The following is a 69,212-nucleotide window of genomic DNA, read 5'->3' as shown; positions in this document are numbered from 1 at the left end:
AACTATCATTATTAGTGCATAATGTGAACTTCGCCCTCCACACATGCTAGGTTTATCAATTTTGCGATTTTCACCAATAAAATATGCAGAAGTACTGAGAACTCTCATAGTATTTTCTTTTGAAACTCACAACTATTTTTTAACTTTAACTTATTTAATTCCTTCTACTCAAGTAATACTTGCTACATCTCTACGATCTCATCTCTAATTATAATATCTGATCTGAGTTAGTAATGACGTATTTTCACAAATGGTTCATCCCTTGCAAGCATCACTATTTGTGCTAGTCGGTGTTGGTATGGTGGTCAGGCAGTGCATGGTGATGCCGACCGGCACTAGGCTCGCATCAATATGCGGGACGTGTGTGACGTGATTCTGCTGCTGATTTGCTTATGTGCAGAGTATGGAAATCATACGCGTTAATCATGCAAGACATGGGAATTAGACGCGTGTGGATATAACATACAACTAAAACACTATTACTCTATGTTTTCAATTCATATACTAACTATGCGAAATAAATATCTTTATGAATTCAATTGAAATAAGTACATATGGAGAAACTAAGGGACTATGCGAGTGGGCTACCTAAGCATATGCAACCAACAGTCATGCTTTCGAGGAGTATAGCCGTGTGAAGTGAAACAATATACTCTTATACTCCTTCTGTTTCAAATTGCAAGTCGTTTTGGTTTTTCTAGGTTCATAGATATTATTATGCATCTAAAAAAGTCAAAACGACCTACAATTTGAAATGGAGGGAGTATATATTGTGAACTAAAAGTTTGTAGCGTTGAACACATGTGGAACTTAGCCCGAGTGGTGACATGTTCCCACTTTTTTTTAAGGATTTTCTTGCGCCTGATTTTTAGGGTACCTCGGTTCATACGCCGACCGGTTTTGTAGCGGGAACCCGCACGCTGTAGCACCGGTTCTTTAGTGGGGGCTCCTTGTTTGCTATGGTTTTCATGGCGTACGAAAAATTAAGGGTAGAAGTTTTGCTCACTTTATTAATAGATAAAGATTTGTTGAAATGTATATTAGCATACTTTTCTTGTTAATGTAACCATTTGCGAAAAATAAAACAGAATCCGACCTCTCGTAGTCTTAGATATGTGACACTGCTGTACTCCCCCTTTTCTTCACCTATAGCATATAGAGATATTGTATCAAGAATACATTAATGATTGTTATAAAATTAATGGTATATTAAAGATGTGAAAAATATAAATCTATTAGTATATATACACCTAACTTGTATATAATTTATTTTGAAAAAAATATAATTTAATTAATTATTGATTAAAACTTACAAAGAAATCAAATAAAACAGGAGCGGAAAAGGAGACTTAGGCAAGAGATAACAAACCATACAACACGACCAAGAGATTGAATAAAGTGGAAGCAAATGAACCTACTACAGGTGATCAAAATAGTTGCACATGCAAGAAAAATATAAAGAAAATCAAACAAAGGAAATGTGAGGGTAGGGTGGGGGCTAAAGATATCAAATCGACAAAGAAAAACTTGCGACAAGTTGTTGATAGAGCCGGAAAAGACCTATGGGCACAGGAGGTGGGGCCGGGAGGAGGGGGAAAGCAAATCCATAAGCCCATCGAGAGGGAAGAACCTCTTACAAACCCATCTTGGATAAACATCGCATTATCCACATACGGATTGGATGATCACCTTTGATCGGCTCGGCTTCGATCAATGAGGGATCCTAACCATAGCTTGGCTCCTAGGTTGCGAAAAATCCTCCATAGCGGTCTTGATGGAAGGAGTGCAATCACAACCTATTGATAGATCTTCTTGGCGCGACCATATTATGTTGCAATCGCTATTGATTCCTCAAGCACATATGTTTCAAAGGCTCCATCTACATTACTCAGTTGATCCTAAAAAAAGGTCTTGAGCGATGAAAGTACCACAACAATTAGGCTTTTCTCGTGATCGTTAAAACTAATGCCAGCAAGAGGCAAGCGAGAAGCAAACCAATTTAGCATTTTTAACAAATTGTGTGATTTTCACTTTTATTCATGATCTCAGTCGTATGTATTATTTCGGAGGAAACATAATGTAGAACCTATCCACCTTTGTCAGTGTTCGTATTTTTTTCTAGATTTATTCCATAAATTAATGGGACTGTTGTTTAAGTGACATGTGATGTGCTTGTCGCTAATGAGACGACTAACTTCGGTAATATCAAGAAGACAAGAACTACTCATATTGTGTTCATAGAATAGAGATACATGTGCATCTACAGTGTGTTTCAAATAAAAATTAATATACAAAGTGAATAGGAGAGGGTAGAGCATTTTAAACCAAAGGCCGACTCTGTTTAACCATGACTTCAGCCAGGGCCGTTGTTGGTTGGATAGTGAGCAGACGACGATCAGCCACCCAACGCTTCTTCCGTGACGAACTCAAATTTGAAATAGGCCCAAGCTTTTTGTCGAGACGACAGGCCCAAGTTTATATTACGAGCCGACGCCGGACCCAGGCCCAGCACCAAAACCCACCGAACCCTCGTCGATTCGTCGCACCCACGCAAGAGAGAGATGAGCACCGGCGGCGCGGACAAGCCCGGCAGCGGCGGCGCCGGCGGAGCGGTGAAGACGCCGTCCGACTTCCTCAAGTCCATCAGGGGCCGCCCCGTCGTCGTCAAGCTCAACTCCGGCGTAGACTACAGAGGTATCGCTCTTTCTCTCGCGCGCGTTTCTACGGAGTTAAGTCCAAACCCTAGCAAGCACTGGTTACTCTGAAAACATAGCATTATCTTTTTAGATAATGGAAAACATAGTATTATTGGGGGTTTAGTGGGTAGACGCTTGTTGATTTCCCCGATTGGGGCGTTCAGTAAGGTAAAAACCGGGGTACTGGAAACGGCCCCTCAGTATGTACACTACTCCCGTAAGACATTTAATTACTGAGTGTCTAGTTGGTGAAGCCTATGGATATCCTTCTAGTTTTTTTTTTCTGTGATTTGGATCGGTGAGCATGTAATTTGTATGCGTACATCTATTATCTTTGTGAACTCCAACCTTCACAAACAAAGGAGCACATTAGCACAGTGTTACGAATGTAGGACTAATGTATTATGTAGAATCAACTAAATGACATTTAGGTTTTGCTAGTTACAGTCATTTTGGTTACAAAAAGGTTACAGGGTGCCAAACTATCATGAAGTGTTGAAGTTTCCACCTTTTTGGCACAATCACAACTCCAGCTCTGATATCGATGCAGGATTTGGACTTGGTATAATAATAATAGAGTGGTTTAAGTATATGTATTTAGTCCAGAATAACAGTGAAGTTGCTCAATCAAATACCTTTAATGTGCTGACACCTCCAGCTCCAAGAATCTCTGGAGCTAGGGGTTGTAGTGTGATTAAAGGAAAGTAGGAAACAGAAAATTAAGTCTACCAAATTAGAAGAACACAAATTAGGTTCCTTTATCTGCATTCGAGTTGCCTGTTGGGTATCAAAAAGCATGGAGTCCACAAGCTACCTCCGTTCTTGCCCAAGCCTAAATATAGACAGTCAAGCTTGACCTATTGGTCACACCATACTCCTTATTCTGATGATTTGTTGTTCCACTTCTCAGACCTTTGGCACAATGGTCCAAAGTCATTGTGCGTTTTAATTTTACAAACCCAAAGCAGCCAAAACTTAACTTAGAAACCATTCGCAATCATCAATCACAACTAGTGATAGATGTGGCAAGCCTTGAGCTGCTCTTTCCTGCATAACTGCCATGATCTCCTGGTGCCTTGAGCCTCCCTTCAATGCTAGCAGTCAGGTAGTCAGCACATACCCTACCTTTTGTCCTCTGCCTCTACCAGATCACATTCATATTTCGAGCTTACCGATTTTTGAAACAATTGTTACCAGAATGTTGACACTCATACATCTTGGTGGTTTATTTACATGTATTTTGTTTCACTATACATACAACTTAAGAATCTGACGTGCAATACTGTTGCACATTGCACGAATGGAATCTATAAGCAGGCAATCCCCTCTGGTTTGGCTCATATCATGTGGAGCAGATGGTTGGCATGGCCTTCATGCATGTTTCATTCTGCTAAAATCTGCATGTAGTTTACTTAAAGAACAAACTGAGAACCCTAGACATGAATGCCACTCATATTAGAAAATATGTCAATGGAAAGAACAAGCATGTTGGTTGCCTCAGTGAGATTCACTTCAACCATAGGAAAACTCCATTAAAGTTGGTACTTCCAAAGCTGTATATTCAATTGTGTGGATTCAAGAATTTATTGTATCTTTTGATGAATGCATGTTATGTGCGGTATCAAACAAGATTAGGGAGATTAAATTCTTATTGACCCCTTCGTTTCCCATTGCTTGACATTGACAAGCATCAAATATGCACAGAAAAGCAAATAGGCTAGTATCCTGTGTTCTTGGCTCATTTCCTATTTGGTTGAGTACAAATCCTTGATCTAGTACAGTTCTTGTAGGAAAGCAAAGTGTTGTATCGGCTACTTCACTTGAGAAATTTTAAAAAAGTATTGTATTGGATAGATGGTTACTTGTAGCCTACCCCAACTTGCTTTGGACTGAAAGGCTTTGATGTTGATTGTAATGCCTACTTCACTTGACAGATTAAAATAAATTTGTTATTGAATCTATTGATAACATTATATTTATGAAACTGTCCCCATTAGAGGTGCAACAGCATCGTTTAGTTGGCGCAAAAAGGACCAATAGCACGATTCATATTGTAAAAAAAAATGTCTATGCCTACATCTAGTAGCAGTCTCCTGGAACCAGTATGCTGTCCTATAAGCTCTGTTGACTGTTTTTCTATACATGCACACACTGAGTAAGTTGCATATATGCTATGGTATGACACTAAATCTGATCTGGCATGTCGTAAAATACTAATTCCTTTGATTGTGTTTAGTTATTTAGACCAATATACCTTAGCAAAGACACGTAATTGCCATTAGACTGCAGTACCTTATTCATTAATAGCATACGTGTACTTGTTGATTTATGAGGCTGTTAGTATTTGGGACATATTAACCATTTTATATAAAATAGTATAAGACACATACTTTAGTTTGCGTAGATTCTGCAAAATTGCTGCTATTTATCAGTAGGAGTGCGTGAGTTATATAAACTGTTATGAACTGCAAAAATGAAAGGCAAAGTGATAGGTAAAGTATAGGATACCCTTGCACTGTTTTTATGTTCAAGCTAGTAAGCTTTTTAACATTGCTTATACTGCCCTGTTCAGGTCTCAATTTTCGCCAAAATGATTTGGTTGTGACAACATGCTTTGCAGTGCACAACCATAGATTTTATGAATTTTTGGACACTGCAATATTCTATCACACACTACTCTCTCTTATAGATTTCAAGCATATATCAGACTACACCTTACAAAACTACTTTCTTCGTACAATTTCTGGACAGATTACACGCATCTCTGTTGCATTTCCTATTCCTGTGTTGTGCCCTTGCTTGGGTGTAAACATAATAAAATTTTGTTTTCCAATGTTCATGCATGTTTCCAGTATATCTATCATAAATTCATTTGATTTCATACATCTGGCCCTGGCGTGCCTTTGCTCGATGATAGTTGGTGTGCATGGTAGCTCTGTATGATATCAAATGCTGACAACAATGAAAACTAGCGTTTCATGACTGGTAACATGTCATGCTGTGGCTCTTTTAAGACAAGTTGATTTATTGCCAGTTCCAGTAATTTTGTTTTGTCCAAACTCTTCTGATGATCAGGTATTCTGGCTTGCCTGGATGGTTATATGAACATCGCGATGGAGCAGACCGAGGAGTACGTGAATGGTCAGCTCAAGAACAAGTATGGTGACGCCTTCATAAGAGGAAACAACGGTACGTCCTGGATTTCAAAATCCATTTCTCTGTATGCTTCACACACGCATCATTTCATCACCCCCATTATAGTCTGCTTGTGCATATATATCATGTATCCTGATGTTTATTGTCTGAATGCAAATGCAGTTTTGTACATCAGCACGACGAAGCGGACCCTCTCCGATGGCGCATAGACCCGAGTGGAGCCCTCCCTTTTCTGTCATGTAACTCCAAAGCCATTAACTTGGTTGCACTCTGACTCGATGCTACCTTTCAATCTGTGTACTTGCTGTCTGGAGGAAGTCTGGGAAAGGGGAAATGTATCAGATGCTGTTTTTGATGTAACTGGCATTTAGCTTCCCCATATCAGCTTTAGGGATATGGATAAGATTTGTGTTTGCTGGTCGTTGCTCTGTGCGCCAGTGTCGTTTAGTCGTTAAAATGGTTATAGGATAAACTACTTAGATTCCGGTGATTTGTGGTGGTTTTAAAACTCTCGTGGTTCATCCTCCGCCGGTAGTCTCGCCGTTCGGTGGCCGTTACGCCGCCACCAGCAGTGGGCCGGTGTCTGCCTCGAGGCACGGCCTGTTTGGAGCCCATAACCATGTAATCAGTAAGGTGGCTGGGCCTCGACCTGGGCTGCTGCCAGGTGCCGCTTCTTAGCCTTTTGAAAAGAAAGTCCATTTGTCCCCTCTCAAGTCTCACCCATTGCTCTTGTCCATTTTTCTCCAACTACAAAACTACGTATCCTAAGAGAATCTTCACCAGTCTCTTTTCCCCAACCCATCTGCCATAAGAATTTCCAGCAGTCTCTTTTTCCCCAACCCATCTACCATATTGATCGTGTTAGTAAAAAACTAGTGCTTTAGCATATCTCCTTTACCTTTCCCTTTTCCAAATAATTATTAAGAGAAACCAATAATTCACTCCCAACTCTCCCAAAATAAAGGGGGAGTTGTGACTCCCCCAATACGGTAGTTGGATTAGGATGAAATTATTTGAGAACTGCAAAAGCAACTCTTCCAAAAATAATGAATGAGATATTCCAAAAATAATGAATGAGATATTAAGATATCCCAATCAACTAGTTATTGGGAAGGATTTATTGGGGAACTACTGGAGATGCTCTAGCACCCTATAAACAATGCAATTCCATGCATACTGCATGTTGTAGTGGCCCCCACATGTTAGGCGGCTTTTTCCTTCTCTCTCTATTTCCGCACCTAGGCCACCACTATTAATCGAGTTCGATTTGGCCACATGTGACGGGGTTCATATGTGCCAATGGCATGGGCTCGTTCGTGGGGAGTGGAGACGAGAGGTTGGAATGCACCTAGGCGATGCGGCAATAAGGTGAGAGGGAAGCTAAAGACCCACTTGGCGTGCAGGATGAAGTGTCACCTGGCATGTAGGGTCTAATACCATATCACAATAACTGTCCAAATCAGTGAGGAAAATCGGATGAGGGCCATAGTTAAGGTGGCTTAAATAGACTTTTTCCTACCCTTCTAGCCATGTTTGAATGCATGTGGGACCAATTAAACTAGGCCCATGAGCTGTAGAGTAGGCCCCTAGCCAAAAATCATGTAGCTCCATAGTTTGGCCCAAGCAAGCTCTCGTTATGGGCCCAACTTGTCCCTGCCTGCACTTGTGGAGTGGCGAATGACCTTCTTCCCCTTGTTAGGGTTTCCCATCCCCTCGTTGTTCACAGCCGACACCATTCCTTGCTCTCATCTTCCCCCTCTCAAGATCTCATACCGCCTCTCTGGGGAGATCCCTCCCTTTTAGTGTTCCTCGATCATGCTTTGTCTTTGGAAGCGCGGATCGAGCAGCGAGGGTAGTCTCCTCCGCCTGGCGAGGGTTGCCTCGCCGCGCGGGCGCAATCCGTCATCCCACAGCACCAGTCCCTTGACATGGATGACAAGTAGGAACCCTAAGTACAAAGGTTCACCAAACTCAACTTGCGGCAATGCAGGTGCGGTGTCCGACTATGATAGCAGCGACTCTAACAACAACTCCTCTGACCGTGGCTTCGATGGGACACTCCACGCCTTTAAGGTTAGATCCATGCTCATCATATCTTATTTCCGCATTTGGTGGATTTGCGTAGAGTTTTTAAGATGGTAGTGGTCTCGTTGTTTGTGGTTGCCTTGCATGTGCCTAGGGTTTGGAGATTAGTTGAGGTCTAAATTTGGTAGGGTTTATAGGGTTAGGCATGCCCATCCCTATTTGGTTATGTGTGGGATGGGTAAACCTATTTGTTCATAATTTCTAGTTTTACATCGTTTGCTGTTTCCAACAGTTGGTGATTTTGATCATATATCAATGCACTCATGGCAATGTTCAGATTTGTTCTTAGTTCCTTGTCAAATACAATGTTAGTCTTAAATCATAACTAAAATTAAACATGTCTAGTAAAAAACACAGAAAAGGAGAGGCTTCAGTAGGAGATGGGCAGAGCAAAAATATGGCCAAAGAAGGCTAAGAAGAAATGTTCTTTTGGGAAGAACAGCTGCTGCTCGTGGTATACTGCCTACTTAGTTTTATCGTGCCTCTCTTATTTGGCATGGTCTAGCTAACGAAATGAGATGATGAGGTGTATCTTTGGATGCCTGGATGGCAAGTGAATATATAGTGATGACTCAGGAGCTAAAACTATATAACTAACCTATGGCTCAGGTATATGTAAAAATATTTTTCTACCTTTTAATATGTTAATAAATAGGGGCTTACCCCTCCTGTTTTGTTAAAAGAAAACAAACTACGGCCGATGGTTCCTACAAACTGATGGTGGAACTGACCATGGTGATAGTAGTATAATCAGGGGTGCTTATCCTTGCAATATTTGGTTCTTGAGGGATGGTATGTATGCGCCTTGTGTATTTGGAACTTCCTGAAGGTCTGTATCATGGTTTGATACTCTGATCCCGAGCAGATTTAGATCTCATTTTATGTGTGACATGTTTGATGTTGTAATTTGAATGTGTGTGATGTTGTGTGTGATATTTATGGTGATGTGGTGACTTACCATGTACAAAATTCTATAGTAATCAACTTCATTTGAACTGCTAGCACTTCTGCCAAATTTATCATCCAAGGTTGGAGAGTGGTAATCTCACCATCTTTGAGTCACAGTGCCCGTACCCAACCCAATCCTTATGCTGCTTTATCCACCAAGCATACCAATCACAGGCCCAACAACGCCTACACCCCACTTTAATATTTTATTGCCTTATTCCTACATAGCCCGGTCCAGGTGACGTGCCGCCTACATCCTAGCGTGAGCTGGGCTGAGGTATGGCCGCCTTACCAATGACACGTTAAGTAGTATGATACCGCCTGGGCCAAATAGTTGTCTCTTCTCCTCTCGCCGTGTTCTCTCTGTTACCATTGGATTCTTGCTATAGGTATGGAAAAAATAATTTAGTGTAGTCAGTGCTTAGATTTAAGTTTTTGACTTAGCATGGTATCTTTAGCTAATTACTCCATCCGTCTCAGAATATAGCTACGTTTAGACTTTTTCAAAGTCAAATATTTTCAACTTTGACTGCGAATAGAGAAATATCATAAAGACTAATAACATAAAAATAATGTTAGTAGCAAACTATTATAATATGTAATCTTTTCTGTTTGAAATAAATTATTTTTAGAGGTATTGTTGGTTAAAGTTAAAAAAATTTGATTTTTGAAAAAACTAAACGTAGCTATATTTTGGAACGGAAGGAGTATCTTTTTTAATGGTAGATGACGTATAGATCTACCAATTTAATCTCTTTAGCATGTGCATAGATTCATGCACTGTGTATGTAAAGGTATACATTTGTTTGTTTATAAAAGTAAAAAAAAAAAAACTAGCACTTGCCAGTGGACTCCCCGATCCCCATTGCCGATGGACGAGCACATCGCGACCAGGTGCAGAAAGCGCTGGACTGGAGCTGGAAGACGTGCCTTGGAGAGTATTGCTTGCCTGACCGTGGTGCTCTCTCATCAATCATCGTCCAGTCTCAGTCACGCTGCCTCTCTCTCAATCTCGTACAGCACCACTGTCTGCACAAAGGGACACACTTTCTATCCTTTCTTTTGGTTTCCTTTTAATTTTTGTTTCTTGAAGAGAGAATAGAGAATTTATCAATGCATGCTGATGGAGATTTATCCAGAACCACTTTTTTATGCTCAAGAAAGCAATTTATTCATCTTCCAGATTTTTGTGGCCACAATCAGGTCTCGGGAAGGGCATACGGATAAGGCCGGCCTAATAGTGTTTCCAGCGACGCACGTCTCTTGACTGTCCCTGTTCTTGTACCCCCTCTGAATTCATCAGCTTCAGGCTTCAGCAAGCTGCTGTACTGTCTGATGGATTAATTCTTGCGACAAGGCATCAGTTTATTCGTGTCCAATCTTCTTTATTTTTCCCTGTCCTCTCCAACCCTTTTTCGTTTGCCACCACCTACCGAACAACATGAATTGCATCGTACTGAGCAGTCAGTACCTACCTGGATATTTGCTGGAGCAGCAATAGCAACCAAATACATACAAGCAATGAGTGCACATTGGTACAACAGCAACTGATGCCAGGAGCTCACATGCTTGGATACAGCACTTGCATCGGCACAAAGATCACATCTCCGAATGAACCAATCAATCAAATCTAAAGAATTCAGGTCTAACCAAACAGTACAAGGTCAAAGACAGAAGCATCCACCACTAGATATGATATAGCACTAAATTTTCTGATTGCTTACTGGAGTTCGATCAGAGTCTACAATTAACAGGTCCAACATCTCGGTGATGAATTACTATAAGATCAAAGGAAATACAACATCATAAGTAAAACAGGTACACGAATGCGGGGTACATGGGCAAGCCTAGCAGCTCTTTCCCTCGGACTCAAACTCGGCTCGGTATGCCCTGCATACCATTGCCTTACAGAGGAACAACACAAACAAGTAACGCCTTCACCGAAGTCATGAGGCTCCTACCTTCAGCCGACTAACCACCTCACCAATGCCGCAAGAGGCGTGGCCTCCTCCCAATGGCCATTTAATCTATGTGGCGTTTGTGTAGTGATAAAATCAAATGTTAGAAATGCCTAAGAATTAAAGAGGTCAGAAGTCCATCACATAAGCTGCTTGTCCTGGCAGTATTGTCCAAGTCATCAGCCAAAAATAAGATGACGCAGTAGAGCTTTAGAGACCATCAGGTGCTGGCACGTTGTCACTTAGGAAGTGTGAACTGACGATTCAGATATCCAGCTAGCTATCTTCAGTTTTCAGAGTTGCCCCCATCTATTTAGCAGTCTGCGCAGCCGCATCTTCCTTAACCTCCGTGATAACCTTAAGAAGGTCAACCGGAGTAGCAGCAGGGTCCAGCTCATGGCAACCTTTCGGGGCATTGTTGCCTTCTTCACCGGTCAGAAGACGAGAAGGAACTCGATGTGAGAAGCGGAACAGCTCTTCCTTGGGTATCCTCCTGACCTCCTTGGGATCCATGTGTCTATGGAAGACAGCTTTGAAACCAGCAACCTTCAGCAATGGGATGATAGTAAGCCCTTGCTCCTCAGTGAAATCATCAATAACCTCTACTATCTCATACTTATATATCACATCATCAGGTGTAAGCTCATTCCAATCAGGAGACCAGTTCCGGTACAAAGCCCATGTATCCCCTTTATGAGGAACAATCCTGATAATCCCACGGGGACCCTTAGTCCAGTTAACTTTGTGTGAAAATATGTTGACTGTTTCAGTGACTTGATATCTCCCAACCCTGAAATCACCACATGTCTTTTGGAAACCAGAGGCAACCCAGTTTATAGGTGCCAGTTCAATATTGGACTTGGAGTTGAGAAAACTCATGCGGATCCGGAAAGGCCTCATTGAAAGGACTTTCTGAACCATTACATATAGACGAGGCATGCCATCCTCGCTGTCGTATGTAGCCCATACTTGATCACTATCAAAAGCTCTCTCTGTTCGATCTTTGTCAAAATCATGGAAGTCAGGGTCTGGGACATCAATGGACACAGGCACACGCCTCTGCTCTGGATTCGTGTCATCCGTACCAGGCACTTGGGTGTCAACAATTCTTGAGTTGCATAGCTTGACTCCCTTGCCAGGTTTGTCAGAGAGGACACCATTGAGCTTAATGTTGTTGTCACAAGGATGTAGCTTTGCTTCTGATCTTCTTTTCTCTGCCAACCGTGAAGATGTGATGTTCAACTCTTGCAATTTTTCACGGAGAGCTGCCTTGGCTTTCTCAAGAAGCAGACCTCGTGTATCGATCTGGGCAATCTCACCCAGAATATTAGCTCTTCTTCCACTCACTGCAGATCTGAACCTTTCCACTGAAGTACCATTGACCCGTCCCACATCAGTGAAAGTAGCAGTGGGTTCTGTGCTAGCAGCAACTGTTTCTTTGTTATCGCCACCATAATCCATAGCAGTGTAACCATCATAATTATGCCTTCTTCGCTTTGAGAAGCGACCGCGCCTTGAAGCAGTTTTCTCATGGACATATGTGTTCTCACTTGCAGAATAGTTGTAGCTGTAGCTCTCATCATGCTTCCTTCTCTGTTTCTCTGAGGCCTGTGTACTGTAAACATTAGTACCGGCTGCAGGCGCTGTCTTGGAGTAATGATTCCACTGGAAGCTTTGATTGCTGTAGGAATCATAAGTATTATCTTGCTGGTACCCCCCATTCCCTGTCCCTGGGATGCTAGAAGTCCTGCTTGTTGAGCCATATGAATGCTTCGTGGAATTGTGGTTCTGCTGTGGCTGCTGCTTGGTTGACCAGGAGAATGATGAACTGGTTCCATTGCAAGGGAATCCAGTCTCCACCGCCAAGAATGCATGATGGCAGTTTGGGCACAGTAGGTTATGATTAAGATAAATTCTCAAATACTCATACTGCATCCGGCAGCGGTTGCAAGATGTCCAGAATGTATCTGCCCCAACAGGACGAGTAGTAGCCTCAGCTGCGGCTGCAGCGGCGGCGGCAGCAGCTGCAGCAGCAGCATTCTTTCTAGCTCTCTTGTTTGCCTTCTTATCATAAGTATAGATGCCATTGGTTACGTTGACAACAGAATGATTTCTCCGCTTCTCATCATAAAGCATCTTCCTGCTCTCATCAGACAACACACTCCATGCCTCAGATATCAGTTTGAAGGCCTCCTCAGCACCAACTGACTTGTTCTTGTCGGGGTGCAACAGCAGAGCTAGCTTCCTGTACTGCTTCTTCACTTCCTCTTCATCTGCAAAGGCACCTAGAGACAATATCCGGTACCAGTCACTCTCTCCATCAATCTTGGACTCAGCTGCAAGATGAACTTCAAGTGTGGACACCATCTGAGATATGCCTTCAAGTGACGGGCAGAGAGTCTGAGCCTTGATTGCGTACTTCCGAGCACCCCTGATGTCATGGGCACGAAACTTGTTCTCAGCAACATCTTTGGCTTTCAGGGCCTCATCCATATTGTACTCCTCACTCATCTGCACCTTTGGATTTGATCAGTAAACAGACTAATTTGAGTGGGAGCAACGAACCCCGAGAGCAACAACTGGACAAGAGTTACGAATGCACAACTACTCATTGAACCACAGAGAGGAACGGAATCTTCATTTCCTTGGCCTGCAATGAAGCACATCCAGGTTAGAAATCTCGACGGTAAAATCAAAACGAAAGAACAACCAACGTAACAGCATACTACGAAGCATAGCGATCCACTGAAGTGAGAGCATGTAAAGAAGCACTAAAGAGGCCCCAGAAATGAAAGCTACCAAGTTTGGACTATCATATCAGGATTTAAAGCAAAGTAGAAGTGAGCACTTCACTTAAATCATACTATCTATAGTCCCAATTCATGGAGAACTGACATTGCACTGTACGAAGTTCAGCTCAGAGAAAACTACTTGGTTTGGCAAGGTTGCGCACACAGCATGTACTGAGATCCACTACACGAAATTCGAACCCCTCAGCGCCCCAACTCCATCTCTCACTCTTGATCTGCTGCTGCTAATAGCAGATCAAGAGCTAACGCCAAACCAACTACCCCAAAAAGAAGGCCCACGATAAAGATTGGGTCTTTCACAGCCGCAAACAGAGTGAAAGATCCAAGATTTCCCCATAAACCTACAAAATCTCGAACCCCACCCGCAAAAACAGCTCAAAACCCCCCAGCGAAATGAACAAACCAAGTCCCCAGGAGGGCCCCCCAAACCAGCTCACGAGCACCCCCCAAGCCCAGCTCGAATCGAGCCAAGAAACGCCTCGATCCGCGTGATCCGAAGCCCCAGGAAACCAACCCAGCCGCTGCCCCGACCCCGGAGGCCACGAATCGGGAGCTCCCCCGGCGAAACCGGGCCCAAACCCTAGGCGGCCCGCCAGATCTGCCGCGGCAGGCGGCGGCCGGCGGCGAGGCGCACCTCGACGGGAAGCTGGCAGCGAGAGGGATCGAGCGGGGACTCACCTGCGCGGGATCGGCTCCGGGAGGCGCGCGAATTCGGGCAGTGCGGCGGCCACGAGCGCCCCCAAAATTGCGAATTTTTTGGGCCCCCGAATTTTATTTCGGGGGTGGAGGAGGAAGAAGCTCGAAAAAATGAAAGCTTTTTTAGTCAAAGCCTCCAAAATTTCGCAATACACAATGGCAATGTGCTGCGAAGAAGGGTCATGTAGCTGCACAGCAGCTGCAGTAGGAGTAGAAAAAGAGTAGGTCAGGTCATGTGTGTGTGTCCTGTAAAAAGGGAAATAAATTATTCCCAGCTCTGGTTTTCGTTTGCTCCAAAAGTTTCAAACTTTGCCCCTATTCGGCGCCCCAAATTAAATCCGGTAACAGTGCCGGCCCAAACGCAGGGCTCAGCCCTAACTCAGGGGCTTTCTTGGGATTTCAACTTTTCTCTCTCTCTTTTTTTTCCCTTCTGGGAGGAGATCTTTATTTCACAAAAAGAAATATCAAAGCTACCAAGATTTAATTTGGGGATTAGGAGGTTAATTACTGTTGGGAAATGGCTGTATTGTCCTCCACGCGGGCCCCACGTGGCTCACGCATACAAAGGCACTCATGAGGTAATTTGCTTGCGTACAGGTATGTGATATACTAGTCGTATACGCGTGTACGTGACCCTTTATTAGGGGCTATTTGCGTAAAATCACACCGGTGGGGTAACCTGGTGCTGGTGTTTAGAACAACCAGATGCCAGGGACATTTCAGGGATTTCCCATGCAATAATGCTTAGGGTTAAAATCACAACCACCAGCCACAAAAAGGTTCTTCTAACCCTAGTTTTTTTTTCCTCCTCCACCGGAGAAGATACCTTGTGTACATATGCCAGTGTGTGAGAACCCTTTTTCCCCCAGTGTGGGACCCACTCCCCTTGTTACTAGTCTTTAAGCATTCCCTCTCTACATCATCACTGACCACCACGTTATGGTTTTTTTTTTCTGTACTGGTATCTGAGAAATGAAAATGCAACAATAAAGAGACAGCACTAGCACAAAAATATCTAGGACTAGTACTGACACTGCTGACATTTCTTCTGTCAGTGCAACAACAACTCCCAATCAGAGTGACCCTGCAACTGTTCATATGTGATAATATGGATTGTTTGAGCCTGCAAAGTAAAGAACATGAGGTTTTGCCACATGAACTTGTAATGAACTGCACAGCCTTGAGCTGAAGCTGCACCCAGTTCCAGAAGACAGAGGATGACCTGGAGAAACATAAGGGTAGCCTGAAGATCTCCAGCTACCTAGAGACTGTAACAGAAAGTTAATAGAGATCACATTTCAGAAGTAGATGAGCACAGTAGAACCTAGAACGGAACAGCTGGGGAGGACTGTAATCATGTGCTGTTGCTGTTACAGGCCTGCAGCAGCAAGATGCTGATCTTGTTGGCCGGCCGGTTGGCCCTAGCGAAATGAGCTTGAAGGGTTGGAGCTGGAGAGTTTGCAGATGAGAGCTGCTAGCCCCAAGGCCAAGACAAGCGCTCAAGAGAAATGTACAAGTTGATTCAGAGATGTGAGTGACCTTATGTAGACTGTAGAGAAAATAGAACTGAGCAAATAGGTTCCTCTCATCCAGCTCAAGAATTCAGCTGTTTGGCAGTCGTAGAACCAGCTTGGATTCTATGCAGTAAATGGAAAGCAGGTGGATAACTCATTAGTCCTTCAGTTGAATAGGCCAGTTTGGTATCCTCAGTTCCTCACACACAAAGTATCAATTGGGATTGGGAACAATATGTTACATTCAGAAGCTTAGAAAACAAAATAGGATAGGAATCATCATTTGGAGCTTATAGAAAACAAAATAGGATAGGAATAATCATTTGCAGTCAATGGCAAAGTAGTCGGTGTTTCTCAGGTTGCTGTAGCATTTCCGCAAACATGGCAACGTTCAGAAGTGGCAAGTAACAGCTATATGCAAGAACAGAGATTTAAGCATAGGACTGCAAATGCACTGGAACTGAACCCATTATGTGTTCTAGCTTTAGGGTGGAATCATCATCAGAGTGATTGTACATACCTAGTCAATGCCACAATCTTTCAGATCAGAGTCCTGACTCTTGTCTCTTGAGTCTGTTTGTCCCAAAGTACAGTTTATGTTTATCTAGAACAAAGCATACAGGAAAAGGTATGCAGGAAGAAACAATTACTAATAACAAGCTGATGCATTGCAAGAGAAAAACTACAAAATAACAAAAAAAAAAAACTTTCAGCATTTCCAGAACCAAGGAAGCTTCAATAGTGCACATAAGGTAGAGTTCCAGATGAAAAACCATCTAGAGATGAATATACAGATATTCGTCTGAGCAAAAAGTATTTATTACAGGACTACAAGTATCAGAGTTCATGGTCCAAGCATGAACTACACCTTGGCTATCTGACACATAGGGCATGTAAATTTCCACTTGGAAACAGCAGTCATGGATTACAACCTCTGAATACTGATTTGGGAATATACAGGTAAAACTTAATGTTGTGTACATATGACCACATATATGCAAAAAAATGGTACATGGACCAGCAATGGGAGGATCTGACATCTCCTATCCATGGAAGTTTCATGTGCGGGCAGAACGATAGAGGTGAACATAAACCTGTTTGGTTCTCTGAACAATAATGAGGCTTAAACCAGCTCCCACAACACAGAATGCTGACATAATCAGTGAGCTGACAAAGAAGCAAACAGAACCTTCACACTTCAGTGGTCCATCTGCAACCAAGCCCATGTTGTGAAGCAATCTTGGAGATTGCAATGCTGTCATGTGATGTTGCTGTGCTTGTTTCTCAGCTTCATAGTCATACAGGTTACTAGCAATAAGGCCTGAGAAAACGAGTGACCCTGCAGGGTTTGCTACTGTGAGGAAATTGTACATTGCACCGAAGTGTTTTACGCCAAAAAGTTCAGAGACAGCAGCTGGCACAATAGCCCAATGAGCTCCGTATCCAAGTCCAACCAGGAAGGTCCCAATGTACAGAGTTCCAGGCCAAGCCATTGCGAAGAGGAAATGCCCAGCAGCCATCAGGATCTGAGCAATTGCCAGTGCTATGTGCCTTGGGTATGTGTGCTCCCTGATTAGAAGAACAGCAATCAAGATAACAAGACGAATCACAATTTGAAACTTGATATTCGCAAAGGGACAATTCAAGATTTATCATAATTGAAAGTCGAAGAAGAAATCGCAATTTATCTAAAAGAACTGCTACTGTGGAGCAAACCTATAATGTTAACATGCAGGTATCCAGATAGCTGAATGGAAATAAGCATATCAAACTAAAGTTAACAAAATGAAAAAAAATATCAATTGCAGTGAAAAATTCCAATGGGAAACAATGATAGCATACCCTGTTTCCATTACAAACTGAAAGTGAACAATCTAACACGAACAGTGAACATAGGGGGGATGACTTAGTGTTGATACCTGACAACAATCTCAGAGAAGTAGCCTCCTCCAACACGACCAAGGAAATTCCATATGCTTATCAATGACACGAAAATATGTGCGTCTTTGAACCCTACAGACTGGCTCATCTGACCCAGATTGTCTATCACTGTCAGCCCTGATCCTGATCCAAGCAGGAGCGAGCACCAAATAAGCCAAAAATCAGCCTTCACCATTGCCTGCATCAGGGTAAAGTTTTCCCCTCGGTGTGGCTGCCTACGGATTCTAACTCCACCCCTTGCAGCAGCTTGCACTAACTTGGTCTGCAACTCTGCAATCCTCTTTCTCCTTTCAGATGGAGGTAACGAATCAATTTCTTTAGGTTTCTGCTCTTCCACCTCACTTAAAATGACCTCTGGTTGATCCTCTTTCTCTTGTGAAGTGCTTGTCTCTCCTTTTGATGGTTCAGAAAGGAGAGCCTCTTCAGTTGGATGTTGTGCTTTTGATGATAGTGTCAAGGTCACAGGGATCGCGATAGGTGAAATAAGAAGTATGAGTAGGATCACAGTGAGAGAATTAACCACATTGTCACTCAGTTGCATGAAATTTTGGACTAGCATGACACCAACAAGATATGAGGCGAGGAGCAAGCAGATAGTGTAGATGAACATGAAGCTGTTCTTGTCCGACGGGCGCACCTGGCGGTGACCTCCAACAGGCCTAATAATAAACATCAGGCCAATGGCAACCAATGATGGACCGACTGCAACCATGAAGACAAGTGTTGCATGGTCTGGTGTGTGCATTACTGCATACAGTTGTGTCAAGATTGCGCTGCTAAGGCCCGCAAATCCTTTCATAATGCCCACTGTTGGACCTCTGCTCTTTGGGAAGTTCTGGATGCATGTTACAAGTGCAGTTGTGTTGAAGTATGTCTCTCCATTGGTTCCAACAAAGATAACAACACACATCTGAATAAAAAACAGTGGAAAGATTTGTTAGCATAAAAAAACATTAGCAGCAGCAAATAAAACTAACTAGTCAAAGTTTCATCATATTGTTAGCAGAAAGCAGAAGATTTGCCATGTCCTCCACATATTCTTCAGATATGAATGGCAATGGTATTTATGTGTCTTCTATCAAAAAGCGTGTTTTTTTCTGTCAAACTCAATTTGAGATGCAATATATACCTCAAACATGAACGCGTGCAATGCAAAAGTAGATAGATTTGTAGATCTAATATGCAGATAAAAGATGGAAACAACTATGCAACTTTAGCATCACTCCCAGTTGCTTAAACAAGCAATTGAAGTTCTCTAGTTTACTCCTAGAGCCTTCATGTTCTGAAACACGGGCACATGATTTGAATAAACCAATTGTTTACACGCTGGCACCATCCAGTCATCTGCTGCACAATCATACTTTTTGAGGTGTTGATTTATTATTTTGCATACAGTTTAGCGATCAACCTGCACCGGCTATCTGCGTATTCATGAAAATATATTGAATTCAGGCACTATATGTGGCATAGATACCATTTTTACACTCTCCCTTTTACCTAGTGCAGTTCAGATAAATTCCTAATTAATTAATGAAAAGCGACAACTCTCCTAACCATGTTTCTGGAAATATCACAATTACATCCCACTTTTGTACAACGTGGATGAACACAGTAAAACACCAAGCTACATTCAGGAAGTAAAACACTAAAACTTTCTATAAATACTCCATAGCACAGTATCTGCTTTTTAGTGACATACAAATACACGGTTCTGAATCCAAAAAAGGAAAACTCCATGGCACTATTCTTCATGATGGATTAAGACTTGAAATTGAGAAAAGGGAGCAATCAGGTGTTGTCAACATAGGCAAGTTATAGTTGATCAGGATATGGTCATGGTCATTAGTCACACAACTGGAAAGAAAACACACGCGATGCACATGGCCCAGTTTAATTGACAAACGCAACCTACATATGAACAATGAAAACGAATATGCCATCCATTTTGTCCAGCCGTACACGCATGTGCATGGAGTCAAAATATCAGAATTAAACCATGCTTAGAAAAGTCATCATGACACTTGATCTGATCTCCGACCTTCTTTTCGATCCAATCCAGCTATCTTTTAACTGAGCAGCACACAATAAAAACAAAATGTCCAATGCTTATTTAACTGAGAGGAAACGGATTGAGTTTTGTCGCTGCAGAACGGAACAATTTGACAGCCAGCAACTTGACAACTTGTGCTGTAATTTAGTAACTCATCTCCTCTTCAGAGTTCATAACAGTGAGACAAGCATTACTATCTTGAATAATTCTGTTCTAAAAACTTGAACAATTCCTCCTAAAGACAAAATTGAACAGCTCGATGGCTCACAAAATGAATCACCGATGAATCGAACAATCGACTCCCATTCCATCAACAAGCAAGCCAAGAAGCACTCACCATCCAGAGGGGCAGCGCCGGCGCCTGCCTGGTGACGATGAGCCAGAGCCAGCCGTAGCCGAGGAAGTTCTGCGCCGCGCCGATAAGCAGCATCGCCCACGACGGCAGCATGGCCGAGAGCGACCCGGCGAAGAAGCCGACGCAGTCGCCGAGGTCCTTGGCGACGCCGAGCGCCGCCAACTGCCGCTGGTTGTAACCAAGGGCTTCCTTGACCACCGGCGAGATGGCGCCGAAGAGGTACCCGATGCCGGCCATGGACTGCAGCCACATTGCGGCGACGAACACCAGCCACCGGTTCGTGGAGAAGGCGCGCACCCTATCCCCGAGCCTCCCCATCGGGCCGGCCAAGAAATCACCAGCAAAGATTGGATTTTGTGCTGGAATTCGGGGTCAGGCCTCGATCCTAGAGCTTGGGAAACACCAGGAGAATAGCAAATGGATGGTGACGAATCGGATGCCGCGCCGCGGAAGAAAGGAGAAGGCTTTTCGATTGCGAGAAGCAAAGAATACACGATTAGCTGCAGACGGAGCAAAATGCTGCCTCCACTCCAACAAACTAGAGCTGCGGCGCAGAAGCTTATGAGTGAGCAATGCTAACTGGAAATCTGGAATGCTTTAGCGCAAAAGCGAGGATTGATCCGCTGGAAAACAGTGGGCTCCGATGATCAGATGTAAACAATCGGAGACAGAGATGGTGGGGATTGGAAAAGACACAACCGGTTGCCGAAATTCTGCAAAAGGAAGGTAAAGGGATGAGAAGAGGAGGAACCGAAACGAAATGAAACGAACAACGTTGACGGATATTCTGAGATGATCGCTTCCACGCAGGCGGATAACGATGCAATACGAGGGGTTGGGGACAGGGACCCCCTCCTACTGACCAAACAGGGGTGAATGATGAGCGATGCTGAATGCGCCAGATATTTATACGCAGGAACACAACCTGTCACTGTGATTCCGTGAACTAGATGGTAGTAGATTTTAGTACAAATATTGTTGCCGACAACTACTTCACCTACTTATTAAAATGAATAAATCGGAGCACATGTATTGGGAATTTGCGTTGTAGATCTGAACTCGGATAGACAGATTTCATTTGCAACGAACTTAAGCATATTCATTGGTCATTGCACACACGACTGTCAGGTCACCTTCGAAAGTTTTTGAATCTAAGAAAAAGTCGGAATTGACCGATGATAGCAATATAATGTATGTAAACGTGGTAAAGTCACAGGAATAAAAGTTGACGGCATACTTTTAAAAAAGAAAAATATAATTAATATAAATCTGAGAAAGTTGTCTTCTCCACCGCAACTATTACCACTATAGGCCATGTTTGTTTCCGCTTACAAGCGGCTTATCGGTGGAAATAAGTGAGAATCCCGCCAAACGCTTTGCTTATTTCCACCGATTCTCGCTTATGTGGTAAGCCGCTTCAGAAATTTGAACTACGAGAAGCGAAAAACGAGAAGTGAGAAAATCTTCGCTTAGATTATAATCCAAGCGTGGCTAGGAGAAGCGTATACAAACAGGACCATAGTTAGGTTGTGTTCTAGTGCAAGTATTTGCTGATTTTTTTTAGACTACCTAAAGATCATTACCTTGATAACATGTTGCTTTCACCCACCCCCACCTCCATAATTTTTTCCCAATCAATTACTCAGTCTAGCCTACGATGTATGCCATTCGTTTCTAGATTTTTTTTAGCGTCATTTCCACTTATTACATTGCTATTTCCTTTTCATGGTATTAATGTGAAACTGGAACTACGATTGAAATATCTCGGCATCTCCACTTCTATTTTCTCTATCAGATTCAAACAAATGCTTGAAGCAACACTTTCGATTGCCAAAACAGATGTCAATGATCTGTGACACATAACAATACCTCGTGTGGACCACAAAAAAAAAATTATATGTATTTCACGTGAAGGAATATAATTCCCATGACCGCGACAAAAAGCAACAAGGTAGAGGATGATAGAGGGAAAGGCGAGAAGAGAATTAGTTGCCCTTACATGTGCTTTAAGAAAGAAAACAATTTTGTTCTAATAAAAAAAAATGAAACCATGCTGTTTTTTTATAAATGAAAAACCATGTTTTTAACCGTGCATTTTATTACAACTAGATGTTTGCCTGCCCTTTTCATGTCCGCAAACTAGTTGTTATTAGTTCCGCATTTTGAGCAACATATGCTATTTGGAGATAATAAATTATCTTGAAAAAAGAGAAAAAAAATCCCGATAATTTATTTAAGTTTTACATAGACATAGGATAAACACATCCTCTTCCTGTCTTCCGCATCTCCAAAATTTCTAAAAGTTATTTATAACCAGGAAGCATACATGAAAAGTCACCATAAATGAGCAAGCATTGGAATCATGGCCGTATGGACAAAACCTCCACGTTTGCTTGTGGCTATGCATATCTCTTGTCTCTTGTTCCACACGGGGTAAGCGTCGAGTTGGGAAGAACACCATGGAAAGGATAAGAAGAGGGCGTCTTTGAAAAGTAGGTAAAGATCGTCTAAGTTGGTGTATGTCTCAGTAGCGTCTTTGTTCTTTTTTTTTATTTAATTAATGTTATTGACTTTTGTCATCTTTGAAAAGTAGTTATGCGTAAAGTAATTTATATTATGTTGATGCGTACTAGTAATTTGCACCTCTCTGAAATCATATATGCTAAACATAAATACAATGTTATTACATTCTTAGTATAACCAAACTCAATAGTTTAATAAAAGGGATCCAAGGGGCTACCATACTGTACTGTGACTAAAATGCAGTATTATGTGCATGGATCCGTTGGTGCCGGAATATAGAGTCACCTTTAGGGGCTGACATCACTAGATTAGTGGATTGTCACGTGATGGTCAAACCCATTCTAAGACGATTGATGATTCATTGAACCAAATGCCATTTGCTGTTGTTTAACGACATGTTTAAATGTATGCAGTTAGCTAGTTGAACCCTGTCTTGTAATCAGATACGTAAGATGCTCATCACTCCATCTCAACACTGACCTTCTGTCTTTAAGTGATATTTTTACTACCTCAGTTGTCCGTATCAACAGCTATAAACAAACAAGAGAAAATAGCTCAATGAGTGTATCTTTTGGCTCTCAGCAATTTGCAGTCATGCCACTTGCCTTGCTCCTTTTAACACCCTTTGGAGCCTTCGAGAAGAGCTAGCATGTGACCTTTCAGAAAGAGAACAGTTAAGTCCGAAAAAAAGAAATGGGTATTGTTAATCATGCATTTTACATCCAAGCCAGCTTCCTTGCTTTTTTATTTCCCTTTTCTTTGACAAAACCAGCCAGTTACCCTAACATGTGCTCTTTATAAAAGAGGAGAAATTTGGTCTTACAAAGAAAGAAAATTTTTATTAAATATATTCCTTATGAGTCATTGAAAGGAACCCATTAGGTGTCCAACATGTGCTTGATCTTAGCAAAAACACATTTTTATCGAAAAAATAAAATAAATTGTCGTTAATTCTGCATTTTGCAGCCAAACTTGACGCCTTTTTTTTTCTTTTTCTTGTGTCTCTAACTGGACCTAATAACTAGTTGCCTGTACATGTGCCCATTAGAGAAGGTGGAAACAAATTTGAGCAAAAAAAATGCCTTGTTACGGTTAGAATGGTGTCCACGTCCTCCTAACCTTGAAAAGGAGTTGCATGATTTCCTTGCAGTGACAAAACTTTAATTAATACCCTGACAAACTCAAAGTTATCATATATCTCATGCGCGTATGTACAGATGACAGGAGGCATCAACTTGTCCGGCGCGTATGGATCTGACGTGGTGATTCTCTACGGCTAAAAAAAGCAAAACCGAGGCGCTGCGCTCTTTCGGTCCGTCAATGATCGACGCGCTGCCGTCGGTAGCCCCTCCACCTGTGACATCCCCAGTGATTAAAAGGATAAATCAAAAGAAATTAAGAAAGAGATTAGAAATAATTTAAATTTGCCAAGTGTCAAATTCAAAACACTTCAAATTTTTTTCTAAGTGTTAAAAAACCCCTCTAAATGGTGCTCACTTGGGTAGGATTTAAAAATAGATTTTTATATAAGAACAAATTTTGGCCAATATAAAAGTGGTAGATCTTTCCAAATTGAACAACTTTCATAATTTGCACTTTCTCTGATTTTGAATGGAAGATGTTCAAAAAATGGATCAAAATCGGGTCAAATTCAAGTCAATTTCAAATCAGCGGCGTTCCACCAATGTTCCAGCAACTATATCTCCAAAACTAGCACGTTTTTCACCATCAACTTTTGTGGAAGTTGGAGTCCATAGTTTAAACTCAAACTTTTATATTTGAAGTTTTCATCGTTTAGTTTAAAACTTGGGAGAAAATCCGGCACAAAGATCCTATCTTCACGCACCACACGCGAACGCACGTGTGCCCGGAGCGCAGTCACCGCGCGCGGCGAACACGCCATCACCACGCGGCGCCGCCCGCCTGGCTCCGCCCCGTCGCCCAACCGCCGGCGGCGACGAGACAGCACAACTGCCGCACTGCCCAACTGAGCGCGCATGCAATCTCCCCCGGCACGCCTTATCTTGCTCGGCCAACCCCGGTCCGCGAGCCACGACACGCTAGCGCACCGCGCGCCTTCCCAGCTAGTCCTGGCGCACCCCCTCCTGCCGCCAGCGCTAAGCCACCGCCGTCCGCGCCAATGCGCGAGAAGGAGCGCCCGAGCGTCGCCTGCTCCTCACGCCCCTTTGCTGCTATAAAAGGGCCATGCCCAGGCTCGCCGGTGCCATCCTTCACCCCGCACACGAGCTCTGCCGAGCGCCATTAGAGCCGTCTCCGTCGAGCTCCCCCTTCCAAGTAGCACTGACGCCACCCCGAGCCCTCCTTTGCACCACTAGAGCCTCGTAACACCTCCCTAGCCCCTTCCCCGACCATTTCCGCCGCCGCCTTCGTTAGAGACGAAGCTCCAGCGGCCGCGCAGCCACTGTCTCGCGAAGCACCGCCGCCGGACCTCCTCCGCCCTCAACTCCTACAGCCCAAAGACCACCGGTGAGCTCCTCGACACTCCCCCGCCCTTATCCCGCACCCCACGGCGGATTGCGCCACCTCGCCGCCAGCCAGCCGCCGAGGGCTACATTGCAAGGTTGAAATTAGTTCTAGGGTCTTAGGTGCAAAAGCGCAGGGGTATTGTTGTGAAGTTTCAAAGGATCCAAGGGTCTAATCGCGAAACATCTTTTTCCTTTTTGTTTTAAAATGCATTTAAGCGGCCGAAACTTGGAAAAGGCGTAGGAAATTGTAGAAAAATGTGAAACTTGTTTTGTTGAGTTCCCGATGATGTCTAGTTTAATTTAAAAATGTTTATGTGCATGTTATTGTCTTGTATCTAGTGCTATGATTTACTTTATCTACAAGACATTAAATGCTTCATAAATCATGGATGCTCTAAAAATTATGAAACCAATTTTGTTAGCTTGCTTTTAACATGCATCTTCTAGATCTGCAACTTGTGTTAATGAAATCCATGATGTTCATACTGTTTTAAATCTAAGTGCCTAATTGCTATCTTAATATTATTATTTACATGATAATTAGTGGAAAATTGATAAAAATGCAAGATAAATTTTGTTAGATTCCTGATGCTCATGCCTGACTAGTAAAAATGCTTGTTCATGTGAAATATGTGTTTCTTTTGCTTAATGAAATACATATTGTTTAATCTCCTTTTTATGGGATAAATAGTTTTTATGCTAGTAAAACCCTAAAAAATTCACAGTGGCATATGTTAGTGTTGGTAACCCTTCTATAAAATTTGTGGAACTAAACTAATGATGAAACTCTAGTTAAAAATCATTCTTTATGTTTTGTATTTTAACACTGTTTGATTTTTTTAGTAAATTATGTAGATGTCAATTTCATCTCAAATTTTTATAGTAAATATCTTGTGTAGAGGGAAAGCTCCTGTAAAAAATTTTATGTTTATATCTTAACGGATGCTTCCTAAAACATTTAGTCATGTTTAAGAGCTAATTTAATTATTAATAATAATTGCTACTAGAAATGGTAGACTTGCAAGTGATTATTTATATTTTTCATCAGTAACATGATCCGTCCTAAAGAGTTGCTAAACAGTACCAACATGACACCACCTTTTATCTTATAAATACTAAGTTTCTAATAATCTTATATGTGTACATAATCACCATCAAAGTAAAACCCATGTTTTCTTCACAACCAACCTTGTTTTGCGAAGAAGAGATTTGTTACAAACTTGTCTAGGTGAATGTAGCCAAAAAGAAAGAAAGGTGTATAAGTTTGTCTAGGTGAATGTGATCGAAAATGCACCGTATGCTTTTACAATGTTCACGAAATGCAATCTACATCATGAATGGCTATAAATGAAATCTTATGCATATACATCTCGTGTAGAAGCTAACCTCGCTGACGGTACATACGAGTTGGTTCCGGAAGCTGAAGAGGAACACTTTGCTGCTGCATTGAACCTGATCGAGACAACTCAAGACCCAAGCTAAGCGTCGGAAGAGCCAAAGGCTAGCGTAGGACAAGAAGGCAAGCCCCGGATCATAACCTTGATTTCTAAAGCTATACAATATCTTATTGCTTATGTTTGTGCATTAAGTTTATAGGAGTTGCTTGAAACCTTAGTTGCATGCTCCTAGTACCCATAATTTAAATACTAGCATGATAAGTCGTTTAGTTGCTATGCTAAATAGGAGCATGGTAAAAGTTGAGTGATTTCCTGTCACTCGCAAGCTATAGGAGTTGCTTGTTTACTTATGTTAGAATTATAAGGTTGACAGGCGGGGCTTGGTATATGTTCTGAAAATGGTGGATGCCTTGTCTGTTTAGAGGCAAACTTCTAAGGTAGAAATGTGTTAGAGTTGTGGTCAAGTATTTGAACGTACTAAAAACATACCGAGTATGGGATTGGGAAGCCTAGTACCTGATTGAACTGGGGCGTGGACTTTATCCCTGCTCTCTCTGGAACCAGGTTCCCCTGATGCATCATGTGGGTACAAGTGCAGCCTTGGTACGGTGTAGTTCCGGGACCATTGGGGTATTGTATCCAAGGGAAGTGGACCCTGGACATGTGCCGGGGATTGATGGAAACGGCTGATATATGTGAACCCGTCATGGTACGCATATGTCGTGTGTTTAGGTCCACCTTGCAAGGTTAATAAATTTGATTCGAATCATCTGCTTCTCACAGTTTGAGACTGCTTGACCGCCTTTCTGCACTGAGTAAGAAGAGGAACAAGGATGATGATAAATATTGATGCTTGATTAATTTGCTTGTTTCACCATGCTTGCTTAGAATAGGTGATTAAGATTACCTAGAATGGTTAATCACCTAGAACTTGATGCTAAAACTTGAAAGTAAGGATCCACCTTAGAAGCTTTTGGCAAAATAAACTCCTTAGCCAAAAAGCCTTGCATGTCTAGGAGTCGGTGGATTAGATACCAGTAAGTCTTGCGGAGTATTAGTATACTCAGCCTTGCTTGTGGCTATGTTTTCAGGTAATGTTGATGTTGATGACATGATTGCTAGTGTGACTTGGCCATGCTAGCTCCCTCCGGGATGGACGGTTGAGTAGGATCCGTCCTCGTTGGGCGAGGATCGTGGTAAGTGATATCATGGAAGGCTTCACCATGGTATTATGTATCATCGTTAGAACTATCGTTTTCTTTTTCCGCTGTTTGAACTCTGAATACTCTTTATGAATTGAACACTCGGTTGTAATAAATTAATTTGGGACCTATGTAATCTTTTATCTGGATTGTTGTAATCTTTGGGCTCGTCTTCGTACGAGTGTTGTGTGCTTGTTTTGATCGGAAATACGTGGTTGACCATTTTGATTCGATTAAAGTGTCTATTCACATTTGAGCCGGGTTAATTTGGGTGGTTCACACCACCCCTCCGCGCCCAACGCGTTCCGCCGTCGATCCTCAGGTTGCCTCCGAGCCATCCCTCAGCTCAATTCAGGAAAGAAAGATTTGAATATATACACGCCAATGATAATTTGAAAGTTCTGTAATCTTTATTTTGCAATAATTGTGAAATCAGGATTATGAGAAGGGTGACATAGGGAGTTTGGAGATCTTGGAATAAGTATGGAGTTGTTTTTTTTCCTATGGAAAAATATAAGCATGGTCAGTCCTTTTGCAGCCAACACTCATGTTTGTTTTGAAAATAGTTCAGAGTTAAATTCTCAAAAATCTTGCAACTGAAAATATTATTATGCATATCTCCCCTAAAAAATAGTGCTGAAACATTATGGCATTGTTCAGAGTTTGCATAACTTTTGTTAATAGTTCATACTTCATAGTTCAGTTTCTCTGAACCGATGCACTCCCCGAAGGGTTCTATCTGAATGTGTATCAATGTAGCATTTAGTTTACACAACATTTTTCCATCAGATCGATTATCAATTTACCATTTAGATTATACAATAGTATCCTGTCAGATCAATTTTACTTGTAAAAGTCCTTCAATCCACATTTCTGAATTTTGATGGCAAGTTTCTTCGGTATTCACATGTCACATTGGTTAGCAAGGTAGGCATACATCTGTCAAATGTTTCTTTTCTTGTTCTTATTCATTTCACTGACAAGGTTTATACCAGTTCTCTTTATAAGAGAAGGGGAATCATTCATGTTTTGCAAGTACATGCACATACCCTGTCTAGTTGAATCTAATGTTGCTTCCAGAAAAATGCAACGATCATGTAACAAATGGAATAAATTCTGCGGGACTACAAATTTTAAAAAACGTATTACCGAATCCAGACTATATTGTTTAAGGCAACTAGATAGGTGCTCATGGATAGAATTTTTGTTCGGCCGTAGCAACGCACGGGCATGATTCTAGTAAGATAAAAAAAACCACATGGTTCTTCTTCTACGTAAAGAAGCTACAAAATATCAGTTCATATATAGAGAGGTACCGATTGCCAAGTACAAACTACGGTACAAATTGGTTAGGAAATGAGGGGAAAAAATTAAGGCCGCCAGTGTTCTTTTTTTTTGTCATGTCCTTTTCGAACCAACAATAATCTTATCTTGTTCCAGACTTCCAGCCTGTCAATTTTCAGGTTCTACAAATGCTGATAAATAAATTATATTTTCGTAATTTGTCCTTTGCCTTTGGTCGTGGTCACACGTTAGATGTAACCTGATAGGCATTAGATCAAGTTGACAAATTAAAATACAACGGATAAGAATTACTATACGTACAATAGGTGATTGTGTCTTAACCAGACACACCTATTTCGGCAAAGACAGAAAGAAAGAAATCGACAGAAAATAAAGATATACTACTGTACGTGCAGATCTCATAGACTTAGTAAGCAAGAGTTCATGTGGTCAAACCCTAGACCAGAAAAGTGCAAGAATTTTGGTATAAAAAAAAAGGGGATCCAGAACTGTGAAAACGCAGAGTTTCTTTTGGGGGAAAAATCCTACACCATGAAGCTCAGATAGTCTGGTGGGCCCTTGATGTCAGTCTCTTTGTCCACACTTCTCAGCAGTAGTATCCTCAAATGATTTGTCCAGCGATTAATCGGAACTGTAGCATAATATGATCAAAACACGCTTATTCCGTGGTTTCCATGTTGACCACATAATAGCAGCAATTTCAGCTGCTGCTAAAGGCCTAACTGATTTATGTCCATATGTATCTTGGCAAAGGACAAGTAAATAACAGACGATCAATGGATTTCATTAGCTGCACAAAATTTCCAATGTCGTTAGCCGCGGCGGTTTAAAACCCCGTAGGTTTACTGGTCATGTTTTTTACCCTCCTAGTGTCAAGTCCGGTGGGTGTGTGCGCGTGTGTATGCACGCGTGAGTGTATGGTGTTAACCTCGATCTGGACATTTCCAGAATCTCTCCTGCGTAGTTCGAGAAAAAAAATAGCTGCACAAAATTTGCACTTCTTTGCCCCGTGCCTACCATTTCAGCAAGTCATCTTCAGTTAAATACTTCTAAAGACAATAATCTTAAGACAGAGATTGAACCTGTGGTTTCCCAACTAAATAAATGACTTCACTCTAAAATTTTGATTTGGACCTGTTATCCAAAAATATTCTCTATCTATTCAGTCAAAGCTCAATAGAACAGTCAGAGCTACCAATTATATTAAAAAGAAGAATAAGCTCAGACTTGGCAGAATAACAAACAACATCAACTGGTTGGATTGGTACATCAACCTGCGTTGCACCACTCAACTCAAACATATCTCAATGACAACAATGGCCGGTTGAATCAGGACATCAACATGCGCCGCATAATGCATAGCACCAACCAACTCAACTCAACAAGTGTCACTGGCCGGTTGGATTGGATCATCGACATGGCGGCACAATGTCTTCACTCCGCCGCAGCTCCTTAACTTCACCGCAAACAACCTCAACACTTCCGCAGCATTGTCACTCCATGAAAACACCACCGAGGCGGCGCCACCAACTCTTTTTTTTCTATGAGATTTGGAATGCTCATAAAAAACTAAGATGACTCTTCTACCAAATTATGGCCTTTTGAATTCAAAGTAAACATTACCTTAACTAGTTGGAATTAGAATATATCCCTTTTAAAGTATACCCATACTCCTTTTTTCCGTGGCACCTCCTACACTTTTAAGTTTCAACCAGGCCCCGTTAGAGTTTTGATGAGGCAAACCGATGTCCTCCGCGGCAGCAGCCTGCAGCACACGATTGGCTGCAGAGGAACATACAAGACTGTAACTTCACTTTAGTTTCATTTGAGGCTGGTACTTGAACAAACTAGAAAGCAGCTGCAGTCGTAACGTGTGTTCTTGTCAGTCACAGACTTCCAGCAGCAAGATGGTAATACAATCTTGTTGGCTCTAGTGAGATGATCTTGAAAGACCAAAACATGCATGCAAGAAAAATGCAGGAGATAATCTAGACCGTGAGTGCAGAAAAGAGAACTGAGAGATTGTTCTGGAGCATTTATTGTTTCTTCTACAGCAGCAGCCAAAATCTGAATCTTTGGATTAGCTTCTACAGCAAATGGAAAGAAGCTGTATAGCTCATTTATCATTCAGATGTCTAGAACATCATTTTGGATTATATTTTAAATTCAGAAGCTAAGAAAACATCAAGAGACAGGATCATCTGGAACTAACCCAAATGATGATTTGCTCCAGTCTTAGCATAGAACTAAGATCAGATTGAGTATGCATACCTGGTAGATTCAAGCTCTGAAAACATCCTTATAAAAAAAAGCTCTGAAAACAAAATTTGGACAAGACTATAGGTTCTCCACAGTTGACATGCCAGGCCACAACCGTGTAGCTCATGTATCCTCACCATTGAGCCTGTTGTTCCAAAAGGGGAAAAGATGTTGCTATCTAAAATAAAGCGTAAAGGGAAATCACGAAGCAACATTCTGGGAACACGTTCATTTTTTTTAGAAAATGGATAGAATTTCCGGCCTCTGTGGCCACGTTCATGTATGGCAAGGAAGAAACTATAACGAACAACAGCTTAACTTTTCAGGTTTGGCAGAATCATCAATAGTAAAACCTTGCATATAAGATAATAATGTTACAGCTGAAGTTCCATCTGGAGATGAATATACAGGCAATCCTCTAGGTAAAATAATCCTTTGCAGGATGCCCCCAAAATAGGAAAATTTCTTTGCGGGACAACAAGTGTCAGAATCCATGTGAATTGGGATTCTGACACTTGCTTTGTCCTGCAAAGAAATTATGTTCAAACAGAGCATAATAGATAAGCTAAAACTATCACAAAAAATCTGCTATTATTTAAAAGCAAACACCAAAAGTTAAAACACAAGTGTATACTAGATGACCTTTTTTTAAATAAAGGATAAAATCAGGCCTACTATATCCACATCATGGATATATACAGCCAAGATGAGTACCTATATTCATGTTAAAACCATCAACCTAAACTGGAAATAAATGGAAGACGTTTCTCTTGGAGGCAATTTTGAAGACCTTCATAGAGGTACAGTGTCAGTAAACCCCATCAGGGTGGGTGTGCGTGTGTGTCTGCTTCTGTAATATATTTTTAAAAACTAACTCATCGTATTGAGAAGAATCAATCCAGGTTTTCTCATGACATTGCACGCCGAGTATCATATATACACATTGTCTTCTTCTAGTCGGCCTGTTAATTAGTGCGTATGCAGTTCGTATAGGCACAAGTGGACTGAAAATTATTATGTAATTGTTCTTCTGCTTTGGCCTTTTGCTCATGGTCCCACGTTTAGCTGGAACATGCCTTTTACATTAGACGAGCAAGTTGACAAACTAAAATAATCCCTCTATGCGTTTAGATTTTTTCTAAAGTCAAATATTTTAACTTTCAGCAACAATATCTCTAGAAATAATTTATTTCAAATGAAAAAGGTTACATTTGGTTTCATGATAAATTTACTAACATCATTTTTATATTATTAATCTCTATGATTATTCGCTATTCGTAGTTAAAATTGGTAAGTTTTGATTATGGAAAAAGATCTAAACATAGCTATATTTTGGGACGGATAAAGTATAATGCACGACTAGTTCAACATGACCATGCATGGTAACCGTTGGAAGAAATGGGAAGACAGATGCGCAGTTTTATGCCTCTGCTTCTGAAGCATGCGTTCTGTGAAACACATGATTCTAGAACTGTGGAAACACTGGGGACATTTGCAAAGGAAAGAGCCCTTTTACGGTATGCATTCGACCTTTTTTTCAGTCCGACTCGTGTATGACCTGGACATCACACCAACCTTGTCTCCTTGGCTTGGGCCCATGTGAATTGTGAAGTGCTATTCAGAGGCCTGTATATGAGTTGGATGCATGTATAATAGTGTTCATTTGTGAATGATGAGGAAGGAAGGCGCGCAGATTTGGAGCCGGGGAAAGGAGAAGGCATTCAACTGCAACTCTGCAAGCAAAGAAGCAGGAAACTCTAGCTTTGATTAGCCAAACACGAAGAAAAAAAAACTAGAAAGATGAGAGATAGAGGGTGTGTGTCATATATACAGGTCTCTGTTTCAATGCACTCCATCTGATACAATATGCAAGTCATTCAGTTTACTAGGACACCGACACGAGCGGATTATAAGTTGGCTTTTTTAACTAGCAATTCTTATAGGAAAATGATATCTCAAAAGAACATGTCTATGCATGAGATTATATTTTTTTCAATCACTCTAAAATATCTCTTTTAATAATGGATCCAACAGCACCAACTTTATTCTTTTGATCCACATTATTTTTTGTTGATCCACGATCAAAGCTCTAAATGTTTGGTTGAGCATAATTTTAATACGACTTAAAATTTGAATATGAGGGAGGAGTGGCAGTTAGCATAGCATTATTGTTAGCTAATATACACATTTAAAGAGCTCCATTCACAGCTAAGACCCATGGTCTTTTTTTTTTGTTCGAGTCTGACAAAAGCCAACTAGTTGTGCTCACATGTGGTCTTTCTAGAGATGAAACACATTTTTGGTCAAAGGAAAAAAAACTATTTTTCGTAATTTTTTATTTGTCCAGCTATAACTAATAATCCAAGTGTCATGTGCTTTCCCCCATGTTTTAAGTCTTAATCTGGCATGCCCTCACACATCTTAGAAAGTGGAAAAATAATCGCTCTAAAAATAATCCCTCCAAATCACGAAGAAAAATCGCATGATCTCTGTGACACAAGGGCCTGCTTGGCATGCTGATTATGATATACAACACATGGTTCTCTCTCTGCATTAACAAAGAAAAGGTAAAAGCACCCCATGAGAGGAATGATAAGGCATCAATCCAGCCTGTGCTAACATTTTCTGCTTCTAGTCGGCCTGTTAATGCATTGCACATGCAGCCCGTAAACCACGAGCCGGCTGAACATTATTACTTTGCTTTGCTGTATTTGGTTTGCCGTTTCTCGTGCCCGGTCGTGCGTTCAGCTGCAACCTGGTTTACATTTAACGCTATCAGGTCAAGTTCACAGCCTAAATGCATGACCAGTTCCATTCCGTCAGCACCATTCCAATTTCCAGGAAGTGAAAAGGCAAATGCCTTGTGCTATGAGCTCAGTTCAAGACCATGATCATCCAGTTTTTAGTTTATGGCAGTAGCATACACAAGCTATATATATAAAATCTTTGGATGACATTGTGCAGTACTAGAACAGAGAAAAAGCCAAGACTTGAAAATGCATAAGAATTATGCCAGTTGTTGTCCTCCAGATTCAACTGTTTGAAAAACAAGCAAAACACACACAGAGACCAAAAGAATGCTATAAAATAGAGACACGATCAGAGTGTACACACCTAGTTTTGCTCCCAAAAGAAAAGTGGTAGATTCATACTCGGGTGACAAAATTTGGATAAGAGTGAAGTTGCTCCACAGTCCAAACTCGTATTTCAGGCCTCAATCTTGGACCAAGCAACATTACCACAACAAGTTCATATGTTGCACGCCCCTTAAACTTTTGGCTTAATTTAGCAGATCATGGAAACGACAATCATGCGTACAAGTTAGCTGAAGCTCCATCAGGAAATGAATATACATACCGGTAATTGTCTCCGCAATTCTTTACAAGTACTGAAAATATCAGGATCCTTGGTTCATGCATGAAGTACACCCTGACTTGGATAAACATAATCTGTAAAATGTCCACCAGTTGAGACCATTGTGACAACACAAATTCAAACGATTCGTAAATCTGCTCTTGTAATATAAACACTAAACCGATCTGTGAATTACATATAAACTTAATTTGTGTCTGTATGATCATATATGCAAGAATATATGGTACACACAACAGCAACAGAAGGATTTAACATCTTCTATCCATGGAAATTTTTACACAGAATGTTGGGCAAAAAGAAAAAAAATATGTGTGGACTGACTGATAAAGCTGAGCATAAACTCGTTTGGTCCTGTGAACAACAATAAGGCTCAAGCCAGCTCCCACGATGCAGAACGCCGACATAGTCAATGAGCTGACAAAGAAGCAAGATGGCCCTTCACACTTCAATGGCCCGTCTGCAAGAAGGCTCATGCCGTGAAGCAATTGTGGAGACAGCCATGCTGACATATGATGTTTGTGAGCTTGTTTCTCATCTTCATAGTCATTGAGGTTACTGACAATAAGGCCTGAGAATACGAGTGATCCCGTCGGGTTTGCTATTGTGAGAAAATTGTACATTGCACCAAAATGTTTTACTCCGAAAAGTTCAGAGACAGCAGCCGGCACAATAGCCCAATGGGCTCCATATCCGAGTCCAACCAGTAAGGTCCCAAATCCCAATGTACATAGTTCCAGGCCAAGCCATAGCAAATAGGAAAAGCCCGGCAGCCATCAGGGTCTGAGCAATTGACAATGCTATGTGCCTTGGGTATTTATGCTCCCTGATCATCAGAAAAATCCACTCAGTATGAGAATGGTGGCCATGGGTTATCCAAAATAGGATGAGAACAATTTTTTTTCCCCGAAACTTGGAATTTGCTAAAAAATTATCCAATTCTAAGAAAACCTATATGGTAGATGCAAATTTCATAAGAAGAAAATGTAACAAGAAATTTGCTATGTATCCAACAGCACTGCAAAGTGTGTAGTGAACTTCAAAAGATAATATGCAAATATCCCAGGAAATACTTGCAGAATCAGGATGGAGGGTTGAAGTAAAATACGCTTATTTAAGTAAAAACACAATGAGAAGGCTTTTGATCTATACTGACCATCTCCACGATCCTCTTCCTACTTTGAGATGGGGGTAACACATCAATGCCCTTACTTAAAATGGCCTCCAATTGATCCTCCTTGTCTTGCGAAGTGCTTGCCTCTGGTATCGATGTTTCAGATAGGAGAGCCTCTTCAATTGGATATTCAGTTTTTGGCAATAAAGTCAAGGCCACAGGTATTGCAATAGGTAAAACAAGGATGAATAGAACCATGGTGAGCAAAACAACCACGCTGTCACAGATGGACGCGCCTGGTGGTGACCTCCAACAGGCCTAATAACAAACATCAGGCCAATGGCAACCAATGCTGGTCCAACTGCAACCATGAAAATAAGCGTGGCATGGTCTGGTGTGTGCATTACTGCATATATTTGTGTCAAAATTGCGCTGCTAAGGCTGGAGAATGCTTTCAGGATGCCCACTGTTGGGCCCCTGCTCTTTGGAAAGTTCTCGATGCATGTAAGTATGTAACAAGTGAAGCCGTGTTGAAGTATGTTGAGTAGTTGGTTCCCACAAAGAGAAGAACACACATCTGAATAACAAAACAGTGAGATGTTAGTAACTGCAGGAAATAAAACCAAGCAAATATTAAAAATTTTCATTATTTTGTTTTCTTGATTTGAATGCGGGGAATTTTGGCCTGTCTAGGCACTCTTTTTCAATATAATAGGCAGCTCTCCTGGTGGTTCCTTTTTTAAAAAAAGATGCAGGGAATCGGCAAACTGAGCATTAGTAAAATGTGTAATATTTTCAATTTTCTCCATATAATTGGAGTTGTGGATAAGTTTTCGAGAAGTCCATGCTGTTCTATACAATTACAAGTGTACTTAGTATGAAAAGGTAACCATATATAATACAAAAGCGGATAGATTCATAAGTCTAAATGGTGTTGCTGTATGTAAAGAAAAAGAAAACGACTAAACTAGGCAAGAAAAAGAATTGAGTGAGTTACATTATTCCCAATTGCTTGACCAGGCAACTGAGGTTTTCTGAACAGCTTCAAGAATCTTCATGCTTTGTAAATCAGGAAAATAATTTGACAACTAATTTTTCATTTGCTGGCACTGTACAGTCATCCACTTACAAACATGGTTTTGGAGGGTGCGGATATCTTATTTTCAACAAGTGCAGTTCCCGTCGGGCTTTAAACATGGAACAGGAATTGGCTACTTAAGTTGGGCCATGCAGCATTGAATTCAAGACCTTTTTCTGCAGTTCCATACCCAAATGGATAGCTCCCACTCAAATAGGATGTCTACTCTCTAACCAATTGAGAGAAGACTGATTGGAAAAATGTGCTGCAATTCAGTAGCACGCTACCATTACTAGGGAACAGAAATTCAGAATAATTTGGCATCCATCTCGTTAAAAAGATGTGCTCTAATAATTCAGTTAAACAGCATATTGCTCTACTGTTCACAATGTCAGCAAGTGAAGAACCGATGCAGGCTCACCATCCAGAGGGGTAGCGCCGGCGCCTGCCTGGTGACGACTGACGACGAGCCACAGCCACCCGTAGCCAAGGAAGCTATGGGCCGCGCCGATGAGCAGCAGCCCCCATGCCGGCAGCATGGCCGAGAGCGCCCCAGCGAGGAAGCCCACGCAGTCCCCGAGGTTCTTGGCGACGCCGAGCGCCGCCACCTGCCGCTGGTTGTACCCCAGCACGCCCTTGACCACCGGCGAGATGGTGCCGAAGAGGTACCCGACCCCGGCCATGGATTGCGGCACGAACACCAGCCATCGTTCCTGGAGAAGGCCCTCAGCCTCTCCGCAACCGTCTCCATTGGATTGTGCCAAGAACTCAAGGAGGAGCTTGCGTTAGTGGAAAAGATTGGGGAATCAGGGTCGGCTTTGACCCTAGAACTTTGGAAGCATTGGAGAGAGCTGCAGAAATGATGGAAACACGGAGCGGATTTGGAGCTGGGGCCAAGAAAAAAGGAGAAGACCTCTAGTTGCAACAAGCAGGGGCTACACAAGGCAACAGCTTATCAATGGGGGAGATGAAAAGCATAAAACAGTGCATCCGACAAAAGAAATGCTTATCAAAGCCAGCAATAGAAATGGGAAAGGGATCGATCAAACCACTCCTTGATAGGATTCCACGTTCTGATTAAGATACATTATTATCACGTGATTCTTTTGGTACATAGAAAAAGGTACTGCAGACCAGTCTCCACGAGATCAGCGCTGAACAATAATCCAAATGATTGAGAAAGACTGTATTAACATGAGGTTAGTAGTTGAAAAGGAATCAGGCCAAAAGTGTTTATGAGAAGACGAGGTAATGACAACATTGTACTCGACCAAAGACAGACGGAAGAACAAGAGAATTCCAAACTATATTCTTTATTTGACTTTGATCCAATACAGTAAATTTACAACAGTATGATAGGAATGATGAAAACTTCCTACCTTGATTTATATTGACTGAATTTCATCTTGTGTGAGAACAATAGACTAAGTTTGTGTACGTAACAATCAGCTACACTCTTCTGTACAGTAGCAAGGGTGCACTCAGTTGCAACCTGAAGACAATACCCAGAGTTTGGTCATTTGCAAACAAAACTCAAATGCTTCATGTACACTATGCTCGAGCTCCAGACCCTACAACTCCTGTTTGCTTCATCCAGAGAGACCACTTAACAGCTTCTAAGAAATTTTCATTCCTTTGTAGAGCAGCAATGAGGTTAGTATATGTCACGCGATCAGGGCTGATACCTTTAATCCTCATCTCTTGCATCAGTTTGACAGCATCTTCAGGCATTCTTGCTATCCCATATGCTTTTATCAAGGTATTGTAACTGTACAAATCTGGTTCAACACCTCGGCTCTTTAGCTCTGCAAGAACATTCGCCACATCTTCGATCCAACCTCTCCTCCCATAAATATTGATCATTATATTGTAAGTGTAGTGATCAAACTTGCACTTTGCTCTCTTCATTTTCTGCAAAACAGCAGCAAACTCTTCCAGTTGCCCTGCCTTTCCATAAGCATCCAGCATGCAATTGTACGCCTCAAGAGAAACAGGAAACCCTGCATCCTGCATCTTTTGGATGAAATAATTCATACTACGAAAATTTCCACTTTTCGCATATGCAGCAATAATGGTATTGTATGTTATGATATCCACCAGTCCCTGCTTGCGAGCCATGAGAAATACCTTTTCAGCCCTAGTAAAAAGTCCAGCTTTTCCATATATATCTAGCAACACATTGAGGGTAACAGTGTTGGTTAAGTGTCCCTGTTGAATCATTTCATCAAAAATTCTTGACAGCTCATCAACAGGTATGGCCCGCCCACAACAGTTAATAATGCAATTATACATGACTTCATCACATTCAACTTGACTCTTTAGTATCCAATAATATGTATCAGCCAACTTCTCAAGCAGACCACATTTTTGGTAAGTTCGAAGCATGTCAAGGAAAAGGTATTTATCAGGAACTATTTCATTTTGTTTCTCCATTTCTGCCAAAACTGAACAAGCATCCTCTAGTCGCTCTGCTTTAATGTACATCCTCACAATGACACTGTACGCAATCATGTCAAGTACAGAAGAAGAACCTTTCAGTTCAAGGTAAATAGTTTCAGCATCAGAAAATCTCTCCATCATGCTGAAAACATCAATCATAGTGCAAGAAATACGGAGATTTGGTTGTGTTCCAGACTTAGGCATTTGATTGTATATCCTAACAGCATCATTGTAACTGCCAGCCTCTTTGCATGAACATATCAATATATGATATAAATTTTCCTCGAAAGCAGAATCTTTCCACTTCTTTTCACGCAGAATTAACAAAGCTTCTTCTAGTAAAGAATTTTGAACAAATGCTGTTACTAAAATAGAGCACGAGGTGGCATCAAACAAAAATTTCTTGTACAAACAAGCTTTTAAAATTGGAAGAACCTTATGCATTCGTCCTACTGTTCCATATGCCCGAACAAGAACGGTAACAATTGATGAACACTGGCAGCCAGCTGCCCTCATGCCCTCCAGAATTTCAGCTGCACCTTCATTGTCATCATGCCTTGCTAGTAGGTTGATCATAGTGTAAAAGTTGGATGCATTTGGTCGGAAGCCAGCACTCTTGAGCTTCCTGTAGTACAAAATTGCTTCTTCATATTTGTCTGCTCTACCAAAACCTTCTACCATTGATCTATAGGTGGTTTCATCAGGAACTAAACCTGCACTACCAAGGCTGTCAAACACTTCCTTCGCCTTCTGTACATCAGTACTTTTTCCATATCCGGTAATTAAAGTATTGTATGCTACAACATTCAGGGTGAATCCTTCGTCCACCATGGACTGAAATACCAATTTTGCCTCCTCCATTTTACCCTGTTGGCAGTATACATTTAACCGCACCAACCAATTTTCCATGTTTGGAACTACTCCATCATTGTTCATTAGAGCAATAGCATCCTCAGATTTGGCAAAAAGGCCTAAACGTGTATACAAAGTAATCATGGCTGAGTAAGCATTAACACACTTAATATTGTAATTCCTCATTTTTGCAAAAGTGAACTCAGCCTCCGATAGGTTCCCAGTCTTCTGGTAAAGACCCATAAGCATACCAATAGTAGACACATTCGGCTGCACTTCACTATCAAGCATCATCCGAAACCACCTTGTTCCCCAATCATCAAGCCTCCTTTTAGCACAAACATATATCAGCCCATTAAATGCTCGAGCATCCAATGTGCAATCTGAATCAGCAACCATTTCATGAAGCAATAGTTCAGCCATCTTCCAGTTCTCCTTCCAGGCAATCGCTTGAAGAGCTAGGTGATATGCATAAGCATTTCCCTTTAACTTCCCATTAGCCTTCATCCAATCAAAGAAATTAAGAGCCTTCTCATCACTGTGCTTCTCAAGATGGATCAGAGCAGAATTGCACTCCTCAATGCTGGACTCCTGGGTGATACAGGACAAAACCACATTGACATCATCTTTCACTACAGATCTGCGAACATGCCTGTCCTTTCCCGGGCCATGCTTGGGAGCTCTATGTCTTCTCAACTTCTTACCACCCCCTAATCTCCGCCATAACTTCCCCTCTTTCTTCGTTTCCGCAGAGGCCCTTGGGTTACCATCTTTGCCCTGTGCTATTTTTTGGCCCAGAACTGACGGCACTTCGCTGCAGCTTGAAGTTTCAGATGGAACGGAAGTACACAATGTAGACTCCCTGCTACCATCACCCTCTAAAGAGCAGACTAAACCATTCTTCAAGCTTGCCCTAGGATGGCACTTCCTCCTTACATTGTCCGCAAAGAACCCACAGCATGTGACAACAGCATTGCCTACGCGCCTGTGATCCCCAACATAACCAACACCAACAGGCACCAGTGAAGAACTAAACCCAATCAAATCTGGCCCCAGCTGCGCTGGGCTGCTGGCAAGATTGCGCCTTCTGGGGTCCCCAGGACCGGCTGGCGTGCGGATCCTCAGGGCAGCCATTCGGATTTGCAAACGGGCATGGATCTCACACAAATACTGCAAATTAGAAAAAAAAATAAAAATGACTACACTGGGTGCTTAGTCCACAATATTTGGGAAAATAAACTGTAGCCACACATTGGATGAACTTAATCGAAACATGGATGGGGTAAATGATACTAGATGAGATGAGATTAGTCGTGATTCATGTAGCAGATGAATCAGCAGCTAACAGGATGAACAGGAACTCAAGTTTTGGTCCGAAAACCGAAAGTTAATTTGGATCTCATTGCGGAGCAACAGCAAAGAACAGGTATGCGAAGGGAACGGAAGCAAGCTCGGTTTTACTCACCGATAAAAGAAGAAACCAAGAAGTATCTCAGCGCCACTCCAATCCCGCACCGGTATATAGGGTGTTGAAAACAGAGGCGGCGACGGCGCCTCCGGACGAGAGAAGGCTCTAGTGAAGGATCCCCGCTAGCTTCGGCTGCGCCCCCTCGCCGGCGATGAGTCGCACTGTCACAGCAGGCTGGCGGTGGTAGAACAGGGACGGGTGTGCGCGGGCGGGGAGTGAGAGTGGAGTAACCGTGAGTAGCAGAATCGCCGCCGACGGCCCGAGCGGCGTGCGGCTTGGCGCGGCGGCGAGCCCCCGAGGGCAGCGTGCGCCAGTGCGGGTAGGGGGGGGACTGAGTGCGGCTGCCGGCTGGATTGGTGGTGGATTTGGTGGCCTTGTACGGCTAGGTGCCGTTTGGATGGCCATTGGTTTCGGATAGGGAGGGGCAGCCTCAGCCTGCCTGACAATACTAGTATCTGCTGTGTTACCAGAATATCTACAGCGGGATAGACGAAAGCTATGCACGAAGCAATTCATGTAGCCGAGGAAGAGAGTACTTATCACAAACAAGTAGCATCAAACTTACTGTTAAGCTCAAATTGGCAGAACCAAGGAAAATACAGTCACAAGTTACAGAAGAAGCACCATCAATAGATGAATATAAAGTGCCAGAATTCAGAGACCAAGCAAGAACTACACACACACACACACCATCTGGCACACCGCACACAGCCCTTGTAAGTTACTACGATTGCAAGCTCTGGAACATTTACTCCTCCCTCCGTTTCAAAATAATCAAACTTTATAAACTTTGACCAACAATTAGTCAAATTGTATACAATACTACTACATAAAAGTTGCATCGATATATTTCATTTCAAATATCTTTCGATATGAAATATATAGATTTTTGTAGTAGCTGATAATGTACCATAAGAGCAATCTATACTCAAAGTATAATTTCCAAACCCTAATACTATTAAAAACAAACAATGTGAGTAATAATTTACAGATAAATTTAACTTTGCGGATATGTGATATATGCAAGTTCTTTCGGGGGGCCATGGATATACGGTTCATAGAAAAGCAAACATGAGGATTTGGCATCTTTATCCATGAAGATTTCATGTGTGGACAGACCGATAGAGGTCAGCGTAAACCCGTCTGGTCCTGTGAACAACGATGAGGCTCAATCCAGCTCCAACAATGCAGAGCACTGACATTATCAATGAGCTGACGAAGAAGCAGACGGGGCCTTCGCACTTAATCTGATGTTGGTGAGCTTGTTTCTCAGCTTCATAGTCATACAGGGTACTGGTAATAAGGCCTGAGAAGATGAATGATCCTGTGGGGTTTCCCATTGCAAGAAAATTGTACATGGCGCCAAAATGTTTTACGCCGAAGAGTTCAGAGACAGCAGCTGGCACGATTGCCCAATGAGCTCCGTATCCGAGTCCGACCAGGAAGGTCCCGATGTACATGGTTCCAGGCCAAGCCATGGCAAATAGGAAATGTGCAGCAGCAATCAGGATCTGTGCAATTGCCAGTGCTGTGTGCCTTGGGTATCCACGCTCCCTGATTAAAAGAATAGCCAGACAGGATGAGAACAAAGGTAAAGCAATTAAGTTCCAAAACTGTGGATGTATGACCATAACATAGGTATTACAGTGTTGATACCTGACAATGATCTCAGAGAAGTAGCCACCTCCAACACGACCAAGGAAGTTCCATATGCTCACCAATGACACGAAGATATGCGCATCTTTGAATCCAACTGCCTGGCTCATCTGACCAAGATTGTCCATAACTGTCAGCCCTGATCCTGACCCAAGCAAGAACGATATCCAAATAAGCCAAAAGTCAGCCTTCACCAGTGCCTGCATCATGGTGAAGTTGTCCCCCAGGTGTGGTCCGCTGTTCCTCCTTTCAAATGGAGGCAACGAATCAATGTCCTTAGACTTCTCTTCTACTTCGCTTAAAATGGCATGCGGTTGATCTTCCTCTTCTTGCGAAGTGCTTGCCTCTTGCGTCAATGGTTCAGACAGGAGAGCCTCTTCAATTGGATTTTCAGCTTTCGACATTATCGTCAAGGCCAACGGGATTGCAATTGGTGAAATAAGGAGGACGAACAGAATCACTGTGAGAATATTAACCACATTGTCGCTCAGTTTCATGAAATCTTGGGCTAGCTTGACAACGGCGAGATAAAAGGCGAGGAGCAAGCAGATGGTGTAGACGAACATGAAGCTCTTCTTGTCAGACGGGCGTGCCTGCTTGTGACCACCGACAGGCCTGATAACAAACATCATGGCAATGGCGACCAATGCCGGTCCGACCGCAACCGTCAAGACAAGTTTAGTCTGGTCTGTTGTGTGCATCACAGCGTAGATTTGCGTCAAAATAGCGCTGGTCAGGCCCAGAAATCCTTTCAGGATGCCCACCATTGGCCCCCTGCTCGTTGGGAAGTTCAGGATGCATGTTACGAGTGAATGCGTGTTGAAGTATGTCGCGCTGTTGTTTCCAACAAATATGAGAACACACATCTGAATAACAAAGAAAAATGAAGTGTTATAATTAGCTGCTGGAAATAAAACCAAATTACTAGTCAAAGTTCCGTAATTTTGCTCCATTCATTTGAGCGTGGGGAGATGGTGAAATGAACACTAGCGGAACAGTAAAAGGTACCCAATTTTCTTGACGTAGTTAGAAGTCCATGGCATTCTATTCCATTTGCTTTCTCTTGATTTTCTAAAAATGCAAACATGCAATGCAAATTGGAAAAGTAGATACATTCATAATACGCAGGGTAAGAAAGAAAGCGTTGGATCGAATTCGGCAAATCTCATTTTGGAGGAGGGGAACTTATCGAAGCTCTGATTCATCAGGGCCTCACAGATCGGAGCAAATACAGGGAATATGATATCGAAATTAAGTAGTGCGAACTGAAACGCACCATCATCGATTCCAAACAAAAGAAACTCCGGGACAGCAGCCGGCGGCCGACCAGCCACAGCCGCAGGTCCCGGCCGGCAGCCCCGGAGAAGCCGCCGCCCGCTCATCCCAATCCCTAGGTCGCGCCGTGGCGTAGACCGGCGTGACCGGAGTAAGGACTGGCACGCCAGCAGGATCTGCCCGAGCACGTCCGCAGTGGCCGGCGGCAGCATCGGCGGCGACAGTGGGAGGAGACGGGAGAGAGGGGGGCAGAGAATTGCGCGACAGAGGATGAAGATGGACCCTGACACGTGGATCCTGCGTGACTTCTGTCACGTGTCACCAAGTCAGCATGCCAAGCTAATAAATGTGTCCGAATGATGGATGCGAATTGTTTGCGCACATTCATTGTCTTGCCCACTTTAATCACAAGTGTACGTCAGCCATGGTCTCTTTCACTGTATGATACTAAATGCAAGCTGTTTTGAGACTTTCTAGACCGTTTTGCCTCGTTTGTTCTAGATTGATCTTCAATAAAACTATCTTTAGCTAATCTTTTGTCCATGTCTAATGTTCCTAATGTATTTGAGATGGCGTTAGCTGAGGACAAGATGGTCTTTTCACCTATCTCTTTGGTTAGGAAAATTGTGTTCTTCATCAAAAATAGTGTGATCCTTTATATTTAAATCGGTACCTCGATTTAATAATAGTTTAATGCCATCTGACAATAATTTAGGCTGTGTAATCATTTTGTTGGCGCAAATTTAGAGCCAACACACGAAAGCACTAGAATTTGGCCCAGGAATTGCTTACTAGTTTAATGAAACATTATCATGTGACAGACCAAGACAATGTGGCTACATCCTTTGCTGGTGCCCCTTCTACAGTTAGTGCAGCTGCTGTGTTGTCCATATTTAAAACCCTTACTGCAAATAAGAAAACTACAAGCTTTGTTAGAAGTAAGAATGAGATTGATCGCTACTTAGAAGAGGAAACTCTTCCTCATGATGAGAATGATTATTTTGATATCCTAGGCTGGTGGAAGTTGGAGGGAGCTCGTTATCCTACTTTGAGGCTAATTGCTCGTGACATTTTGGCTATTTCAATCACCACAGTAGCTTCTGAATCGGCTTTCAGTACTAGTGGGAGGGTTTTAAGTGAGCATCGCAGTCGTCTTACTCCTAAAATGTTGGAAGCTTTGATGTGCAGCCAAAGTTGGCTTCGTCACAGTCTCAAAGGTATAAAAATGTGCATTTACAATGAATTCTTTTCATTAATACATGGATTGTATACTGCAGCTACTAATGTTTGAACTTGGATGTAGATGAGGGTGATGGAAGGTTCAATAGCTTTTGGTCATGCCTTGAAGACAATGAAGAAGATCTTGCATCACTAGAGCGGATTCCGACTAATTACCTGTCCATGTCTTGTTTATTTGCATCACTTGGAAGACTTTGCAGTTGAACAATGTGTACTTGTATTAGTTGTATGGTAAGCCTGTAGTCCTGTACTGTATTGTTGAATGTGTGGACCGTGGTGATTGGTGAACTATTGAACTGTGTTGTGTGATTTGTGATTGTGATGAATTGAGATTATGAACGTTGTGATCTATTTATATGTTAAATGTCATCCATTTATACTTCTGGCGGATATGCGGGCATGCCCATGGGCAAAATATGCCCGCGGATAGCGGGCGCGAGCGCATAGTGCTGCCCGTGGCAGGTGGCGGGCGTGGGCGCGGGCACGGATATATTGTCGCGGGTGCGGGTTTGTGGTTCGTATATCCGCGCGGGTTTTACCCGTTGCCAGCCTCGAGTACTCCTTCCTAAGGTCGTAAAACGAAGACTCTTTTCTGTAAATACTGCGTATTTGATTCCATCCATAAATCGACTTTCCCTCCTATGCTCTGAGTTCCAGTATCAATAAGAATTCGAGTTCTTATTGTTCTTATGTACTCCGCGTTTTGGATAACGCAAGGTCAAACTTGTAAAATTTTAAACACCAGCAAGGCAATAACTTTAAAAATGTTTGGTTTTAAAGCATAAAAATCGTACCTTTAGATTCTTCATGAAAAATAATTTCATAAAAATAATGGTCATAGATTTATAAATAAAATCTAATATACTAATTGGAAACCGTGCCTTGCCCAAGCCGTGAAGTATTTTTACATAGAGTACATTTTACAAGAAAACAGTTGAGGAAGGCAAGCAAAAATGAATGGACTATCTATCATTCTTGATTACTTGACCAAATCATTCTTGATTCTCTAGATCTTATATTTCCCCGCATGCTTCTTGCTTTGGTGATCAGGCAAATTATTTGAATAAAATAACCGTTTACTGGAGAAGGTGTCAGTCCATGATTTGGCTATAGTACAGTTTTGCCACTGGTTTAATATAGTACACACGGTTTTCACGGAAATATATTGAATTGAGTCACTATGTACATAATTTGGATAAGTACATCAAGTTAAGCTCAGAACACTACGGGAAATACTAAAGTTGCCGAGTGTAACTTGTTCGCCGAGTGCATTATTGCGGGCACTCGGCAAAGGCCGTGTTTGCCGAGTGTATCCGTGACAACACTCGGCAAACATATTACACTCAGCGAAAATACTATTTGCCGAGTGCAAAAAAAAACACTCAGCAAACTCACGGGGGACACTCGGCAAATAAAAGACACTCGACAACCCCTTAAGCACGTGACCAGCACGTGCGGCGTCTGTTAGGGGGTGTGCCGGACGTTAGTTGTTTGCCAAGTGTCCCCTGTCGACACTCGGCAAAGATCAATATTTGCCGAGTGTTAAGTGCGACACTCGGCAAACATCAATATTTGCCGAGTGTTTTGATGGGCACTCGGCAAATATGAAGGTTTGCCGAGTGTTTTTTGACACACTTAGCAAAACTAAAACATTTTTTCCCTCCTCCATCCTCCAAACTTTTTATACTCCCCACATATGACATTTGGCACTGCATGTTAGAAGGTGGACTATTTATTGACCTGTTTGCTATATTTAATGAATTAATTTTATTTAGAGTAATTTGTTGATTTAAGTCAAATTTGAACTGCAGGTGATTGGAATAATGGAATAATATGAGTGGAAAAATCATATTCATGTTAGTGAGTCCAAATTGAGGTCTCATCCGGGAAATGAAAAGAAATTTCGAACATTTTGTTAAGGAAACACGATTACGAACGTGTGGCCGAATGATTTTTTAATTCTCAAAAATACAAACGAAGTTTGAAAATCACGAGATTTTCCAAGATGCTATGATTTCATATGCAGAGGCTGTGGTAAAAAATTGAGAAGATTTCGCATAAATTTTGACATATGATGCTTAGAATTCGAAGCATCTACGGAGAGGATTCGTAGAAATTGGAAGCATCCGGTAAGTTTTTGAGTTGAATCGATACTTGAATTTGTCATTGAGTTCAAATTTATTTTTATAGGCCATAGAGAACATAGATTGGTTCATGTCAAATTTTGGAAATTTTTCGGATCCGTTTGATAATTTTTATTTATTAATTGCAAGTATATAAATTTAATAGATATAAATTCAATATGAGCTATAAATCCATGAAATGATGGAATAATATTACTTAAAAAATGAAATACGCAATGTTTAGTGAATTTGACAAGGTTTTTGCAAAATTTACATACTTTTAATTACTAAAATAGTAGTTTGCATATGGAATATAACTACTGATTTACCGAGTGTCGCAATGAGGCACTCGGCAAAGCAGTGGTTTGCCGAGTGTCATCCCTAGGACATTCAGCAAACCTCTCCGCGGGTCCACGTCTCAGCGACGGTCCAAAATCCGGGGGAAAAAAAAGCCTTTGCTGAGTGCCTCTGATCTAGCACTCGGCAAAGGCTGGAAACTCCGAAAAAAAATTAAAAAATGCCTTTGCCCAGTGCTAGATCAGGGGCACTCGGCAAAGACTGGACACTAAGCCGGCCCCCAACTCACGCACACACCCGCACACCCACACGCACCGCACGCGCCGCCCGCTCGCGCCGCTCGTGCCGCCCGCCGAACCCCCGCTGGCCCCCCGCGCCGCCGCCGGCCCACCCCGCGTCGGCCCCCGCGCCGCCCCCGGCTGCCCCCCGCTCCGGCCGGCCACCGCGCCGGCCCCCGCAGCCGCCCCCGGCCGCCCCCAGCCGGCCCCAACCCCCAACCGGCCCCCGGCCAGCCCCCGGCCGGCCCCGACGCGCCGCCCCTGGTCCCGGCACTAAGGTGAGTTGATTAAACTGAGTATTATCTGCAATACCTAAATATTTGAAATATTATCATGCTTGAAATATTATCATGCTTAAACTGCATTGTCTAAAAATGAAATCTCAGGGTAGCTTATAACGGACTTGTCCGATGTTGTTCCCTCCGCCTCAGCCACCCACAACTACTTCTGTGAGTCACTTGACACATTATGCTTAAGATTGGATACTTTAATTTTGACAACTTTAGATGTTAGCTCAGAATGTTATATCCTATGTGCAAAATCAATCGGCGGCTTCGAATAATGAAGATCAAGATTTGTCGCAGTGGTCTCCTTGGCCTCCACGGAACTAGACTTGGTTGTGAACTTGGTTGAAACTAAATTGTGACTTGAACTTGGATTTATGGATTGTTTCGTACTTATGTTGGATTATGCTTGTGATATTTATGAATAATGCTTCTAATGGTGGTTGTGAATTATGCATGTGATTGTTTATTACAAATGCCTGTGATGATGTGTATTGTGAATTGAGAGGGGTCTGTTATACGTGACAAAATGGGAAAAAAAAAGGGGGTACTGACCACTTTGCCGAGTGTTACACTCGGCAAAGAGGAGCCTTTGCCGAGTGTTTTGGCTTTAACACTCGGTAAAGTGGTCTGTTCCACCACCAGGCGCCACCTGTTTGCCGAGTGTTTTTGCCTTAACACTCGGCAAAAGGGCACTTCTTTGCCAAGTGTCAGGACCACGACACTCGGCAAACAGGGCGTCTTTGTCGTGTGCTGGCACTCGGCAAACAGACAGTTTTTGCCGTGTGCGGGCACTCGGCAAACAGGCAGTTTTTGCCGTGTGCTGGCCGTCGGCAAAGTTGTCGAGTTTGCTGAGTGCCTGCCGTCTGGCACTCGGCAAAGCTGCCGTTAGCCTCGACGCCGTCAAAGCCACTTTCGCCGAGTGTGTCGTTTCGCCGAGTGTTTTTTGGCCGTCGGCAAAATGTTTGCCGAGTGCACGAGTTTTGACGCTCGGCAAAGTGATGTTTGCCAACATAATATTTGCCGTGTGCTATATGCCGAGTGTAACACTCGGCAAAGCCGTTGCCGAGTGTTTTTGATCTTCGCCGAGTGCCTTTGGCACTCGGCAAATTAAGTGTTTCCCGTAGTGGAAAGTCAAACTTCAACACCTTGGCAACAACATGCAGGGAGACAAAAAGAATGTGCTAGTAACTAATACACTACAGCATGCGAACTGAAGTACTAAAACTGCAAATGTGTAATTTCATGATGCAACACATCACCTTGAATATTCTTTTTCAAAAAAAAAAAGAACAGCTTGAATATTGACAAAATATAGGAATCTCGTTTCAAAAAAAAAAGACAAATATAGCAATATGTAGCTGTCCTTCTAGGTGATTAGTCATTAGAATTTGTTGACACAACCGTGAAAACAGGAGGTTTGTATACGACTCAATGTAGTAATTAAGTGACAAGGACAATACACAACCTAATACTAACAGCGACAGTAACAAAAAGGAATATACCTATACGTCATCATTGCAGTGACACTCAGCCGGCCAGTTTAATTAATTACTTATCTCAGTCCAGTTCGGAGCTTGCCATGTGTGAACAGAAGTTAAATGGTTTGGAGAAAGCACTTGAGCTTTCAGATCAGCTTGGTACTTGATTTTCAAATAGCCCAAACACCACCAATCCACCATCAAAGCTTCTTTTTCGTACGAACAAAACGAGGACGAAAGATCGAGATAGGAAGATCATAATAGTATCATTCTATCGATTAAGAGGTTGTTTCCCAATTTCCACGAAAGAGCAAAACTGAAGAACCAAAAGCGAGAGGATGCAGCTCACCATGGAGAGGGGCAGCGGCGGCGCGATGCCGGCGACGATGAGCCAGAGCCAGCCGTAGCCGAGGAGGTTCTGCGCGGCGCCCATGAGCAGCATCAACCACGGCGGCATATTCGCCGGGAGCGTGCCGGCGACGACGCCGACGTAGCCGCCGAGGTTCTTGGCGACGGCGAGCGCCGCCACCTGCCGCTGGTTGTAGCCGAGCGTGGACTTGAGCACCGGCGAGATGGCGCCGAAGAGGTACCCGACGCCGGACACGGACTGCACCCACATTGACGCCACCAGCACCAGCCATCGGTTCCTCGAGAAGGCCCTCAGCCTCTCCGCCACCTTTCCCATGGCGAGAGCGAGATGAGCTAGTAGCAGCTTGCGTTTCTTCGACAAGATGTTTTTTTCCTTCAATTCCCTTTTTTGCTGGAGCTGGGGCGAGATTTTCAATGGCGAGCCGAGAAGCAACAAGCAATGGGGTGACGGGCTTGGCTGGTAGCTGGGGTCAAGCTAGCGTAGATGCTAACTAGACCGGCTAAACCTGAATGAGTGAAGGCTGACGAATAAATAAATAAATAAATTCTTCTAAATTATTCCTCAGTCCATGTTTATAAGCGTGATGTGATATGACATGATCTTTCAAATTATAATAATTGAAGAGTAGATTTGATTACATCAAATTTATATTAAATAATAAAAAAATATTAGATAAATTATTGATAAAAAACTGTAAAATTTGAAGCTCGATAAAACACTGCTGCTGACGCAAAGAAGAAGAGGACAGATAAAACAATCTACAAGGGGCGATGCACACGCGTAACGCGAGGGGCACTGCCGGTGGTGATGGAGTGGTCACTGACGCCAGGAGTTCGGCCGACGATGTCGTCGTGGCTGGACAGTTGGTGCTTGTTCACTGATAACCCCTCCTTCTAATAAGGCGAACTGTGCATGTATAGTATATGGTACGTGATTATTCTTCCCGCCTCGGGTGGCACGCGAAAGCAAAGGCGACGAAAACGATGGCATTCTTGACGTGTATTCTTACGATGGGAAAACAGAAACGTCGCCAGTTTGGAGCTCGCCATGTGTGCACAAATCCAAACGGTTGTGGACAACATGGCAGTCGAGCTTTCGTATTCATGGTCAGCATGGTGCTTGATTTCCAAATAGCACAAACACCATCATCGAACCTTCTTTTTTGGGACAGAACTGACATGTGCACAGGTGAGTCAGCACCGAGGCAGGAGCATTTCCCCTGGTTAGGTGATTGCCACCTACTTCTTCCGTTTATAAGTCGTTTTATTTTTTTATTCATATATATTATTACGCATTTAGATTATGAATAATAATATATATAAATCTAGAAGAGCCAAAATGATCTACGATTTGAAACGGAGGAAGTAGTAAACTGTCCAGCTCTGATCAGCCCCCTCACACCTAAGATCCTCTCAAATCACAACTTGGAAGTTGGAAAGCAAAAGGAGCGCGTCTCATCCTTTTCTAGCTTAAGGAGGAAGGAAAGTATTTTTCACTCGAATAGTTTACGCAACTTTTTGGCTAAAAGGTAGTAGTATGGAATATCATATTAAGATTCTATCTAAACAATTTTGTAAACGGAGTCACTTAATTATGTGTGCACTGGTAAGTGGTAACCTCGTGCGTGTGGTTGTAGCACACTAGCACACCACCCACCCTCCCTTCTAAAAAAACATAGTATATACTCCCTCCATTCCAAATTGTAGGTCATTTCAACTTTTTTGGAAAGTCAAATCATTTTATGTTTGACCAAAATTATAGAGAGGATTATAAAGATTTATGGCACCGAATAGATATACTATGAAAATATATTTAATGAATAATCTAATAATACTTATTTGGTATCATAAATGTTAGTACTTTATTGTATAAATTTGATCAAATTTAAGATTCTTTGACTTTCAAAAAAAATTAGAATGACTTACAATTTGGAACAGAGGAAGTGCTATACGAATACATTCGACCTAGGGATGGGTAAGACTTAAAGAGTGGGCACGCTTTAAAGGTATGCAGAATTTTTGAAGCGTATAATGGTGAAAAAGTGTTGATTAGTTTAGGTTAAAATTTTTAAATGAGGGCTATGCCATCGTGGACTTCAACTTGGCTCCACCCCTGGCTGGACCAGCAGTAGATTTGAGATCGAAATTCATGTACTCCCTCCATTCCGCAAAGAGTGTTTTTTTAAACTCTAAAATATGTCCTAAAAGAGTGTTCTTTTATCTCCTAATAAATCTCATCTAATTAAATCAACACTCGCACCAATAAAAAAACGTATGGAGAAGCGTGTAGAGCTAATCATATGATCAATTGTTGTTATTTCTCTAGTTCCAATGCACGTGCATTTATTTAAGATCCAGAAAACTAAACAACACAGCACGGTTTTCATTCATAATTAGTATTAGTTATTAGGAGTAACATAGATATTTCTCACTACTACTGTTGTGTTTGAAATTTTCTAAATGGGCACTCTTCGCGAGACGGAGGGAGTATGCCTTGCTGCCTCTGAGCACATTATCTTTTATAGGAAAAAAATTGGCTAAAAATACGAGCATATGTGCTGAGCCAAACTGAAGCACAAAGTAGATAAGTTTTACAATAAAAGTAACCTAACTATGTTCTTAGTTTCCACATGGTGTTTGGGCTATTTAAATATTCTCCTATTCTCACTTTGACCAAATCAAATGGCATCTTTACTTGAATTTACTTTGATATGGTCCCTGTTGTGCTAACATGGAATATTCCTTAATGGTGTAACACTTCAACAGGTTTGGATGGCTTTGGCACGATTAAAATCAAGTGCAAGTATGATATTTAAAGTTCATTTTACACCTTAATGGTGTAACACTTCAACAAGTTTGGATGGCTTTGGCACGATTAAAATCAAGTGCAAGTATGATATTTAAAGTTCATTTTACACCCATAAACAGTTGCCAAAGTTTGATGTTCAACCCTGATCTTCAAAAATAGAAATATATGATGCGCACCTCAAAAAATGTCCCTCAAGACCATTCAAAGGTGGTTTTGCTCGGTCATGGCATTGCCATATGTCGATTTGGTTTTGGCGCAGAGTCCATGTCACCGATTTCGAGCTGGTTTTGACATATAAGATAAATGTGACAAAATAAACTGCATTTCCAGCTGGTTTTGATGCCCAGATATTTCACATTTCTTGTTCTTGGAATTTCAGGCGAAAAGTTGAACACGAATGCCCCACACTGTCACACAGTCAATCAAACAACAAACAAAGCTGAGAGTACTTGGGGCGTCCTGGCCCGGCCCAACCAACTGTGGTCCGGTCCAGTCCGGGATCGTTAATCAAGTTTGCTCTGGACTGGCCCAGAGAGGGCTTTTCGGCCGCAGCTACGACTGAGCTGAGAGGAGCAGCAGTAGATCGGCGGCAGCGGCGGCGAGCTAGGGTTCCGGCGAGGCTTCCCGATGGCCTCCGAGGCGGCGCGGCGGCGGCAGGAGCTGGCGGCGGAGGGGCAGCGGCACCTGGAGGAGACCATCGCAGCGGCGTTCCAGATCCTCGTCTCCATGAACGACGAGCTCTGCAACGCTGGGCTCTGGTCCTCCTCCTCAGTCTCCGCCGCGGCCGCTGCCGCGGCCGCCGCAGGGCCCCAGCACCAGCACTCCGCTACTCCGCCGCCGCCACACTCTGCGGACTCCGACGCTGCCGACGGTGGGGGCGCGCCCGGCCCCGGCGGGTCTCTCGACGAGGCGAGGCACCGTTACAAGTCCGCCGTGGCGGCACTCCGGGCGTCCATTACCGCCGTTTCATCCTGCGCGCAGGTGAGAGCTTGGTTGACCAAATAATGTTTCTAGTGGAGAAAATCCCGAGTCTTTGAGGTGAATTATTCTGTGATAGAGCCATGAAAAATGTAGGATTTTGGTGTGAAATCAGAGCGTTGTGATTTAGGGGGTCCAAAAAAAAACAATATTATCACAACAACGATTTTAGATGTTTACAATGAGAATAACTAGAGTAATATAATGGTGTCCACAGTATGGAGGCAGCTATCCATAGATATAGCTAGTGCTGTCATGCAGCAGGAAATGGCTGGTTACTTGGTGACACAGTTATAAAGATGAAATTTTCATGTGAACTTGCGATGTACTCCCTCCGTCCCAAATTAAGCCAAAACGACCTATAATTTGAAACGGAGGGAGTACATGGTTATATGTTAGACAGAAAACAAGTAAACAACCTTTATCTGACTAGAAAACAATCTTTTTTCACTGCAGCAGTGCCATATTTCCTTTGAGTGATTCAAGGTGGGTGCTATTATCAGGGTATTTATTTAAGACACATGATTACTCTATGGGCCTTTATTTAGGATGAACTGACCGGTAATACACAGTTTTTTTGGCTGGAACTTGTCATTCACATTAGATATAGGGAGTACCTTAAAGGGAATAAGCTTAATGTACCCTTGCTTTGCTTTGGAACCAGCATCATTTGTCAAGACTGTTATTTTCATAGTGTCCCAGATGAATTCACTCTGCGGTGGTTCTGATTTGAGTAAAGAAAAATGCTATCCGAAATTGAGTTGGACTAGTTGATTCTTCCACATGGATTCTCAAAAGTTATGCTCCTTTTGATTGAAAAGAAATTTGTCACATTTCTTTGAGGATGTGATGCTTTTTCAGGACATAGGGTCAACAGAATCAGAAGCTGACCATGCTGAGATCGAGAGATTGGAAGAGCGTGCATCTGCTTTGAGAAAGGTACTAGCTTGTAAATAATCTAGTAAGTTTAGTCTATGCTACTATGTTCCTGCTGAAGTTGGACTGCTGTGTGTATTTGATTTTGTCAAAATCTTGTTTGGGGTGGTGCGTGTGTGTGGGGTGGGTTGGGGGGGGGGGGTGCAGATTTATTCCGAATTTCCGACAAATGTTCATGTTTTTGTTTTCTCCTTTTTTCGTTGCTTGCTTTGCAATCCATGCCATCTTTTTCCTGAAATGTTCAACCATCATTTCATAATTTGTGCTATATTCATAAGCACAAAGGATGAAAATACTGATGTACCATCCTTTTCATGTTTGTTATGGCGGGACCAGATTTATTCTGACAAATGTCCATGTTTGTTTTTCCCCCTTCTTTTTGTTGCTTGCTTTGCAATCCATGCCATCTTTTCCTGATATGTTCAAGCAGCATGTCCTGATCTGTGCGAGATATACGTAAGCACAAAGCATGGAAATACTGATGTATCATCCTTTTCAGTGTATGGAAGTGTAAAAAAAATGTGTCAGTGCTTGTGGTGTATTTTTCTCCATCTGCATGGTTTATTTTACTGAAAGATTCTTGTTTATTTAAATGCAACAGGGCTTACTTCAAATTTTGTATTGCATCTCTGGTACCTAGAAATCGCCCAGCATTTTTTTTCTGTTATTCTTTCGATCTGAATACTATAATCTCATTCCTAACCATTCACCTACTTTCAAATTTCATTGATATTAACATCCTTTAATTTGTAAGTCGTAAAATCCGTTCAATGGCAACATCTGATATGCATTTTTTTAATCTAGGAACATCAAATATACATTTCACATGTAACACTGATCTTTCTAACATGGGGTCCAATGCAGGAAATTGAAAGCAAAAACAAACAGGTAAAGCTCCTCATGGATCAACTCCGGGAGTTAATAACAGACATATCAATGTGGCAGAGCCCTTGCTCAGTGTGAAATGTCAAAGGAAAGACCACCAGGGGTGGATGTGTGTAGGCCATATTGTGCATGCTGATTTACTGACCTCTTGGAGGGAAAACAGATGGGATATGAATGGATTGCAAGTACTGCATTTTTGCTGCAGGGATTTAGAAGTGGAAATGAACATCGATGAAGTATGGATTAAGTTATTGATGCAGCTAAAATGTATGTTGGGACACGGATGCTGTTTTGGATGTAACAGTATGGCGGTGTTTGGGAGCACTTCACTTCACTAAAAATCACTCCACTCCACCAACTCAAAAAAATCGCAGCCAAACGCGTTCGGCTCCAGCAACTCCGGCTCCAGGAAAAAAGGTGGAGCAGGGATGCCACCAACTCAAAAAAATCGCAGCCAAACGCGTTCGGCTCCAGCAACTCCGACTCCAGGAAAAAAGGTGGAGCAGGGGGTAGATCCACGTTTTTGGTGGAGTACCTCAAGAGGTGCTCCAAAAATCCGCTTTACAGACCTCCTCGTGGAGTTGGTGGGTATTTACCCACCACTGCCACTCGTTACACAACGTAACGGTTCGCGAAATAAAAAAGCTCCCGTCGCGCCGGCCGGCCCGCGCCGCCCGCCCGTCCCCACCTGCCGCGCCGCCGTGGCCCGCCGCGCGCTGCCGCGGCCCGCTGCGCGCCGCCCGCCCTCGCCCGCCGCGCCGCCGCGGCCTGCCCTGCGCCGCGCTGCCCGCCTGCCCGCCGGTCCCGCGCGGCCTGCCTGCTCCGAGCAAAGGAGAAGAGGAGAAGAAGGGGAGAAGTAAAGGACATTGACAAGTGGGACCCATTCACATGGGTATAATGGACTTTACACAGCAAGATCTTCTATTTCCGGAGCTGGATCTATGCATTTTGCCAAACATGTGGACAGCTCTGGTATTTTTTTGGAGTCGGTGGAGTGGAGCTGCAATGTGGTGGAGTGGAGCTCAAAAATTTGGAGTGGAGTGCTTCCAAACACCCCCTATATATGCATATCCAGACATATCCTTTTCAACTTCTGTGGATCTTCTTGAGATTAGATTTCTGTAGCCTTTTACAGTAGATGTAGCATGGATTTTGGCTTGTCACGTGCAGATATGCAATGCAAAGTCTTTCCTCTTAACTGAAATTTAACAAACTGTGATGAGTTTTATTGGTCAGGCAAACTTTATATGAATTGTGATGTGAGTTTTATTGGTAAGGCAAACTTCATATGAATTGTGATGCGGTTTTCATCGGTAAGGCAAACTTTAAAATCTAGCATTTTGCTTCAAGAGTGAACTAATGCATTCAATCAATGTTTAATGTTTATGGAAGTGCTGGGAAACTAAATGCTTTTTTTCGATCCTAAGTCAACCTAGGTACCATGTGAAGCCACATGTCAATGAGATGTAGGAATGTTATGTTATATCCCAAATGTCAGATATGTGGCGCATAATATTAGTTTCACAAGCAATTTGAAGGGCAATCCACATGTATACTTGTTGAGAAACGAACATCCAAACTAACTAAAGTGTACATCCCCTAAAATTACAAATAGCTAAATACAGTGTTCACAGAACTGCCATTCCCAAATAATTTAGGGAGTAAAAATACATAGAAGCAGCAGTCTACAACAGCCAGGCAAACACTGTACAAACTGACCACCATGAGGTCCTAGTCAGTAGCAAGTTGAACGCATCTCCTAAATACTTCACACCCTAGCTTTCGAAACTGAAAGGCTTCTTACATCTTGTGCATTTCAGAGCATGAAGTTGTTGATCCCTAATAACTCTAAGTCACTGTCAAATATTGATGTTACTTCATGTGATCCACCCAATTCAGCCTGTATTTACAATTAGCATCTGGTTAGTCATAATATGAAAATTTGACTTGGATAAAAAGAAAGCAAACTTAGATGCACTCTACTGGTTGTTCTTCATTGATTCAAATGCTTTTATTCATCCAGCTGGGAATTTTCACTTTAGAAGTGTTACATTGAAATTTGCACCGTGTGCCATAAATCTGATCCGTTTGGAAGATATTAATGCCTCAGTCATTTGATATTTGTTACTCGAGTAAGTTACTATTTACTTCTAGATGATATTTGCTACTATAGTTTCCTTGGACAACATGACATGACGAGATTCAAACTGCTAAGTTCATTTAACTTCTTACTGTTGCATGGCGAAATTCTTCAAGCATTCGACGATACTGCATCCTTGCTTCAGTAGAGTCTACCATGGACAACACTCTTGACACAGCCTCCTTTACAGCCTGATCAACCTTCTGCCGACGGAAAACCTTGACCGCTTCATCATCATAAAAGTCATCGTCTTCCTCGTCATCATCCTCTACTGCTCCAACCATTGGTTGCTGCTCAGCTCGGAAGCCACGTAGACCATGTCCTTTCCGGCGCCACCTAAGTATCACTTTCTCTAGCACACTAACAGTGCTTACAATTGTTCTGTATTTCTTCCTCACTTGATGGCCTCTTACATGAGCCTGTACAAAGGGAGACCTTTAGACTAAACAAAGTACAATAAACTTGCCAGATATCATGCTCATGAGTTCAACATGGAGGCTATCCAATAAAACATTTCTCGATTCCCTTACCTGTATTTTAACCGCATTTCTTCTCATGTTGAGAAAATGTTTGCGCCCTTTCCAACCTTTGTATTTCTTCTGAATTGAAACAGCTGCTTTATCATAAAACTGGCCACTTGAAGCATGAGCTTGGTGGTACAATCTTGATGCGGCTGCAAGTTCATCTATATCTTCTTGAGTCATTCCATATTCATCCCTAAGTCGAGCAGTCTTTTGCTGTCTCTTCCTGAAAGAGAAGGCACGGAAAGCATTCTGGATGCGAGCTGCTGCTTGAGCCGCATTTCTCACTGCTGCCAAAGAGTCCTTCATTGAGAGCTCATCTTCTGTGCCACCATGCAGTTGCGCACTCCTCTGAGATATGCTTTCCACTGCCCTCTCTGCTTCAACTTCAGCTGATCCTTTTGAAACATCGCTTTCTTCTATAGTAAGTGATGCAAGATAGCTAGTTAGCAGCACTTCTGAAAGATAACCTGCAAGGCCTGTATGCCCTCGTTCAGAAGCCAGGAAAGCTGCTGTTTTGCCAACTGGGTCTTGCGCACTGGGATCGGTGACTGCCGTCGCAGATGCACCAGCAGCGAGAAGTGCAGCAACCATCTTTTCCCTGCAATCAAATGGACTTGTTAATAATTATTTTTGAAGGAAGCTTGCGAGTTCCGCACCAATCAATAGCAAAATGTACCAACACTTGAAGCAAAATGAGAAGAAAAACTATAATGAAACACTGCCATTTCACTATGTTGATATATGGCACTATGGACAACTGAGTCCAGTACCCGCCCAAAACATATTGTAAATGAACATATCGATCTTGTATTTATTTTAAGACCATTGTTAGTACTATTGTTTCCAGGTTCTTCGATTGGCTAGTACCTAGTAGTTACCAATCTAGCAAGGTACCTAAATACTTATGAGAAAATGGCAAAAACCCCCCATTGTGACTTTAGGTGCTCCACAATGGATAGGAGGTAACCCTTTAATTCAACACGGGTAATTGCAATTTCAATTCAGGAGGAAGATTTTTACAAATGATGCAATGATAATGCCATGTGTCATGTGTGAGACGAAAAAGAGAAGAAGATTATTTGCAACACTGCTATAGTCCATGCGGATTACATGACACCTAAGCAATGATAGAGTACCTAGATGCACATGGGAGGCTAATCTAGAGTAACATCAGATGGTAACTTGGTTGGGGGGAGTAATGAAACCTTATAAAAATTGCAGGTTTTCGGCTGTAACAAATTGAGATGTAGGGGCGGTTTTGAAAATCCCTAGCTTGTATAGTTTTTTTTGTCATTTTCCTAATACTTAATGGTACCGGTCTGAAAAAGCTTGTAGAGGGAAAATTTATACTTTTATAAGTTTAATAAAAGAAATATATATACTTTATGCTGCTCAAGATTCTTTGAACGGCAACTACTTAGTTGCCAAGTTAACAGCATGATGGTATAAAAATAACACACAATAGGAAAATATTTCTTCAGTCAACAGAAGGATGTCTTCTGTCCATGAAAATTCTTATGGAGAAAATAAAGGGCGTACCCAGTGCTGAAAGCTCCCACACAAGATGGAGAAAATGCAGCACGAAAAAAATGAAATTGGAGTTACCAGCTCTATAATATAAATTTTAATTACCTTCCAAAATAAGCAGCCCAATGAAGTGCAGTCCATCCATTCGAATCACGAAAGTTTAAACCAACCCCAGCACTGAGAACTGAAGACAGTGCCCACTCATAGCCTAGTGCAGAAATTAAGTGTATAATACCCTGCTCATGCTTGGACAGAGAAGAAGCTGTTCCATTTAATCCTTTGAGCTTCACTGATAACCACTGTTGTAGTCTACTTTTCAACAGTTCCTCCATAATTTGATCAACCATGCTTAGTGGATTTTCACATCCTAGTTTGAGTTCGCCAATCAACCTATCCCAGAGCTCTTCATTCGTCCTAAGTTTCGGAAACTGTGCAGATTGGGGATCACCATCTGGAATTTCAGAGCTTCCATTCTCAGACAAAAGCATTCTAGAAAATTTGGCAAGAAATAATAACTCTTCACTAGATTTCAGGGGTCTAGAAGATGGTGTGAGGTCTGAGAAAGTAGAAGAGGTTGGTTTTGAGCGAAATTCAAATTCTTTGAAGTCACTGCAAACTTCTCTGTTCCCTGAAGTAATGCAGACTCTGAGTTTTCCACTGCTGTGCAGTGGTGTGTGGCAGCGAAGGACACCCGGCTGAACTATTTCAACAGGCACCTCACTGTCACCAAACATCACTGCCCAACATAAATTCGATGGATCACATAGAAATTCTCCCGTAATGATGACCTGAATAGATGAGATGGTGAGAGGAGCATACACAAATGAGAACGGTTGGTGATATGGTGTTAAAATGCTAAAACTTTGATTTACCTTGGTGATCTCATAGGAGAATGCCCATTCTGGAGAAATCTCTCGAATGTTAAACTGCTTCGTCAGTCCCAAGGTAAGTCTTGTATCTGCTCTGGAGTAGGGTTCAAACTGACCATGATCAAACAACAACTCTGTTATTTCAGAGCCCTGTGAATCGCTTTGAAACATTAATGGTGCTTTTGTTCTCCAATCTGGGTTCAGAGAGCTTTCAAGCCTACTGTCATGAGCTGAAAGAGTATCAGTTCCACTGTTCCCCTTGTTTCTCAGCATAAAGTTCGAAGATGGTGAGTCAATGGAGGCTTCCGGGCCTAAAAGAAATCTTTTAGCAGCAGAAAGCTGTATGCGCAAATCACTGCTGTCTAGGCTTCCTGGTGGATGATATTCAGAATTTTGTTGATACTGGACATCCGACTGTTATGCAGACATGCTAGTTGTTAATACACTTTGGTGAGGGTACTAGTGTACAAAGAGATTTCTGAACACAAAGGTATAGTTCTGATAAAGATAGGAACAAGACATTTTAAGTACATTTACAAAATGTACTAGTAGCATAAAGATTATCCCCAAACACCAATTTCAAAGTAAACATTGAATGCATGTCAACTTCAAAAGTTCCAAAAGAGTAATGAATTGAATGAGGGTAAATTGTGTGTTCTACAAAGAAGAAGAAGAATCCTGAGTTACAATGTCCTCACCTGGTATATAGATGGAGTTGGTAAACCTGAACTGGAATGCAGCACATCTTCCCATGATGGTGCTATATTCCTGCCTAAGCCTTTTTGTGTTCCTTCTGGTTGAATTTGTTTTAATTGGTCGTCACCTGAATAAGGCAGCAAAAATAAATAAATAAATAAAATATGACTTTGTTAACATTGAACTATCAGTTTTCAGATATACAATATGATGATTTTTGACAACTTGTGCCAGAAGGACACATGTTGGCACATCACTTGGGCATCAACATGAAATTTGCATGTACGGAAATGTTAGAAATGTTTTATTTACCTAATTACAGAGGAATGAATGGAGATATTAAATATCTAGCGATACATATGCTCAACATAAAATCACATATTGGTTTCACAAAAAATAAAAAGAAACGATTTTACGCCTGCACATTACACTGTCACAGGAAAGGTTGCAATAGGCCCCATAAAAGAAAAGGAAAAGAAAGAAACTTAACTACACAAAGAGTTGACTCCATCCTAGTTCTGACAGAGTTCACTCTAGTACAAGAGTTAACACTATTCCTTTTCCTTTCAACAAATTTACGTATTACAAAGTAGTCATCAATTATAAATATATCAATCCTGTCAACATGTCATCCTTTTCATAAACTCTCTTAGGTATGTACAACTAGCATGCATAATTTGTTTTTTGAATTTTGCTTCCTTAGGATAAATGCAAGAATGACGAAGATATTTTCTAGTTGGCTGCTTATGTGATAACCCTTCTTACCAGCAGCCTCAATATTTGTAGCGAAGCCCAAAGACTGAGCTTTATTTGAGTAAATATAGTCATCATCATTGTCGTCACCCAAACTTAACTGCTCAGCTATCTTCTTCAAAGCCACATTAAGCCCAGATTTATTTTTTGAATTATCATTATCATCCCGATAAACTTCTGTAGTTTGTTCCAGACAAGTCTGTCCAAGCTCTGGTATGCTTAGTAAACTGCCACCATCTTTGTTGTACTCTTTGTTACCAGAATAGGAACTTACTTCAGTTATAGAGCTCAAATTAGAATAGCTCTGGTGGGATTCACTTCCCTCACTAGTGCCAGAAGTAGAGCTGAGATATTGGTTTCCATAGATGGCACTTGGATATCCCAAAGATGAAAAAGATTCTGGTGGTCCATTCGACAGTTGTGATGAATAATATCTGCCCTGGGAGGTGGGGGGGAAAACACGAATTTTTATGGTAAGAGTTCCTCTATTAAAAGTAAGAAAGCCATAAAATCAAAGAATCTCTTACTGTAGAAGTGCGTGAGAATAAATCTAATTCATTCTAAGCATAGTTTTAATTTTTCACAAATTTATTTTGAATAGAATGAAAATATTTTATGCAATTTTCAAAGGATAACAATTAATGAAAAGCATGAACTAATTCCGGTAAGTGGCATTTTCTGTGCTAAGAACTCAATAGGTCATCTTCTGTCCTGTCAGTATTTATTTGCAGAGTAGATGATCATGTTAAATGACAGCAGAAAAATTGCACAAAAGTATAGCATGGGAATGCTCCTTTTTCTAACGGAACATGTCAATGTTAATGTTACATACCTCAGCCACCTCTCTATACTGCACCAGCACAATGTGCTCATATGCACTGCGAAAATAGAGAATCTGTATCAAATAAAGTTTGTAACCACTGTTTCTTTTTCGCAGATAGATGTTTGCAAAAAATTCAATATATATACTATAAAAGTAATAAATTACACACAGTAACTCAGCACAGTTGCAACTACAGTGACCACATACAAGTTAGATTGGCCATAGATATCCATTTCAAAGGTTTTGAGCTAACTAAATGGAAAGATTATCTTACGGTTCCAACATCCAAAAACACCGCCTCTGGAAACATGGATTTTGCTCACCATGAGCATAATAGCAACTCAGAGCATCGACATTTCCAACCTGCAATGATGAGAAAATGTCATATCTGAGACAGAGGACGTTGACCAACAACCTCCTTCCAAAATTTATGAATCCACAACAAACTAGGGAGATAAAGGCACCTCTTTTGTTTTGAGTCTACTAAATGTTCATATTAACATTTGAAGACATGACAAATTTGTTATGCATACTCTTAAGACATCAAGAAAATGTTCAATTTGAAGAGGAGGCTTGATAAAGATCCAATGGAAAAATATGCAGTAATTGAACATGTGTGCACTGATATCCATTTTCTCCGATATGCATGCTAACAAACACAATAGGAGTCAACTAAATGCAATATAGTTGATGCGATTGGCATGATAAATGATTTGCCATATCAACATCTTAGACTAACACCCTCCCAAATTTCTTTACAATGTGATTTGACAAAATTGTGAGTTTTCAAATATTGACAGTATAAAAATTTAACAACCGCCATTGAACTAAACTATAGAGAATATGTGAAATAAACCTTCAATCGTTCATGAGCCTCCCCAACAGTTCTTCCATCCTTCTTCCTCCGCCATGTGTGGCCATCTCTTCGGAAATACCGATTCACACGACGATTGTAAAGGAATAGTGAACCACCTGTAAAAGAAACAAAAATGCTGTCAAGGCATCTACACAATTATGCAAAAGGAAATTTCTCAAATAAGGGAATGCAGCTATACTGAGTGGCTTTTTTGGTGCCTCATGGGTGATCGGGAACCTCTCGTGATTCTGCAAGATATAGTATACTTCAGAAGGCTTTAACCACCTACTCCTTGCTTCCTCGCGAAGAACGTTGATGTCAAAACCTACAGACACGGAAAGAACCAAAGAATAACAGGATAAGCTGACAAGGCATAGTGCTAATAAATTTGTGCTAAACCCCACAGGCCACAATAAAGTTGTAGCACTAACATGTACTTTTCATCATGGGTTATGATTAGTTGAATCAATTATTTGCTTCTCAGTACAAAGATACCATATATAGTTAGAAAAAAAAACCCAATCCATTTCAAGCTCGTCTAAGAAATATAATAATTTCTTAGAATGGGTTCAAAACCCCAACAGAACCATAATGTTAGAGCATATTTGGTAGTTGTAGATATACATATCATAGACTGCCATATGTATCCGGGGGAGCCTTGCCCCCCAAGTCTTGTACACAATATAAACCGGCCGAGAGGCTCAATGCAATACAATCAATCTATTATACCCAATTCTATTCCCTCCTGCATGGTATCACGAGTTTAGGGTTTCAGATCCTAGGCCAAACCTTCCGCTTCTGCTCGTCCCCCCGCCTCCCGCGCGCCGCCAGCCGTCCTTCACGACGCACATCCAGCGTGCCCCCTCGACAGCCTCCTAGCACGCCCCCGGGGAGGTTGCCCATGACCTCCGCCGGGGGCAGCGCCCTCCGTCTCCGCGGCGGATCCAGTTAATCCGCCGCCCTCCGTTGTCACGCAAGATCAGATCGTGAAGAAACTCACCCAAGTGTCATCCTCCCTCCTCGTCACCGCTACCCTCGGCCGCGCGCCTCTGCTCCTCGCGCCGCCGACCTCGGCCACACGCCTCTACTCCTCGTGCCGCCGCCCTCGGCCACGCGCCTCTGCTCCGCGAGCCTCTGCTCCTCGCGCCGCTGCCCTCGGCCGCGCATCCCCTGCGCCACCGGTTCCCCCGCACCGCGCTCACCACCACCTTGCGCCGCCGTCCTTTGGCGCGCGATTTTCTTGTGCCTCTCCGTCTTTTCTACCTATGTACACCTGGAGGTTCTACATGAGATGCTCTTACTGTGTCTTCTTTTCCTTTTGCCTGATCAGAGATCGGGATTATGTTGCCCACCGCCCGTCGACCTCTCGCCTCTACTTCGACATCGGCGTCGACTTCACCAGCTCCTGCCCCGTCTTCGACTGTGCGGCTTAGTGTGATGAACGGCGCCCTAGGGGATGCCCGTGTGCACCGCCCTCCTCACTGCTTCGTCCGCATGTCGACCTCCGCCGGCTCGTCGTTGCCTCCACCGATCGGGACGCCTTCGCCGACTTCGCCCATCGTCGTCTCGCCTCGCGCATACTCGGTCCGATCAGCCAATGTGCGTGATCCACCCGACTCCTGTAACGTTCGTCCTCGTATTGCGCGCCTCTTCCCCGAGTATGGAGGGCTACCGCTGCATCGCCTCTTAGAGCAGCAGCGGCGCCACCCGTGGTCTCCTTCGTCGTTGCATCCTCACCGCCGCTGACCACATCAACGACCTCGTTGTCGACTACGAGTCGCTGTGCCTTGCGCGCATGGTCTTTATCAGGCTGTTCGAGTTCTTTGCCATCTCCTTCGAGCTCTGTCGCCGCGTCATCCGGATCATCCGGCCTTGCATCAGATCGTCCGGGTCTACCTCCTCGCTTCGTCTAGCACCACCTCGTCGCCAGTGCCGCCGTCTCATTTCCACCTCGTTCGTCTACTCCAGCACCCGCGGGCTGCATCGGCATCTTTTACCTCGCCGTTCTTCTGCGCCTGCGACCGCCTTGGAGGCCTTCTCTACTGGTTCCTTAGACGCTGACACATGGTTGGTGCCCTCTACCTCGCACGTCCAGTATTGGCAACACTGGTGCGTGCCATCATCCCCGACTGGGCCAGCGAGCGCCCCGACCGCGCCGGCGAGCGTCCTGACTATCCCGGCGAGCGCCTTGACCGCGCCGGTGAGCGCCCGACCCGACCACGCGGGCGAGCGCCCCGACTGCGTCGGCGAGCACCCCAACCGCAACGGCGAGTGCCCGACCGCACGGGCGAGCACCCCGACCACACCTCCTGCTCCTCCGCGCCCTGTCACTCGGTCTGTGACTGGGGCCATCCAGCGGTGCTCTAGCTTACGCCAACTCCGTCGTCTACGTCGGCCTGGCTGCATCAACTTTGGCATCAACCCCCCTCCCCCTCTACAATTGCCTCGACGCGTCACCATCTTCGTCTTTGGTGTCTTCCTAAATGCGCCACCATCCTCTCGGCGCCTCCTCATGCGCCCGCGGCTTCATCTACGGCTCCCTCGTCTTTGGCAACTTCAACTGCTACGTCGACCATGGCTACTCTACGCACGGCATTCGCGACCACGGCTACTCGTCCTCCTGCTCGGCTACCTCGACATCGGCACAAAGGGCTATCATCTGCATGAGTTACTCGCCGGTTTTCTCTCCAGTCGCAGCATCTGCACCGCACCGACGTTATCACTGCGAGGGGATGTCAGTCCATCAGCTTTTTGCCTTCGGCTTCTTCTCCAGTCTCACCGTCTACGGTGCTCCCGCTGTGATTGCGGGGGGATGTTAGAGTATATGTGGTAGTTGTAGATATACGTATCATAGACTGTTATATGTATCCGGGGAAGCCTTGCCCCCCAAGCCTTGTACTCAATATAAACCGGCCGAGAGGCTCAATGCGATACAATCAATCTATTATACCTAATTCTATTCCCTCCTACACATAAAACCTTGCCAAGACTTGCCTATTCTGCTATTCATATGGTACAAAATAAAGTTAGTGAAATCCTAACACAAGAAAATCCCAAAAAAGGGCATCCTTTTTGCTTCCAAAAGCTTGTTGCAGTTGTACCAAAAGTTAAACGACAAATTCGAGACCCAGTTGGCTGGAATGGAACACGAGCTGCTCCAAACTGACCAAACAAAACTTGATGAAATCCGGCTTTACATGCAGCTGTAACGGACTAACGGTAGTTCCTACCTCGTACCCAAATCGAAAATTTAATCCCATCCTTACGCTCGAAAAGAGCCTGATAGGCACCCTATTCGATCAATCGCAGCAGAAACAGAAGGGCCCAAGAATCCAATTCCCAGGTGAAACAAACAATCAATGGACAAATTTCCCAGGCAAACTTATTAGGAACGGCATCCTGCTATTAGTCCCTTAGCAGCATCAGAAAGAATCGAGAGCGCACAGCCAAGAGCCGCTACTCGCCCCTACCCAGGTCAACTCCAGGAAGCAAAGATGACGCCTTGGACTCGCCAATCAAAGAATCACCAAATAAACGATGAGAAATCAAAAGGAGAACACTCACTCTGGCTCATGGTCAGTTGCAGAGATCCAGCAGCTCCCAAGCTCCCATGGAAGCGGAGGAGGAAGGGGCCAAGACTCGGGTCTCCCAAGACTCAGGTGCCCCAAGAAACGGTCCCCCAGCAATCAACCAAAGCTCTGAAAGCCCCTATCACACGGAGACGGATCCTCTGCAGTTAGTCCCTCTGCAGTTGGAGAAGCCACAAGTACTTCTTGGATGGAGAAGCAGAAGGCAGCAAGAACTCTTCCTGCGCCCTTTTATTGGCTCAACAGATGGAGCGGCAGAGTCACACAGACAGGGGATGGTACATCAGGGTGAGAGAAGGCGAAGGGATCAGCCGAGTTGGTTGCTTCTGCGATTCAAGACAGCGACCGGCCTTTTGTCCCCCTGTAGAGTCTAGTCCATCCACAGAAATTTATTGCCAGTGCTGATTGAGGATAAACAATTGTGATAAAAACACATGGAATTTTCATATTGCCACGAGCAGCTGGGCAATCCCGACTTAAACTGCTGCCTTTGAATTCTTTTTCCCTCTGCTCTTTTCATTTTGGTTTTGTTTATAGCTTGACTTGGGGACTTGGGCTGGGAGGAGAGATGATGCCAGGAAATCATTTTGGGAGTAGGATTGGTCAGTCCTTCACACCTGACCGCGAAAGCAATTGTTTGTTGTTTCTGCAGGAGGGTTAGGTGAATTGCGTCAGTAGTCACGAGCGTAAGTTGTAAATGAATGTTTGAGTATCTGCTGATATTCACATAACTATGGCCGGTTCCTTTAGTCGGGTGTTTGGAAGACAGGGGCTAAACTTTAGCCCTATCACATCGGATATTCGAATGCTAATTAGAAGGACTAAATATGAGCTAATTACAAAACTAATAGCAGAACCCCTAGGCTAAATCGTGAGACGAATCTATTAAGCCTAATTAATCCATCATTAGCGAATGGTTACTATAGCACCACATTGTCAAATCATGGACTAATTAAGCTTAATAGATTCGTCTCGCAATTTAGCCTAGGGGTTGTGCAATTAGTTTTGTAATTAACCTATGTTTAATACTCCTAATTAGTGTCCAAACATCCGGTGTGACAGGGTCTAAAGTTTAGCCCTTGTCTCCCAAACACCCCCTAAATGTTGTTTAGTCCATAGATTA

At 42.7% G+C, this 69,212-nt stretch overlaps 7 protein-coding genes and 1 pseudogene across 12 annotated transcripts; 2 read left to right on the top strand and 6 right to left on the bottom strand.

The window, feature by feature from the left end:
- Positions 1 to 2,496: 2,496 nt before the first annotated feature.
- Positions 2,497 to 6,273, top strand: LOC117862503 (uncharacterized). The gene is made up of 3 exons (XM_034745993.2): positions 2,497 to 2,694; positions 5,772 to 5,885; positions 6,015 to 6,273. Exons 1-3 carry the CDS (start codon positions 2,562 to 2,564, stop codon positions 6,059 to 6,061), a joined length of 294 nt encoding a protein of 97 aa, XP_034601884.1. The 5' UTR covers positions 2,497 to 2,561; the 3' UTR covers positions 6,062 to 6,273.
- A 4,310-nt stretch (positions 6,274 to 10,583) lies between these two features.
- LOC117865662 (uncharacterized) lies at positions 10,584 to 14,602 on the bottom strand. The gene is made up of 2 exons (XM_034749890.2): positions 14,332 to 14,602; positions 10,584 to 13,493 (listed from the first exon to the last, which is right to left on the bottom strand). The coding sequence occupies exon 2, from the start codon at positions 13,352 to 13,354 to the stop codon at positions 11,153 to 11,155; it is 2,202 nt and encodes a 733-aa protein (XP_034605781.1). The 5' UTR covers positions 13,355 to 13,493; positions 14,332 to 14,602; the 3' UTR covers positions 10,584 to 11,152.
- Positions 14,603 to 16,616: 2,014 nt separating this feature from the next.
- Positions 16,617 to 21,098, bottom strand: LOC117865659 (protein NUCLEAR FUSION DEFECTIVE 4). Its single transcript, XM_034749887.2, has 3 exons — positions 20,192 to 21,098; positions 17,783 to 18,714; positions 16,617 to 17,432 (listed from the first exon to the last, which is right to left on the bottom strand). The coding sequence occupies exons 1-3, from the start codon at positions 20,525 to 20,527 to the stop codon at positions 16,922 to 16,924; spliced, it is 1,779 nt and encodes a 592-aa protein (XP_034605778.1). The 5' UTR covers positions 20,528 to 21,098; the 3' UTR covers positions 16,617 to 16,921.
- Positions 21,099 to 35,324: 14,226 nt separating this feature from the next.
- Positions 35,325 to 37,730, bottom strand: LOC117865661 (protein NUCLEAR FUSION DEFECTIVE 4-like; annotated as a pseudogene).
- A 251-nt stretch (positions 37,731 to 37,981) lies between these two features.
- On the bottom strand, positions 37,982 to 42,076 carry LOC117865658 (pentatricopeptide repeat-containing protein At4g30825, chloroplastic). Of its 3 annotated transcripts, none has more exons than XR_011898876.1 (3): positions 41,702 to 42,076; positions 38,325 to 41,406; positions 37,982 to 38,129 (listed from the first exon to the last, which is right to left on the bottom strand). XR_011898876.1 is itself a non-coding variant. In XM_034749885.2 (2 exons), the coding sequence occupies exon 2, from the start codon at positions 41,368 to 41,370 to the stop codon at positions 38,497 to 38,499; it is 2,874 nt and encodes a 957-aa protein (XP_034605776.1). In that variant the 5' UTR covers positions 41,371 to 41,406; positions 41,702 to 42,076; the 3' UTR covers positions 38,240 to 38,496. The 3 variants fall into 3 exon arrangements, 1 of the variants encoding a protein (XP_034605776.1); XR_011898877.1 differs by having other exon boundaries at positions 37,982 to 38,099; XM_034749885.2 differs by lacking the exon at positions 37,982 to 38,129 and having other exon boundaries at positions 38,240 to 41,406.
- Positions 42,077 to 42,467: 391 nt separating this feature from the next.
- On the bottom strand, positions 42,468 to 51,213 carry LOC117865660 (protein NUCLEAR FUSION DEFECTIVE 4). Of its 2 annotated transcripts, none has more exons than XM_034749888.2 (3): positions 50,687 to 51,213; positions 43,361 to 44,226; positions 42,468 to 43,258 (listed from the first exon to the last, which is right to left on the bottom strand). In XM_034749888.2, the coding sequence occupies exons 1-3, from the start codon at positions 51,020 to 51,022 to the stop codon at positions 42,808 to 42,810; spliced, it is 1,653 nt and encodes a 550-aa protein (XP_034605779.1). In that variant the 5' UTR covers positions 51,023 to 51,213; the 3' UTR covers positions 42,468 to 42,807. The 2 variants fall into 2 exon arrangements, with proteins under 2 accessions (XP_034605779.1, XP_034605780.1); XM_034749889.2 differs by lacking the exon at positions 50,687 to 51,213 and adding an exon at positions 44,637 to 44,918.
- A 2,814-nt stretch (positions 51,214 to 54,027) lies between these two features.
- LOC117863412 (mediator of RNA polymerase II transcription subunit 30) lies at positions 54,028 to 56,638 on the top strand. Its single transcript, XM_034747105.2, has 3 exons — positions 54,028 to 54,496; positions 55,355 to 55,432; positions 56,294 to 56,638. The coding sequence occupies exons 1-3, from the start codon at positions 54,143 to 54,145 to the stop codon at positions 56,390 to 56,392; spliced, it is 531 nt and encodes a 176-aa protein (XP_034602996.1). The 5' UTR covers positions 54,028 to 54,142; the 3' UTR covers positions 56,393 to 56,638.
- A 1,207-nt stretch (positions 56,639 to 57,845) lies between these two features.
- On the bottom strand, positions 57,846 to 68,427 carry LOC117863411 (calmodulin-binding transcription activator 4). 3 transcript variants are annotated; one of them, XM_034747102.2, is made up of 13 exons: positions 68,067 to 68,427; positions 64,702 to 64,827; positions 64,503 to 64,618; positions 63,921 to 64,009; positions 63,656 to 63,701; positions 63,098 to 63,262; positions 62,836 to 63,022; positions 62,073 to 62,197; positions 61,378 to 61,788; positions 60,611 to 61,293; positions 58,985 to 59,576; positions 58,547 to 58,873; positions 57,846 to 58,214 (listed from the first exon to the last, which is right to left on the bottom strand). In XM_034747102.2, the coding sequence occupies exons 1-13, from the start codon at positions 68,074 to 68,076 to the stop codon at positions 58,131 to 58,133; spliced, it is 2,961 nt and encodes a 986-aa protein (XP_034602993.1). In that variant the 5' UTR covers positions 68,077 to 68,427; the 3' UTR covers positions 57,846 to 58,130. The 3 variants fall into 3 exon arrangements, with proteins under 3 accessions (XP_034602993.1, XP_034602992.1, XP_034602995.2); XM_034747101.2 differs by having other exon boundaries at positions 62,836 to 63,262; positions 68,067 to 68,425; XM_034747104.2 differs by lacking the exons at positions 63,921 to 64,009; positions 64,503 to 64,618; positions 64,702 to 64,827; positions 68,067 to 68,427 and having other exon boundaries at positions 62,836 to 63,257; positions 63,656 to 63,697.
- Positions 68,428 to 69,212: the final 785 nt, after the last annotated feature.

Source organism: Setaria viridis, chromosome 7, assembly GCF_005286985.2.
Source record: "Setaria viridis chromosome 7, Setaria_viridis_v4.0, whole genome shotgun sequence".
NCBI lineage: Eukaryota > Viridiplantae > Streptophyta > Magnoliopsida > Poales > Poaceae > Setaria > Setaria viridis.
Note: the sequence above shows the minus strand (reverse complement) of the source record. Positions and strands in the feature narration are given on the sequence as shown.

Excerpts from the sequence above, each read along its gene's own strand:
- LOC117862503 (XM_034745993.2), top strand. The coding sequence starts at position 2,562 with ATGAGCACCGGCGGCGCGGACAAGCCCGGCAGCGGCGGCGCCGGCGGA. Across the intron at positions 2,695-5,771 it reads CTCCGGCGTAGACTACAGAG|GTATTCTGGCTTGCCTGGAT; the intron begins GTATCGCTCTTT and ends TCTGATGATCAG. Across the intron at positions 5,886-6,014 it reads CTTCATAAGAGGAAACAACG|TTTTGTACATCAGCACGACG; the intron begins GTACGTCCTGGA and ends ATGCAAATGCAG.
- LOC117865662 (XM_034749890.2), bottom strand. The coding sequence starts at position 13,354 with ATGAGTGAGGAGTACAATATGGATGAGGCCCTGAAAGCCAAAGATGTT.
- LOC117865659 (XM_034749887.2), bottom strand. The coding sequence starts at position 20,527 with ATGGGGAGGCTCGGGGATAGGGTGCGCGCCTTCTCCACGAACCGGTGG. Across the intron at positions 18,715-20,191 it reads CGGCGCTGCCCCTCTGGATG|ATGTGTGTTGTTATCTTTGT; the intron begins GTGAGTGCTTCT and ends TTTTTTATTCAG. Across the intron at positions 17,433-17,782 it reads TTCTCTGAGATTGTTGTCAG|GGAGCACACATACCCAAGGC; the intron begins GTATCAACACTA and ends TCTTCTAATCAG.
- LOC117865658 (XM_034749885.2), bottom strand. The coding sequence starts at position 41,370 with ATGGCTGCCCTGAGGATCCGCACGCCAGCCGGTCCTGGGGACCCCAGA.
- LOC117865660 (XM_034749888.2), bottom strand. The coding sequence starts at position 51,022 with ATGGGAAAGGTGGCGGAGAGGCTGAGGGCCTTCTCGAGGAACCGATGG. Across the intron at positions 44,227-50,686 it reads CGCCGCTGCCCCTCTCCATG|ATGTGTGTTCTCATATTTGT; the intron begins GTGAGCTGCATC and ends TTTGTTATTCAG. Across the intron at positions 43,259-43,360 it reads TTCTCTGAGATCATTGTCAG|GGAGCGTGGATACCCAAGGC; the intron begins GTATCAACACTG and ends TCTTTTAATCAG.
- LOC117863412 (XM_034747105.2), top strand. The coding sequence starts at position 54,143 with ATGGCCTCCGAGGCGGCGCGGCGGCGGCAGGAGCTGGCGGCGGAGGGG. Across the intron at positions 54,497-55,354 it reads CCGTTTCATCCTGCGCGCAG|GACATAGGGTCAACAGAATC; the intron begins GTGAGAGCTTGG and ends ATGCTTTTTCAG. Across the intron at positions 55,433-56,293 it reads GTGCATCTGCTTTGAGAAAG|GAAATTGAAAGCAAAAACAA; the intron begins GTACTAGCTTGT and ends GGTCCAATGCAG.
- LOC117863411 (XM_034747101.2), bottom strand. Across the intron at positions 64,619-64,701 it reads GGCACCAAAAAAGCCACTCA|GTGGTTCACTATTCCTTTAC; the intron begins GTATAGCTGCAT and ends TTTCTTTTACAG. Across the intron at positions 63,263-63,655 it reads AGTATAGAGAGGTGGCTGAG|GGCAGATATTATTCATCACA; the intron begins GTATGTAACATT and ends CCCACCTCCCAG.